Here is a 72,089-nt window from a genome sequence, read left to right on the forward strand (position 1 = left end):
TCTCTTTTTCACTCTTTCATTTCTTATCTAATACTAGTAGGAAAAGCTCAGTCCAACAGTGGCGGTCAAAAACATAAAATCTTTAAAAGGAGTGGACATTTTAATCGAACTCAAAACTATGCATAAACACAATATCTAACAATTATATGTAATGTAAGGCCAGATTTCAACAATGCATAGGCCTTGAACATCATTTTAGAGCTTCAGCAAATAACAGTGTATTAACCTAACATTTAAAAATGCTATAACCTAAAGCATAGCAATGCTTTATACGGTGTCAACAGTACTTAAATCAACAACATATAGTATGGGTGTTACATAATTTTAGTTACATAATCCTATGGTATCTTAAAACTTATAATTGTGTCACATAAAAGTGTAATATATGTGTATAATTCACAGTCCTATTGCAATCTATAACTTATACATAACAATGCTAAATCAAGAAGTAAAAGTGTTGAAGATAATCATGCAAAACAGTGATACATGAAAATTGTAGACAGGTACAAAATGCTTTGGTAGTTAATATGATGTAACTGTGTTACCAAATATTGTTATAATGCAATAAAATACTACAGCTTTGTACAATATAAACCATATTAATTTCCTATAATTATTTATCACTATGTCATTTAACACTTTATGAGCATTGCGCATATTAATGTAATACTTGCAGAGGTGTGGCAGGGTTCCTTATGTAGTACTCTATGGAACCCCAAGATCGTTAGGATGATTTTGGTGCATGAGAAATTCTATTCCTGGTATTGTAGCAGGAATTGTCTGCTTGTCGATGTCTGTTAGTAGCACTTACCTGTCCGAAGAAGGATCTTTCCATGAAGGTTGCCACCACCGCTGAAACTTTGGCCCCTGAGAAGACACTGTTTCTCATTTTTTGAAAGCCTTAATCCCTAAAGATTCATATTCAGTTGGTCAGGAAATGTCATTTTAAATTGGCACCATTTTTGAGCCAATCAGGACTTCTTCCAATAAACAATGACAGTTTGTCACAGTGAGCAAATCATGGATTGCGTGTTATTGAGTCTCTTTTTCACTCTTTCATTTCTTATCTAATACTAGTAGGAAAAGCTCAGTCCAACAGTGGCGGTCAAAAACATAAAATCTTTAAAAGGAGTGGACATTTTAATCGAACTCAAAACTATGCATAAACACAATATCTAACAATTATATGTAATGTAAGGCCACATTTCAAAAATGCATAGGCCTTGAACATCATTTTAGAGCTTCAGCAAATAACAGTGTATTAACCTAACATTTAAAAATGCAATAAACTAAAGCATAGCAATGCTTTATACGGTGTCAACAATACTTAAATCAACAACATATAGTATGGGTGTTACATAATTTTAGTAACATAATCCTATGGTATTTGAAAACTTATAAATTGTGAAGCAAAAAAGTGTAATATATGTGTATAATTCACAGTCCTATTGCAATCTTTAACTTATACATAACAATGCTAAATCAAGAAGTAAAAGTGTTGAAGATAATCATGCATAACAGTGATACATGAAAACTGAAGACAGGTACAAAATGCTTTGGTAGTTAATATGATGTAACTGTGTTACCAAATATTTTTATAATGCAATAAAATACTGCAGCTGTGTACAATGTAAACCGTATTTGTTTTCTTTATTTATCACTATGTCATATAACACTTTATGAGCATTGCGCATATTAATGTAATACTTGCAGAGGTGTGGCAGGGTTCCTTATGTAGGACATTATGGAACCCCAGGATCGTTAGGATGATTTTGGTGCATGAGAAATTCTATTCCTGGTATTGTAGCAGGAATTGTCTGCTTGTCGACGTCTGTTAGTAGCACTTACCTGTCCGAAGAAGGATCTTTCCATGAAGGTTGCCACCACCGCTGAAACTTTGGCCCCTGAGAAGACACTGTTTCTCATTTTTTGAAAGCCTTAATCCCTACAGATTCATATTTAGTTGGTCAGGAAATGTCATTTTAAATTGGCACGATTTTTGAGCCAATCAGGACTTCTTCCAATAAACAATGACAGTTTGTCACAGTGAGCAAATCATGGATTGCGTGTTATTGAGTCTCTTTTTCACTCTTTCATTTCTTATCTAATACTAGTAGGAAAAGCTCAGTCCAACAGTGGTGGTCAAAAACATAAAATCTTTAAAAGGAGTGGACATTTTAATTGAACTCAAAACTATGCATAAACACAATATCTAACAATTATATGTAATGTAAGGCCACATTTCAACAATGCATAGACCTTGAACATCATTTTAGAGCTTCAGCAAATAACAGTGTATTAACCTAACACTTAAAAATGCTATAACCTAAAGCATAGCAATGCTTTATACGGTGTCAACAGTACTTAAATCAACAACATATAGTATGGGTGTTACATAATTTTAGTTACATAATCCTATGGTATCTTAAAACTTATAATTGTGTCACATAAAAGTGTAATATATGTGTATAATTCACAGTCCTATTGCAATCTATAACTTATACATAACAATGCTAAATCAAGAAGTAAAAGTGTTGAAGATAATCATGCAAAACAGTGATACATGAAAATTGTAGACAGGTACAAAATGCTTTGGTAGTTAATATGATGTAACTGTGTAACCAAATATTGTTATAATGCAATAAAATACTACAGCTTTGTACAATATAAACCATATAAATTTCCTATAATTATTTATCACTATGTCATTTAACACTTTATGAGCATTGCGCATATTAATGTAATAGTTGCAGAGGTGTGGCAGGGTTCCTTATGTAGTACTCTATGGAACCACAAGATCGTTAGGATGATTTTGGTGCATGAGAAATTCTATTCCTGGTATTGTAGCAGGAATTGTCTGCTTGTCTATGTCTGTTAGTAGCACTTACCTGTCCGAAGAAGGATCTTTTCATGAAGGTTTCCACCACCGCTGAAACTTTGGCCCCTGAGAAGACACTGTTTCTCATTTTTTGAAAGCCTTAATCCCTAAAGATTCATATTCAGTTGGTCAGGAAATGTCATTTTAAATTGGCACCATTTTTGAGCCAATCAGGACTTCTTCCAATAAACAATGACAGTTTGTCACAGTGAGCAAATCATGGATTGCGTGTTATTGAGTCTCTTTTTCGTTAGCAATTTTAATCGAACTCAAAACTATGCATAAACACAATATCTAACAATTATATGTAATGTAAGGCCAGATTTCAACAATGCATAGGCCTTGAACATCATTTTAGAGCTTCAGCAAATAACAGTGTATTAACCTAACATTTAAAAATGCTATAACCTAAAGCATAGCAATGCTTTATACGGTGTCAACAATACTTAAATCAACAACATATAATATGGGTGTTACATAATTTTAGTTACATAATTCTATGGTATCTTAAAATTTATAATTGTGACACATAAAAGTGTAATATATGTGTATAATTCACAGTCCTATTGCAATCTATAACTTATACATAACAATGCTAAATCAAGAAGTAAAAGTGTTGAAGATAATCATGCAAAACAGTGATACATGAAAATTGTAGACAGGTACAAAATGCTTTGGTAGTTAATATGATGTAACTGTGTTACCAAATATTGTTATAATGCAATAAAATACTACAGCTTTGTACAATATAAACCATATTAATTTCCTATAATTATTTATCACTATGTCATTTAACACTTTATGAGCATTGCGCATATTAATGTAATACTTGCAGAGGTGTGGCAGGGTTCCTTATGTAGTACTCTATGGAACCCCAAGATCGTTAGGATGATTTTGGTGCATGAGAAATTCTATTCCTGGTATTGTAGCAGGAATTGTCTGCTTGTCGATGTCTGTTAGTAGCACTTACCTGTCCGAAGAAGGATCTTTCCATGAAGGTTGCCACCACCGCTGAAACTTTGGCCCCTGAGAAGACACTGTTTCTCATTTTTTGAAAGCCTTAATCCCTAAAGATTCATATTCAGTTGGTCAGGAAATGTCATTTTAAATTGGCACCATTTTTGAGCCAATCAGGACTTCTTCCAATAAACAATGACAGTTTGTCACAGTGAGCAAATCATGGATTGCGTGTTATTGAGTCTCTTTTTCACTCTTTCATTTCTTATCTAATACTAGTAGGAAAAGCTCAGTCCAACAGTGGCGGTCAAAAACATAAAATCTTTAAAAGGAGTGGACATTTTAATCGAACTCAAAACTATGCATAAACACAATATCTAACAATTATATGTAATGTAAGGCCACATTTCAAAAATGCATAGGCCTTGAACATCATTTTAGAGCTTCAGCAAATAACAGTGTATTAACCTAACATTTAAAAATGCAATAAACTAAAGCATAGCAATGCTTTATACGGTGTCAACAATACTTAAATCAACAACATATAGTATGGGTGTTACATAATTTTAGTAACATAATCCTATGGTATTTGAAAACTTATAAATTGTGAAGCAAAAAAGTGTAATATATGTGTATAATTCACAGTCCTATTGCAATCTTTAACTTATACATAACAATGCTAAATCAAGAAGTAAAAGTGTTGAAGATAATCATGCATAACAGTGATACATGAAAACTGAAGACAGGTACAAAATGCTTTGGTAGTTAATATGATGTAACTGTGTTACCAAATATTTTTATAATGCAATAAAATACTGCAGCTGTGTACAATGTAAACCGTATTTGTTTTCTTTATTTATCACTATGTCATATAACACTTTATGAGCATTGCGCATATTAATGTAATACTTGCAGAGGTGTGGCAGGGTTCCTTATGTAGGACATTATGGAACCCCAGGATCGTTAGGATGATTTTGGTGCATGAGAAATTCTATTCCTGGTATTGTAGCAGAATTGTCTGATTGTCGACGTCTGTTAGTAGCACTTACCTGTCCGAAGAAGTATCTTTCCATGAAGGTTGCCACCACCGCTGAAACTTTTGCCCCAGAGAATACACTGTTTCTCATTTTTTGAAAGCCTTAATCCCTAAAGATTCATACTCAGTTGGTCAGGAAATTTCATTTTAAATTGGCACTATTTTTGAGCCAATCAGGACTTCTTCCAATAAACAATGACAGTTTGTCACAGTGAGTAAATCATGGATTGCGTGTTATTGAGTCTCTTTTTCACTCTTTCATTTCTTATCTAATACTAGTAGGAAAAGCTCAGTCCAACAGTGGCGGTCAAAAACATAAAATCTTTAAAAGGAGTGGACATTTTAATCGAACTCAAAACTATGCATAAACACAATATCTAACAATTATATGTAATGTAAGGCCAGATTTTAACATTGCATAGGCCTTGAACATCATTTTAGAGCTTCAGCAAATAACAGTGTATTAACCTAACATTTAAAAATGCTATAACCTAAAGCATAGCAATGCTTTATACGGTGTCAACAATACTTAAATCAACAACATATAATATGGGTGTTACATAATTTTAGTTACATAATCCTATGGTATCTTAAAACTTATAATTGTGACACATAAAAGTGTAAAATATGTGTATAATTCACAGTCCTATTGCAATCTATAACTTATACATAACAATGCTAAATCAAGAAGTAAAAGTGTTGAAGATAATCATGCAAAACAGTGATACATGAAAATTGTAGAAAGGTACAAAATGCTTTGGTAGTTAATATGATGTAACTGTGTTACCAAATATTGTTATAATGCAATAAAATACTACAGCTTTGTACAATATAAACCATATAAATTTCCTATAATTATTTATCACTATGTCATTTAACACTTTATGAGCATTGCGCATATTAATGTCATACTTGCAGAGGTGTGGCAGGGTTCCTTATGTAGTACTCTATGGAACCACAAGATCGTTAGGATGATTTTGGTGCATGAGAAATTCTATTCCTGGTATTGTAGCAGGAATTGTCTGCTTGTCGATGTCTGTTAGTAGCACTTACCTGTCCGAAGAAGGATCTTTTTATGAAGGTTGCCACCACCGCTGAAACTTTGGCCCCTGAGAAGACACTGTTTCTCATTTTTTGAAAGCCTTAATCCCTAAAGATTCATATTCAGTTGGTCAGGAAATGTCATTTTAAATTGGCACCATTTTTGAGCCAATCAGGACATCTTCCAATAAACAATGACAGTTTGTCACAGTGAGCAAATCATGGATTGCGTGTTATTGAGTCTCTTTTTCACTCTTTCATTTCTTATCTAATACTAGTAGGAAAAGCTCAGTCCAACAGTGGCGGTCAAAAACATAAAATCTTTAAAAGGAGTGGACATTTTAATCGAACTCAAAACTATGCATAAACACAATATCTAACAATTATATGTAATGTAAGGCCAGATTTCAACATTGCATAGGCCTTGAACATCATTTTAGAGCTTCAGCAAATAACAGTGTATTAACCTAACATTTAAAAATGCTATAACCTAAAGCATAGCAATGCTTTATACGGTGTCAACAATACTTAAATCAACAACATATAATATGGGTGTTACATAATTTTAGTTACATAATCCTATGGTATCTTAAAACTTATAATTGTGACACATAAAAGTGTAATATATGTGTATAATTCACAGTCCTATTGCAATCTATAACTTATACATAACAATGCTAAATCAAGAAGTAAAAGTGTTGAAGATAATCATGCAAAACAGTGATACATGAAAATTGTAGACAGGTACAAAATGCTTTGGTAGTTAATATGATGTAACTGTGTTACCAAATATTGTTATAATGCAATAAAATACTACAGCTTTGTACAATATAAACCATATAAATTTCCTATAATTATTTATCACTATGTAATTTAACACTTTATGAGCTTTGCGCATATTAATGTAATACTTGCAGAGGTGTGGCAGGGTTCCTTATGTAGTACTCTATGGAACCACAAGATCATTAGGATGATTTTGGTGCATGAGAAATTCTATTCCTGGTATTGTAGCAGGAATTGTCTGCTTGTCGATGTCTGTTAGTAGCACTTACCTGTCCGAAGAAGGATCGTTTCATGAAGGTTGCCACCACCGCTGAAACTTTGGCCCCTGAGAAGACACTGTTTCTCATTTTTTGAAAGCCTTAATCCCTAAAGATTCATATTCAGTTGGTCAGGAAATGTCATTTTAAATTGGCACCATTTTTGAGCCAATCAGGACTTCTTCCAATAAACAATGACAGTTTGTCACAGTGAGAAAATCATGGATGGCGTGTTATTGAGTCTCTTTTTCACTCTTTCATTTCTTATCTAATACTAGTAGGAAAAGCTCAGTCCAACAGTGGCGGTCAAAAACATAAAATCTTTAAAAGGAGTGGACATTTTAATCGAACTCAAAACTATGCATAAACACAATATCTAACAATTATATGTAATGTAAGGCCAGATTTCAACAATGCATAGGCCTTGAACATCATTTTAGAGCTTCAGCAAATAACAGTGTATTAACCTAACATTTAAAAATGCTATAACCTAAAGCATAGCAATGCTTTATACGGTGTCAACAATACTTAAATCAACAACATATAATATGGGTGTTACATAATTTTAGTTACATAATCCTATGGTATCTTAAAACTTATAATTGTGACACATAAAAGTGTAATATATGTGTATAATTCACAGTCCTATTGCAATCTATAACTTATACATAACAATGCTAAATCAAGAAGTAAAAGTGTTGAAGATAATCATGCAAAACAGTGATACATGAAAATTGTAGACAGGTACAAAATGCTTTGGTAGTTAATATGATGTAACTGTGTTACCAAATATTGTTATAATGCAATAAAATACTGCAGCTGTGTACAATGTAAACCGTATTCATTTTCTTTATTTATCACTATGTCATATAACACTTTATGAGCATTGCGCATATTAATGTAATACTTGCAGAGGTGTGGCATGGCTCCTTATGTAGGACTCTATGGAACACCAGGATCGTTAGGATGATTTTGGTGCATGAGAAATTCTATTCCTGGTATTGTAGCATGAAGTGTCTGCTTGTCAACGTCTGTTAGTAGCACTTACCTGTCCAAAGAAGGATCTTTCCATGAAGGTTGCCACCACCGCTGAAACTTTGGCCCCTGAGAAGACACTGTTTCTCATTTTTTGAAAGCCTTAATCCCTAAAGATTCATACTCAGTTGGTCAGGAAATGTCATTTTAAATTGGCACCATTTTTGAGCCAATCAGGACTTCTTCCAATAAACAATGACAGTTTGTCACAGTGAGCAAATCATGGATTGCGTGATATTGAGTCTCTTTTTCACTCTATCATTTCTTATCTAATACTAGTAGGAAAAGCTCAGTCCAACAGTGGCGGTCAAAAACATAAAACCTTTAAAAGGAGTGGACATTTTAATCAAACTCAAAACTATGCATAAACGCAATATCTAACAATTATATGTAATGTAAGGCCACATTTCAACAATGCATAGACCTTGAACATCATTTTAGAGCTTCAGCAAATAACAGTGTATTAATCTAACATTTAAAAATGCTATAACCTAAAGCATAGCAATGCTTTATACGGTGTCAACAATACTTAAATCAACAACATATAGTATGGGTGTTACATAATTTTAGTTACATAATCCTATGGTATCTTAAAGCTTATAATTGTGACACATAAAAGTGTAATATATGTGTATAATTCACAGTCCTATTGCAATCTATAACTTATATATAACATCGCTAAATCAAGAAGTAAAAGTGTTGAAGATAATCATGCATAACAGTGATACATGAAAATTGTAGACAGGTACAAAATGCTTTGGTAGTTAATATGATGTAACTGTGTTACCAAATATTGTTATAATGCAATAAAATACTGCAGCTGTGTACAATATAAACTATTCATTTCCTTTATTTATCACTGTCATATAACACTTTATGAGCATTGCGCATATTAATGTAATACTTGCAGAAGTGTGGCAGGGTTCCTTATGTAGGACTCTATGGAACCCCAGGATCGTTAGGATGATTTTGGTGCATTAGAAATTCTATTCCTGGTATTGTAGCAGGAATTGTCTGCTTGTCGACGTCTGTTAGTAGCACTTACCTGTCCGAAGAAGGATCTTTCCATGAAGGTTGCCACCACCGCTGAAACTTTGGCCCCTGAGAAGACACTGTTTCTCATTTTTTTAAAGCCTTAATCCCTACAGATTCATATTTAGTTGGTCAGGAAATGTCATTTTAAATTGGCACCATTTTTGAGCCAATCAGGACTTCTTCCAATAAACAATGACAGTTTGTCACAGTGAGCAAATCATGGATTGCGTGTTATTGAGTCTCTTTTTCACTCTTTCATTTCTTATCTAATACTAGTAGGAAAAGCTCAGTCCAACAGTGGTGGTCAAAAACATAAAATCTTTTTAAGGAGTGGACATTTTAATTGAACTCAAAACTATGCATAAACACAATATCTAACAATTATATGTAATGTAAGGCCACATTTCAACAATGCATAGACCTTGAACATCATTTTAGAGCTTCAGCAAATAACAGTGTATTAACCTAACACTTAAAAATGCTATAACCTAAAGCATAGCAATGCTTTATACGGTGTCAACAGTACTTAAATCAACAACATATAGTATGGGTGTTACATAATTTTAGTTACATAATCCTATGGTATCTTAAAACTTATAATTGTGTCACATAAAAGTGTAATATATGTGTATAATTCACAGTCCTATTGCAATCTATAACTTATACATAACAATGCTAAATCAAGAAGTAAAAGTGTTGAAGATAATCATGCAAAACAGTGATACATGAAAATTGTAGACAGGTACAAAATGCTTTGGTAGTTAATATGATGTAACTGTGTTACCAAATATTGTTATAATGCAATAAAATACTGCAGCTATGTACAATATGCCGTATTCATTTCCTTTATTTATCACTATGTCATATAACACTTTATGAGCATTGCGCATATTAATGTAATACTTGCAGAGGTGTGGCAGGGTTCCTTTATATAGGACTCTATGGAACCCCAGGATCGTTAGGATGATTTTGGTGCATGTGAAATTCTATTCCTGGTATTGTAGCAGGAATTGTCTGCTTGTCGATGTCTGTTAGTAGCACTTACCTGTCCGAAGAAGGATCTTTCCATAAAGGTTGCCACCACCGCTGAAACTTTGGCCCCTGAGAAGACACTGTTTCTCATTTTTTGAAAGCCTTAATCCCTAAAGATTCATATTCACTTGGTCAGGAAATGTCATTTTAAATTGGCACCATTTTTGAGCCAATCAGTACTTCTTCCAATAAACAATGACAGTTTGTCACAGTGAGCAAATCATGGATTGCGTGTTATTGAGTCTCTTTTTCACTCTTTCATTTCTTATCTAATACTAGTAGGAAAAGCTCAGTCCAACAGTGGCGGTCAAAAACATAAAATCTTTAAAAGGAGTGGACATTTTAATCAAACTCAAAACTATGCATAAACACAATATCTAACAATTATATGTAATGAAAGGCCACATTTCAACAATGCATAGGCCTTGAACATCATTTTAGAGCTTCAGCAAATAACAGTGTATTCACCTAACACTTAAAAATGCTGTAACCTAAAGCATAGCAATGCTTTATACGGTGTCAACAATACTTAAATCAACAACATATAGTATGGGTGTTACATAATTTTAGTTACATAATCCTATGGTATCTTAAAACTTATAATTGTGACACATAAAAGTGTAATATATGTGTATAAATCACAGTCTTATTGCAATCTATAACTTATACATAACAATGCTAAATCAAGAAGTAAAAGTGTTGAAGATAATCATGCATAACAGTGATACATGAAAATTGTAGATAGGTACAAAATACTTTGGCAGTTAATATAATGTAACTGTGTTACCAAATATTGTTATAATGCAATTAAATACTGCAGCTTTGTACAATATAAACCATATAAATTTCCTATAATTATTTATCACTATGTCATATAACACTTTATGAGCATTGCGCATATTAATGTAATACTTGCAGAGGTATGGCAGGGTTCCTTATGTAGTACTCTATGGAACCCCAAGGTCGTTAGGATGATTTTGGTGCATGAGAAATTCTATTCCTGGTATTGTAGCAGGAATTGTCTGCTTGTCGATGTCTGTTAGTAGCACTTACCTGTCCGAAGAAGGATCTTTCCATGAAGGTTGCCACCACCGCTGAATCTTTGGCCCCTGAGAAGACACTGTTTCTCATTTTTTGAAAGCCTTATCCCTAAAGATTCATATTCAGTTGGTCAGGAAATGTCATTTTAAATTGGCACCATTTTTGAACCAATCAGGACTTCTTCCAATAAACAATGACAGTTTGTCACAGTGAGCAAATCATGGATTGCGTGTTATTGAGTCTCTTTTTCACTCTTTCATTTCTTATCTAATACTAGTAGGAAAAGCTCAGTCCAACAGTGGTGGTCAAAAACATAAAATCTTTTTAAGGAGTGGACATTTTAATTGAACTCAAAACTATGCATAAACACAATATCTAACAATTATATGTAATGTAAGGCCACATTTCAACAATGCATAGACCTTGAACATCATTTTAGAGCTTCAGCAAATAACAGTGTATTAACCTAACACTTAAAAATGCTATAACCTAAAGCATAGCAATGCTTTATACGGTGTCAACAGTACTTAAATCAACAACATATAGTATGGGTGTTACATAATTTTAGTTACATAATCCTATGGTATCTTAAAACTTATAATTGTGTCACATAAAAGTGTTATATATGTGTATAATTCACAGTCCTATTGCAATCTATAACTTATACATAACAATGCTAAATCAAGAAGTAAAAGTGTTGAAGATAATCATGCAAAACAGTGATACATGAAAATTGTAGACAGGTACAAAATGCTTTGGTAGTTAATATGATGTAACTGTGTTACCAAATATTGTTATAATGCAATAAAATACTGCAGCTATGTACAATATGCCGTATTCATTTCCTTTATTTATCACTATGTCATATAACACTTTATGAGCATTGCGCATATTAATGTAATACTTGCAGAGGTGTGGCAGGGTTCCTTTATATAGGACTCTATGGAACCCCAGGATCGTTAGGATGATTTTGGTGCATGTGAAATTCTATTCCTGGTATTGTAGCAGGAATTGTCTGCTTGTCGATGTCTGTTAGTAGCACTTACCTGTCCGAAGAAGGATCTTTCCATAAAGGTTGCCACCACCGCTGAAACTTTGGCCCCTGAGAAGACACTGTTTCTCATTTTTTGAAAGCCTTAATCCCTAAAGATTCATATTCACTTGGTCAGGAAATGTCATTTTAAATTGGCACCATTTTTGAGCCAATAAGTACTTCTTCCAATAAACAATGACAGTTTGTCACAGTGAGCAAATCATGGATTGCGTGTTATTGAGTCTCTTTTTCACTCTTTCATTTCTTATCTAATACTAGTAGGAAAAGCTCAGTCCAACAGTGGCGGTCAAAAACATAAAATCTTTAAAAGGAGTGGACATTTTAATCAAACTCAAAACTATGCATAAACACAATATCTAACAATTATATGTAATGTAAGGCCACATTTCAACAATGCATAGGCCTTGAACATCATTTTAGAGCTTCAGCAAATAACAGTGTATTCACCTAACACTTAAAAATGCTGTAACCTAAAGCATAGCAATGCTTTATACGGTGTCAACAATACTTAAATCAACAACATATAGTATGGGTGTTACATAATTTTAGTTACATAATCCTATGGTATCTTAAAACTTATAATTGTGACACATAAAAGTGTAATATATGTGTATAAATCACAGTCTTATTGCAATCTATAACTTATACATAACAATGCTAAATCAAGAAGTAAAAGTGTTGAAGATAATCATGCATAACAGTGATACATGAAAATTGTAGATAGGTACAAAATACTTTGGCAGTTAATATAATGTAACTGTGTTACCAAATATTGTTATAATGCAATTAAATACTGCAGCTTTGTACAATATAAACCATATAAATTTCCTATAATTATTTATCACTATGTCATATAACACTTTATGAGCATTGCGCATATTAATGTAATACTTGCAGAGGTATGGCAGGGTTCCTTATGTAGTACTCTATGGAACCCCAAGGTCGTTAGGATGATTTTGGTGCATGAGAAATTCTATTCCTGGTATTGTAGCAGGAATTGTCTGCTTGTCGATGTCTGTTAGTAGCACTTACCTGTCCGAAGAAGGATCTTTCCATGAAGGTTGCCACCACCGCTGAATCTTTGGCCCCTGAGAAGACACTGTTTCTCATTTTTTGAAAGCCTTATCCCTAAAGATTCATATTCAGTTGGTCAGGAAATGTCATTTTAAATTGGCACCATTTTTGAACCAATCAGGACTTCTTCCAATAAACAATGACAGTTTGTCACAGTGAGCAAATCATGGATTGCGTGTTATTGAGTCTCTTTTTCACTCTTTCATTTCTTATCTAATACTAGTAGGAAAAGCTCAGTCCAACAGTGGCGGTCAAAAACATAAAATCTTTAAAAGGAGTGGACATTTTAATCGAACTCAAAACTATGCATAAACACAGTATCTAACAATTATATATAATGTAAGGCCAGATTTCAACAATGCATAGGCCTTGAACATCATTTTAGAGCTTCAGCAAATAACAGTGTATTAACCTAACATTTAAAAATGCTATAACCTAAAGCATAACAATGCTTTATACGGTGTCAACAATACTTAAATCAACAACATATAATATGGGTGTTACATAATTTTAGTTACATAATCCTATGGTATCTTAAAACTTATAATTGTGACACATAAAAGTGTAATATATGTGTATAATTCACAGTCCTATTGCAATCTATAACTTATACATAACAATGCTAAATCAAGAAGTAAAAGTGTTGAAGATAATCATGCAAAACAGTGATACATGAAAATTGTAGACAGGTACAAAATGCTTTGGTAGTTAATATGATGTAACTGTGTTACCAAATATTGTTATAATGCAATAAAATACTGCATCTGTGTACAATGTAAACCGTATTCATTTCCTTTATTTATCACTGTCATATAACACTTTATGAGCATTGCGCATATTAATGTAATACTTGCAGAGGTGTGGCAGGGTTCCTTATGTAGTACTCTATGGAACCACAAGATCATTAGGATGATTTTGGTGCATGAGAAATTCTATTCCTGGTATTGTAGCAGGAATTGTCTGCTTGTCGATGTCTGTTAGTAGCACTTACCTGTCCGAAGAAGGATCGTTTCATGAAGGTTGCCACCACCGCTGAAACTTTGGCCCCTGAGAAGACACTGTTTCTCATTTTTTGAAAGCCTTAATCCCTAAAGATTCATATTCAGTTGGTCAGGAAATGTCATTTTAAATTGGCACCATTTTTGAGCCAATCAGGACTTCTTCCAATAAACAATGACAGTTTGTCACAGTGAGCAAATCATGGATGGCGTGTTATTGAGTCTCTTTTTCACTCTTTCATTTCTTATCTAATACTAGTAGGAAAAGCTCAGTCCAACAGTGGCGGTCAAAAACATAAAATCTTTAAAAGGAGTGGACATTTTAATCGAACTCAAAACTATGCATAAACACAATATCTAACAATTATATGTAATGTAAGGCCAGATTTCAACAATGCATAGGCCTTGAACATCATTTTAGAGCTTCAGCAAATAACAGTGTATTAACCTAACATTTAAAAATGCTATAACCTAAAGCATAGCAATGCTTTATACGGTGTCAACAATACTTAAATCAACAACATATAATATGGGTGTTACATAATTTTAGTTACATAATCCTATGGTATCTTAAAACTTATAATTGTGACACATAAAAGTGTAATATATGTGTATAATTCACAGTCCTATTGCAATCTATAACTTACCGTATATACTCGAGTATAAGTCGACCCGAATATAAGCCGAGGCACCTAATTTTACCACAAAAAACTGGGAAAACTTATTGACTCGAGTATAAGCCTAGGGTGGGAAATGCAGCTCTAGCCGTACACATCCATTCGCACAGCGAGCATGTTGATGCGCAAGAAAAGATTTATATATACACACGTACACACACAAACATATAATATGCACACACACACATGTAACTGCATGTATACAGTATTTGGCGGCTCCAGCATCTGATACAACACTACATACACATGTATAATTGCAGCCCTGTATGAGGAGTAACTTGCCGCCCACTCCCCAGGCATGGAGGGGTCTAACATACATGCCAGCAGCCCCAGGCCAGGGCACATCAGCTCTTTGCTGCTTGTACATTATTCAGGACACTACCAAATTGCATAGATAAACTGGTGGTACCTGAAACACAGCACAGGATCCCAAACGACACTCAGCATGGTCCTAACATCCGGGAGTCGGGAGGACGTTCTTTTTACTTCTAGTGGTTGTTCAGCCTCAGCGGTGCCAGCCGCTGATTGGATGGTTCCGCCATCAGCCATCAAAAAGTGAGAGGGGCTGTATTTGGGGCGGCTGTTTGGCTGCAGCTGCTGTCATTCAGGCCAGCTGGGAGGGAGGAACGACTATTGGTGCTGCTGTCCTGCAGAGCTATCAGCCGTCACTAGGAAGTTAAGCAGCTGGGCCATGAGATACTGCACTGTTGATGCTCTCCGCAGCCGCACTTTACATGCACAGATCGGGAAAGGCTGAGCTGTGTAACTTTGAAGCTGTGTGTGTTAGCGGCAACGGTGGTGAGGTCCGGCCGGGTGACTGTTCAGCAAGAGCAGCAGCGGCGGCAGTGCAGCGCGTATCTCACTTGCTGAACAGTCACCCGGCCGGACCTCACCGCCGTTACCGCTAACACACACAGCTTCAAAGTTACACAGCTCAGCCTTTCCCGATCTGTGCATGTAAAGTGCGGCTGCGGTGATGTCACTGAGAACGGGCCGTGGCTACTAATAAGAAAGGGGTCCTGTCCAGCAAGACTCCAGCCCAATACACCGCTGGCGGGTGGCATGCGACCCGGGCCCTCCACTCGCTGTCAGAGAGGCCGGGCCCGGGACAGTTGTGGCCCCAGCACCCCCTTGATGCCGGCACTGGCCGCTCAACCGGAAGCAGGAACTTTTGATTGTGGTCCTGGAGCATCACTCGAGTATAAGCCGAGGGGGGGCTTTTTCAGCACAAAAAATGTGCTGAAAAACTCGGCTTATACTCGAGTATATACGGTATACATAACAATGCTAAATCAAGAAGTAAAAGTGTTGAAGATAATCATGCAAAACAGTGATACATGAAAATTGTAGACAGGTACAAAATGCTTTGGTAGTTAATATGATGTAACTGTGTTACCAAATATTGTTATAATGCAATAAAATACTGCAGCTGTGTACAATGTAAACCGTATTCATTTTCTTTATTTATCACTATGTCATATAACACTTTATGAGCATTGCGCATATTAATGTAATACTTGCAGAGGTGTGGCATGGCTCCTTATGTAGGACTCTATGGAACACCAGGATCGTTAGGATGATTTTGGTGCATGAGAAATTCTATTCCTGGTATTGTAGCATGAAGTGTCTGCTTGTCAACGTCTGTTAGTAGCACTTACCTGTCCAAAGAAGGATCTTTCCATGAAGGTTGCCACCACCGCTGAAACTTTGGCCCCTGAGAAGACACTGTTTCTCATTTTTTGAAAGCCTTAATCCCTAAAGATTCATACTCAGTTGGTCAGGAAATGTCATTTTAAATTGGCACCATTTTTGAGCCAATCAGGACTTCTTCCAATAAACAATGACAGTTTGTCACAGTGAGCAAATCATGGATTGCGTGATATTGAGTCTCTTTTTCACTCTATCATTTCTTATCTAATACTAGTAGGAAAAGCTCAGTCCAACAGTGGCGGTCAAAAACATAAAACCTTTAAAAGGAGTGGACATTTTAATCAAACTCAAAACTATGCATAAACGCAATATCTAACAATTATATGTAATGTAAGGCCACATTTCAACAATGCATAGACCTTGAACATAATTTTAGATCTTCAGCAAATAACAGTGTATTAACCTAATACTTAAAAATGCTATAACCTAAAGCATAGCAATGCTTTATACGGTGTCAACAATACTTAAATCAACAACATATAGTATGGGTGTTACATAATTTTAGTTACATAATCCTATGGTATCTTAAAGCTTATAATTGTGACACATAAAAGTGTAATATATGTGTATAATTCACAGTCCTATTGCAATCTATAACTTATATATAACATCGCTAAATCAAGAAGTAAAAGTGTTGAAGATAATCATGCATAACAGTGATACATGAAAATTGTAGACAGGTACAAAATGCTTTGGTAGTTAATATGATGTAACTGTGTTACCAAATATTGTTATAATGCAATAAAATACTGCAGCTGTGTACAATATAAACTATTCATTTCCTTTATTTATCACTGTCATATAACACTTTATGAGCATTGCGCATATTAATGTAATACTTGCAGAAGTGTGGCAGGGTTCCTCATGTAGGACTCTATGGAACCCCAGGATCGTTAGGATGATTTTGGTGCATTAGAAATTCTATTCCTGGTATTGTAGCAGGAATTGTCTGCTTGTCGACGTCTGTTAGTAGCACTTACCTGTCCGAAGAAGGATCTTTCCATGAAGGTTGCCACCACCGCTGAAACTTTGGCCCCTGAGAAGACACTGTTTCTCATTTTTTTAAAGCATTAATCCCTACAGATTCATATTTAGTTGGTCAGGAAATGTCATTTTAAATTGGCACGATTTTTGAGCCAATCAGGACTTCTTCCAATAAACAATGACAGTTTGTCACAGTGAGCAAATCATGGATTGCGTGTTATTGAGTCTCTTTTTCACTCTTTCATTTCTTATCTAATACTAGTAGGAAAAGCTCAGTCCAACAGTGGTGGTCAAAAACATAAAATCTTTAAAAGGAGTGGCCATTTTAATTGAACTCAAAACTATGCATAAACACAATATCTAACAATTATATGTAATGTAAGGCCACATTTCAACAATGCATAGACCTTGAACATCATTTTAGAGCTTCAGCAAATAACAGTGTATTAACCTAACACTTAAAAATGCTATAACCTAAAGCATAGCAATGCTTTATACGGTGTCAACAGTACTTAAATCAACAACATATAGTATGGGTGTTACATAATTTTAGTTACATAATCCTATGGTATCTTAAAACTTATAATTGTGTCACATAAAAGTGTAATATATGTGTATAATTCACAGTCCTATTGCAATCTATAACTTATACATAACAATGCTAAATCAAGAAGTAAAAGTGTTGAAGATAATCATGCAAAACAGTGATACATGAAAATTGTAGACAGGTACAAAATGCTTTGGTAGTTAATATGATGTAACTGTGTTACCAAATATTGTTATAATGCAATAAAATACTGCAGCTATGTACAATATGCCGTATTCATTTCCTTTATTTATCACTATGTCATATAACACTTTATGAGCATTGCGCATATTAATGTAATACTTGCAGAGGTGTGGCAGGGTTCCTTTATATAGGACTCTATGGAACCCCAGGATCGTTAGGATGATTTTGGTGCATGTGAAATTCTATTCCTGGTATTGTAGCAGGAATTGTCTGCTTGTCGATGTCTGTTAGTAGCACTTACCTGTCCGAAGAAGGATCTTTCCATAAAGGTTGCCACCACCGCTGAAACTTTGGCCCCTGAGAAGACACTGTTTCTCATTTTTTGAAAGCCTTAATCCCTAAAGATTCATATTCACTTGGTCAGGAAATGTCATTTTAAATTGGCACCATTTTTGAGCCAATCAGTACTTCTTCCAATAAACAATGACAGTTTGTCACAGTGAGCAAATCATGGATTGCGTGTTATTGAGTCTCTTTTTCACTCTTTCATTTCTTATCTAATACTAGTAGGAAAAGCTCAGTCCAACAGTGGCGGTCAAAAACATAAAATCTTTAAAAGGAGTGGACATTTTAATCAAACTCAAAACTATGCATAAACACAATATCTAACAATTATATGTAATGTAAGGCCACATTTCAACAATGCATAGGCCTTGAACATCATTTTAGAGCTTCAGCAAATAACAGTGTATTAACCTAACACTTAAAAATGCTGTAACCTAAAGCATAGCAATGCTTTATACGGTGTCAACAATACTTAAATCAACAACATATAGTATGGGTGTTACATAATTTTAGTTACATAATCCTATGGTATCTTAAAACTTATAATTGTGACACATAAAAGTGTAATATATGTGTATAAATCACAGTCTTATTGCAATCTATAACTTATACATAACAATGCTAAATCAAGAAGTAAAAGTGTTGAAGATAATCATGCATAACAGTGATACATGAAAATTGTAGATAGGTACAAAATACTTTGGTAGTTAATATAATGTAACTGTGTTACCAAATATTGTTATAATGCAATTAAATACTGCAGCTTTGTACAATATAAACCATATAAATTTCCTATAATTATTTATCACTATGTCATATAACACTTTATGAGCATTGCGCATATTAATGTAATACTTGCAGAGGTATGGCAGGGTTCCTTATGTAGTACTCTATGGAACCCCAAGGTCGTTAGGATGATTTTGGTGCATGAGAAATTCTATTCCTGGTATTGTAGCAGGAATTGTCTGCTTGTCGATGTCTGTTAGTAGCACTTACCTGTCCGAAGAAGGATCTTTCCATGAAGGTTGCCACCACCGCTGAATCTTTGGCCCCTGAGAAGACACTGTTTCTCATTTTTTGAAAGCCTTATCCCTAAAGATTCATATTCAGTTGGTCAGGAAATGTCATTTTAAATTGGCACCATTTTTGAGCCAATCAGGACTTCTTCCAATAAACCATGACAGTTTGTCACAGTGAGCAAATCATGGATTGCGTGTTATTGAGTCTCTTTTTCACTCTTTCATTTCTTATCTAATACTAGTAGGAAAAGCTCAGTCCAACAGTGGCGGTCAAAAACATAAAATCTTTAAAAGGAGTGGACATTTTAATCGAACTCAAAACTATGCATAAACACAGTATCTAACAATTATATATAATGTAAGGCCAGATTTCAACAATGCATAGGCCTTGAACATCATTTTAGAGCTTCAGCAAATAACAGTGTATTAACCTAACATTTAAAAATGCTATAACCTAAAGCATAACAATGCTTTATACGGTGTCAACAATACTTAAATCAACAACATATAATATGGGTGTTACATAATTTTAGTTACATAATCCTATGGTATCTTAAAACTTATAATTGTGACACATAAAAGTGTAATATATGTGTATAATTCACAGTCCTATTGCAATCTATAACTTATACATAACAATGCTAAATCAAGAAGTAAAAGTGTTGAAGATAATCATGCAAAACAGTAATACATGAAAATTGTAGACAGGTACAAAATGCTTTGGTAGTTAATATGATGTAACTGTGTTACCAAATATTGTTATAATGCAATAAAATACTGCAGCTGTGTACAATGTAAGCCGTATTCATTTTCTTTATTTATCACTATGTCATATAACACTTTATGAGCATTGCGCATATTAATGTAATACTTGCAGAGGTGTGGCATGGCTCCTTATGTAGGACTCTATGGAACACCAGGATCGTTAGGATGATTTTGGTGCATGAGAAATTCTATTCCTGGTATTGTAGCATGAAGTGTCTGCTTGTCAACGTCTGTTAGTAGCACTTACCTGTCCAAAGAAGGATCTTTCCATGAAGGTTGCCACCACCGCTGAAACTTTGGCCCCTGAGAAGACACTGTTTCTCATTTTTTGAAAGCCTTAATCCCTAAAGATTCATACTCAGTTGGTCAGGAAATGTCATTTTAAATTGGCACCATTTTTGAGCCAATCAGGACTTCTTCCAATAAACAATGACAGTTTGTCACAGTGAGCAAGTCATGGATTGCGTGATATTGAGTCTCTTTTTCTCTCTATCATATCTTATCTAATACTAGTAGGAAAAGCTCAGTCCAACAGTGGCGGTCAAAAACATAAAACCTTTAAAAGGAGTGGACATTTTAATCGAACTCAAAACTATGCATAAACGCAATATCTAACAATTATATGTAATGTAAGGCCACATTTCAACAATGCATAGACCTTGAACATAATTTTAGATCTTCAGCAAATAACAGTGTATTAACCTAATACTTAAAAATGCTATAACCTAAAGCATAGCAATGCTTTATACGGTGTCAACAATACTTAAATCAACAACATATAGTATGGGTGTTACATAATTTTAGTTACATAATCCTATGGTATCTTAAAGCTTATAATTGTGACACATAAAAGTGTAATATATGTGTATAATTCACAGTCCTATTGCAATCTATAACTTATATATAACATCGCTAAATCAAGAAGTAAAAGTGTTGAAGATAATCATGCATAACAGTGATACATGAAAATTGTAGACAGGTACAAAATGCTTTGGTAGTTAATATGATGTAACTGTGTTACCAAATATTGTTATAATGCAATAAAATACTGCAGCTGTGTACAATATAAACTATTCATTTCCTTTATTTATCACTGTCATATAACACTTTATGAGCATTGCGCATATTAATGTAATACTTGCAGAAGTGTGGCAGGGTTCCTCATGTAGGACTCTATGGAACCCCAGGATCGTTAGGATGATTTTGGTGCATTAGAAATTCTATTCCTGGTATTGTAGCAGGAATTGTCTGCTTGTCGACGTCTGTTAGTAGCACTTACCTGTCCGAAGAAGGATCTTTCCATGAAGGTTGCCACCACCGCTGAAACTTTGGCCCCTGAGAAGACACTGTTTCTTATTTTTTTAAAGCATTAATCCCTACAGATTCATATTTAGTTGGTCAGGAAATGTCATTTTAAATTGGCACGATTTTTGAGCCAATCAGGACTTCTTCCAATAAACAATGACAGTTTGTCACAGTGAGCAAATCATGGATTGCGTGTTATTGAGTCTCTTTTTCACTCTTTCATTTCTTATCTAATACTAGTAGGAAAAGCTCAGTCCAACAGTGGTGGTCAAAAACATAAAATCTTTAAAAGGAGTGGACATTTTAATTGAACTCAAAACTATGCATAAACACAATATCTAACAATTATATGTAATGTAAGGCCACATTTCAACAATGCATAGACCTTGAACATCATTTTAGAGCTTCAGCAAATAACAGTGTATTAACCTAACACTTAAAAATGCTATAACCTAAAGCATAGCAATGCTTTATACGGTGTCAACAGTACTTAAATCAACAACATATAGTATGGGTGTTACATAATTTTAGTTACATAATCCTATGGTATCTTAAAACTTATAATTGTGTCACATAAAAGTGTAATATATGTGTATAATTCACAGTCCTATTGCAATCTATAACTTATACATAACAATGCTAAATCAAGAAGTAAAAGTGTTGAAGATAATCATGCAAAACAGTGATACATGAAAATTGTAGACAGGTACAAAATGCTTTGGTAGTTAATATGATGTAACTGTGTTACCAAATATTGTTATAATGCAATAAAATACTGCAGCTATGTACAATATGCCGTATTCATTTCCTTTATTTATCACTATGTCATATAACACTTTATGAGCATTGCGCATATTAATGTAATACTTGCAGAGGTGTGGCAGGGTTCCTTTATATAGGACTCTATGGAACCCCAGGATCGTTAGGATGATTTTGGTGCATGTGAAATTCTATTCCTGGTATTGTAGCAGGAATTGTCTGCTTGTCGATGTCTGTTAGTAGCACTTACCTGTCCGAAGAAGGATCTTTCCATAAAGGTTGCCACCACCGCTGAAACTTTGGCCCCTGAGAAGACACTGTTTCTCATTTTTTGAAAGCCTTAATCCCTAAAGATTCATATTCACTTGGTCAGGAAATGTCATTTTAAATTGGCACCATTTTTGAGCCAATCAGTACTTCTTCCAATAAACAATGACAGTTTGTCACAGTGAGCAAATCATGGATTGCGTGTTATTGAGTCTCTTTTTCACTCTTTCATTTCTTATCTAATACTAGTAGGAAAAGCTCAGTCCAACAGTGGCGGTCAAAAACATAAAATCTTTAAAAGGAGTGGACATTTTAATCAAACTCAAAACTATGCATAAACACAATATCTAACAATTATATGTAATGTAAGGCCACATTTCAACAATGCATAGGCCTTGAACATCATTTTAGAGCTTCAGCAAATAACAGTGTATTAACCTAACACTTAAAAATGCTGTAACCTAAAGCATAGCAATGCTTTATACGGTGTCAACAATACTTAAATCAACAACATATAGTATGGGTGTTACATAATTTTAGTTACATAATCCTATGGTATCTTAAAACTTATAATTGTGACACATAAAAGTGTAATATATGTGTATAAATCACAGTCTTATTGCAATCTATAACTTATACATAACAATGCTAAATCAAGAAGTAAAAGTGTTGAAGATAATCATGCATAACAGTGATACATGAAAATTGTAGATAGGTACAAAATACTTTGGTAGTTAATATAATGTAACTGTGTTACCAAATATTGTTATAATGCAATTAAATACTGCAGCTTTGTACAATATAAACCATATAAATTTCCTATAATTATTTATCACTATGTCATATAACACTTTATGAGCATTGCGCATATTAATGTAATACTTGCAGAGGTATGGCAGGGTTCCTTATGTAGTACTCTATGGAACCCCAAGGTCGTTAGGATGATTTTGGTGCATGAGAAATTCTATTCCTGGTATTGTAGCAGGAATTGTCTGCTTGTCGATGTCTGTTAGTAGCACTTACCTGTCCGAAGAAGGATCTTTCCATGAAGGTTGCCACCACCGCTGAATCTTTGGCCCCTGAGAAGACACTGTTTCTCATTTTTTGAAAGCCTTATCCCTAAAGATTCATATTCAGTTGGTCAGGAAATGTCATTTTAAATTGGCACCATTTTTGAGCCAATCAGGACTTCTTCCAATAAACCATGACAGTTTGTCACAGTGAGCAAATCATGGATTGCGTGTTATTGAGTCTCTTTTTCACTCTTTCATTTCTTATCTAATACTAGTAGGAAAAGCTCAGTCCAACAGTGGCGGTCAAAAACATAAAATCTTTAAAAGGAGTGGACATTTTAATCGAACTCAAAACTATGCATAAACACAGTATCTAACAATTATATATAATGTAAGGCCAGATTTCAACAATGCATAGGCCTTGAACATCATTTTAGAGCTTCAGCAAATAACAGTGTATTAACCTAACATTTAAAAATGCTATAACCTAAAGCATAACAATGCTTTATACGGTGTCAACAATACTTAAATCAACAACATATAATATGGGTGTTACATAATTTTAGTTACATAATCCTATGGTATCTTAAAACTTATAATTGTGACACATAAAAGTGTAATATATGTGTATAATTCACAGTCCTATTGCAATCTATAACTTATACATAACAATGCTAAATCAAGAAGTAAAAGTGTTGAAGATAATCATGCAAAACAGTAATACATGAAAATTGTAGACAGGTACAAAATGCTTTGGTAGTTAATATGATGTAACTGTGTTACCAAATATTGTTATAATGCAATAAAATACTGCATCTGTGTACAATGTAAACCGTATTCATTTCCTTTATTTATCACTGTCATATAACACTTTATGAGCATTGCGCATATTAATGTAATACTTGCAGAGGTGTGGCAGTGTTCCTTATGTAGGACTCTATGGAACCCCAGGATCGTTAGGATGATTTTGGTGCATGAGAAATTCTATTCCTGGTATTGTAGCAGGAATTGTCTGCTTGTCGACGTCTGTTAGTAGCACTTACCTGTCCGAAGAAGGATCTTTCCATGAAGGTTGCCACCACCGCTGAAACTTTGGCCCCTGAGAAGACACTGTTTCTCATTTTTTGAAAGCCTTAATCCCTAAAGATTCATATTTAGTTGGTCAGGAAATGTCATTTTAAATTGGCACCATTTTTGAGCCAATCAGGACTTCTTCCAATAAACAATGACAGTTTGTCACAGTGAGCAAATCATGGATTGCGTGTTATTGAGTCTCTTTTTCACTCTTTCATTTCTTATCTAATACTAGTAGGAAAAGCTCAGTCCAACAGTGGCGGTCAAAAATATAAAATCTTTAAAAGGAGTGGACATTTTAATCGAACTCAAAACTATGCATAAACACAATATCTAACAATTATATGTAATGTAAGGCCACATTTCAACAATGCATAGGCCTTGAACATCATTTTAGAGCTTCAGCAAATAACAGTGTATTAACCTAACACTTAAAAATGCTATAACCTAAAGCATAGCAATGCTTTATACGGTGTCAACAATACTTAAATCAACAACATATAGTATGGGTGTTACATAATTTTAGTTACATAATCCTATGGTATCTTAAAATTTATAATTGTGACACATAAAAGTGTAATATATGTGTATAATTCACAGTCCTATTGCAATCTATAACTTATACATAACAATGCTAAATCAAGAAGTAAAAGTGTTGAAGATAATCATGCAAAACAGTGATACATGAAAATTGCAGACAGGTACAAAATGCTTTGGTAGTTAATATGATGTAACTGTGTTACCAAATATTGTTATAATGCAATAAAATACTGCAGCTGTGTACAATGTAAGCCGTATTCATTTTCTTTATTTATCACTATGTCATATAACACTTTATGAGCATTGCGCATATTAATGTAATACTTGCAGAGGTGTGGCATGGCTCCTTATGTAGGACTCTATGGAACACCAGGATCGTTAGGATGATTTTGGTGCATGAGAAATTCTATTCCTGGTATTGTAGCATGAAGTGTCTGCTTGTCAACGTCTGTTAGTAGCACTTACCTGTCCAAAGAAGGATCTTTCCATGAAGGTTGCCACCACCGCTGAAACTTTGGCCCCTGAGAAGACACTGTTTCTCATTTTTTGAAAGCCTTAATCCCTAAAGATTCATACTCAGTTGGTCAGGAAATGTCATTTTAAATTGGCACCATTTTTGAGCCAATCAGGACTTCTTCCAATAAACAATGACAGTTTGTCACAGTGAGCAAGTCATGGATTGCGTGATATTGAGTCTCTTTTTCTCTCTATCATATCTTATCTAATACTAGTAGGAAAAGCTCAGTCCAACAGTGGCGGTCAAAAACATAAAACCTTTAAAAGGAGTGGACATTTTAATCGAACTCAAAACTATGCATAAACGCAATATCTAACAATTATATGTAATGTAAGGCCACATTTCAACAATGCATAGACCTTGAACATAATTTTAGATCTTCAGCAAATAACAGTGTATTAACCTAATACTTAAAAATGCTATAACCTAAAGCATAGCAATGCTTTATACGGTGTCAACAATACTTAAATCAACAACATATAGTATGGGTGTTACATAATTTTAGTTACATAATCCTATGGTATCTTAAAGCTTATAATTGTGACACATAAAAGTGTAATATATGTGTATAATTCACAGTCCTATTGCAATCTATAACTTATATATAACATCGCTAAATCAAGAAGTAAAAGTGTTGAAGATAATCATGCATAACAGTGATACATGAAAATTGTAGACAGGTACAAAATGCTTTGGTAGTTAATATGATGTAACTGTGTTACCAAATATTGTTATAATGCAATAAAATACTGCAGCTATGTACAATATAAACTATTCATTTCCTTTATTTATCACTGTCATATAACACTTTATGAGCATTGCGCATATTAATGTAATACTTGCAGAAGTGTGGCAGGGTTCCTTATGTAGGACTCTATGGAACCCCAGGATCGTTAGGATGATTTTGGTGCATGAGAAATTCTATTCCTGGTATTGTAGCAGGAATTGTCTGCTTGTCGACGTCTGTTAGTAGCACTTACCTGTCCGAAGAAGGATCTTTCCATGAAGGTTGCCACCACCGCTGAAACTTTGGCCCCTGAGAAGACACTGTTTCTCATTTTTTGAAAGCCTTAATCCCTACAGATTCATATTTAGTTGGTCAGGAAATGTCATTTTAAATTGGCACCATTTTTGAGCCAATCAGGACTTCTTCCAATAAACAATGACAGTTTGTCACAGTGAGCAAATCATGGATTGCGTGTTATTGAGTCTCTTTTTCACTCTTTCATTTCTTATCTAATACTAGTAGGAAAAGCTCAGTCCAACAGTGGTGGTTAAAAACATAAAATCTTTAAAAGGAGTGGACATTTTAATTGAACTCAAAACTATGCATAAACACAATATCTAACAATTATATGTAATGTAAGGCCACATTTCAACAATGCATAGACCTTGAACATCATTTTAGAGCTTCAGCAAATAACAGTGTATTAACCTAACACTTAAAAATGCTATAACCTAAAGCATAGAAATGCTTTATACGGTGTCAACAGTACTTAAATCAACAACATATAGTATGGGTGTTACATAATTTTAGTTACATAATCCTATGGTATCTTAAAACTTATAATTGTGTCACATAAAAGTGTAATATATGTGTATAATTCACAGTCCTATTGCAATCTATAACTTATACATAACAATGCTAAATCAAGAAGTAAAAGTGTTGAAGATAATCATGCATAACAGTGATACATGAAAATTGTAGATAGGTACAAAATACTTTGGTAGTTAATATAATGTAACTGTGTTACCAAATATTGTTATAATGCAATTAAATACTGCAGCTTTGTACAATATAAACCATATAAATTTCCTATAATTATTTATCACTATGTCATATAACACTTTATGAGCATTGCGCATATTAATGTAATACTTGCAGAGGTATGGCAGGGTTCCTTATGTAGTACTCTATGGAACCCCAAGATCGTTAGGATGATTTTGGTGCATGAGAAATTCTATTCCTGGTATTGTAGCAGGAATTGTCTGCTTGTCGATGTCTGTTAGTAGCACTTACCTGTCCGAAGAAGGATCTTTCCATGAAGGTTGCCACCACCGCTGAATCTTTGGCCCCTGAGAAGACACTGTTTCTCATTTTTTGAAAGCCCTATCCCTAAAGATTCATATTCAGTTGGTCAGGAAATGTCATTTTAAATTGGCACCATTTTTGAGCCAATCAGGACTTCTTCCAATAAACAATGACAGTTTGTCACAGTGAGCAAATCATGGATTGCGTGTTATTGAGTCTCTTTTTCACTCTTTCATTTCTTATCTAATACTAGTAGGAAAAGCTCAGTCCAACAGTGGCGGTCAAAAACATAAAATCTTTAAAAGGAGTGGACATTTTAATCGAACTCAAAACTATGCATAAACACAGTATCTAACAATTATATATAATGTAAGGCCAGATTTCAACAATGCATAGGCCTTGAACATCATTTTAGAGCTTCAGCAAATAACAGTGTATTAACCTAACATTTAAAAATGCTATAACCTAAAGCATAACAATGCTTTATACGGTGTCAACAATACTTAAATCAACAACATATAATATGGGTGTTACATAATTTTAGTTACATAATCCTATGGTATCTTAAAACTTATAATTGTGACACATAAAAGTGTAATATATGTGTATAATTCACAGTCCTATTGCAATCTATAACTTATACATAACAATGCTAAATCAAGAAGTAAAAGTGTTGAAGATAATCATGCAAAACAGTGATACATGAAAATTGTAGACAGGTACAAAATGCTTTGGTAGTTAATATGATGTAACTGTGTTACCAAATATTGTTATAATGCAATAAAATACTGCAGCTGTGTACAATGTAAGCCGTATTCATTTTCTTTATTTATCACTATGTCATATAACACTTTATGAGCATTGCGCATATTAATGTAATACTTGCAGAGGTGTGGCATGGCTCCTTATGTAGGACTCTATGGAACACCAGGATCGTTAGGATGATTTTGGTGCATGAGAAATTCTATTCCTGGTATTGTAGCATGAAGTGTCTGCTTGTCAACGTCTGTTAGTAGCACTTACCTGTCCAAAGAAGGATCTTTCCATGAAGGTTGCCACCACCGCTGAAACTTTGGCCCCTGAGAAGACACTGTTTCTCATTTTTTGAAAGCCTTAATCCCTAAAGATTCATACTCAGTTGGTCAGGAAATGTCATTTTAAATTGGCACCATTTTTGAGCCAATCAGGACTTCTTCCAATAAACAATGACAGTTTGTCACAGTGAGCAAGTCATGGATTGCGTGATATTGAGTCTCTTTTTCTCTCTATCATATCTTATCTAATACTAGTAGGAAAAGCTCAGTCCAACAGTGGCGGTCAAAAACATAAAACCTTTAAAAGGAGTGGACATTTTAATCGAACTCAAAACTATGCATAAACGCAATATCTAACAATTATATGTAATGTAAGGCCACATTTCAACAATGCATAGACCTTGAACATAATTTTAGATCTTCAGCAAATAACAGTGTATTAACCTAATACTTAAAAATGCTATAACCTAAAGCATAGCAATGCTTTATACGGTGTCAACAATACTTAAATCAACAACATATAGTATGGGTGTTACATAATTTTAGTTACATAATCCTATGGTATCTTAAAGCTTATAATTGTGACACATAAAAGTGTAATATATGTGTATAATTCACAGTCCTATTGCAATCTATAACTTATATATAACATCGCTAAATCAAGAAGTAAAAGTGTTGAAGATAATCATGCATAACAGTGATACATGAAAATTGTAGACAGGTACAAAATGCTTTGGTAGTTAATATGATGTAACTGTGTTACCAAATATTGTTATAATGCAATAAAATACTGCAGCTATGTACAATATAAACTATTCATTTCCTTTATTTATCACTGTCATATAACACTTTATGAGCATTGCGCATATTAATGTAATACTTGCAGAAGTGTGGCAGGGTTCCTTATGTAGGACTCTATGGAACCCCAGGATCGTTAGGATGATTTTGGTGCATGAGAAATTCTATTCCTGGTATTGTAGCAGGAATTGTCTGCTTGTCGACGTCTGTTAGTAGCACTTACCTGTCCGAAGAAGGATCTTTCCATGAAGGTTGCCACCACCGCTGAAACTTTGGCCCCTGAGAAGACACTGTTTCTCATTTTTTGAAAGCCTTAATCCCTACAGATTCATATTTAGTTGGTCAGGAAATGTCATTTTAAATTGGCACCATTTTTGAGCCAATCAGGACTTCTTCCAATAAACAATGACAGTTTGTCACAGTGAGCAAATCATGGATTGCGTGTTATTGAGTCTCTTTTTCACTCTTTCATTTCTTATCTAATACTAGTAGGAAAAGCTCAGTCCAACAGTGGTGGTTAAAAACATAAAATCTTTAAAAGGAGTGGACATTTTAATTGAACTCAAAACTATGCATAAACACAATATCTAACAATTATATGTAATGTAAGGCCACATTTCAACAATGCATAGACCTTGAACATCATTTTAGAGCTTCAGCAAATAACAGTGTATTAACCTAACACTTAAAAATGCTATAACCTAAAGCATAGAAATGCTTTATACGGTGTCAACAGTACTTAAATCAACAACATATAGTATGGGTGTTACATAATTTTAGTTACATAATCCTATGGTATCTTAAAACTTATAATTGTGTCACATAAAAGTGTAATATATGTGTATAATTCACAGTCCTATTGCAATCTATAACTTATACATAACAATGCTAAATCAAGAAGTAAAAGTGTTGAAGATAATCATGCATAACAGTGATACATGAAAATTGTAGATAGGTACAAAATACTTTGGTAGTTAATATAATGTAACTGTGTTACCAAATATTGTTATAATGCAATTAAATACTGCAGCTTTGTACAATATAAACCATATAAATTTCCTATAATTATTTATCACTATGTCATATAACACTTTATGAGCATTGCGCATATTAATGTAATACTTGCAGAGGTATGGCAGGGTTCCTTATGTAGTACTCTATGGAACCCCAAGATCGTTAGGATGATTTTGGTGCATGAGAAATTCTATTCCTGGTATTGTAGCAGGAATTGTCTGCTTGTCGATGTCTGTTAGTAGCACTTACCTGTCCGAAGAAGGATCTTTCCATGAAGGTTGCCACCACCGCTGAATCTTTGGCCCCTGAGAAGACACTGTTTCTCATTTTTTGAAAGCCCTATCCCTAAAGATTCATATTCAGTTGGTCAGGAAATGTCATTTTAAATTGGCACCATTTTTGAGCCAATCAGGACTTCTTCCAATAAACAATGACAGTTTGTCACAGTGAGCAAATCATGGATTGCGTGTTATTGAGTCTCTTTTTCACTCTTTCATTTCTTATCTAATACTAGTAGGAAAAGCTCAGTCCAACAGTGGCGGTCAAAAACATAAAATCTTTAAAAGGAGTGGACATTTTAATCGAACTCAAAACTATGCATAAACACAGTATCTAACAATTATATATAATGTAAGGCCAGATTTCAACAATGCATAGGCCTTGAACATCATTTTAGAGCTTCAGCAAATAACAGTGTATTAACCTAACATTTAAAAATGCTATAACCTAAAACATAACAATGCTTTATACGGTGTCAACAATACTTAAATCAACAACATATAATATGGGTGTTACATAATTTTAGTTACATAATCCTATGGTATCTTAAAACTTATAATTGTGACACATAAAAGTGTAATATATGTGTATAATTCACAGTCCTATTGCAATCTATAACTTATACATAACAATGCTAAATCAAGAAGTAAAAGTGTTGAAGATAATCATGCAAAACAGTGATACATGAAAATTGTAGACAGGTACAAAATGCTTTGGTAGTTAATATGATGTAACTGTGTTACCAAATATTGTTATAATGCAATAAAATACTGCATCTGTGTACAATGTAAACCGTATTCATTTCCTTTATTTATCACTGTCATATAACACTTTATGAGCATTGCGCATATTAATGTAATACTTGCAGAGGTGTGGCAGGGTTCCTTATGTAGGACTCTATGGAACCCCAGGATCGTTAGGATGATTTTGGTGCATGAGAAATTCTATTCCTGGTATTGTAGCAGGAATTGTCTGCTTGTCGACGTCTGTTAGTAGCACTTACCTGTCCGAAGAAGGATCTTTCCATGAAGGTTGCCACCACCGCTGAAACTTTGGCCCTTGAGAAGACACTGTTTCTCATTTTTTGAAAGCCTTAATCCCTAAAGATTCATATTTAGTTGGTCAGGAAATGTCATTTTAAATTGGCACCATTTTTGAGCCAATCAGGACTTCTTCCAATAAACAATGACAGTTTGTCACAGTGAGCAAATCATGGATTGCGTGTTATTGAGTCTCTTTTTCACTCTTTCATTTCTTATCTAATACTAGTAGGAAAAGCTCAGTCCAACAGTGGCGGTCAAAAACATAAAATCTTTAAAAGGAGTGGACATTTTAATCGAACTCAAAACTATGCATAAACACAATATCTAACAATTATATGTAATGTAAGGCCACATTTCAACAATGCATAGGCCTTGAACATCATTTTAGAGCTTCAGCAAATAACAGTGTATTAACCTAACACTTAAAAATGCTATAACCTAAAGCATAGCAATGCTTTATACGGTGTCAACAATACTTAAATCAACAACATATAGTATGGGTGTTACATAATTTTAGTTACATAATCCTATGGTATCTTAAAACTTATAATTGTGACACATAAAAGTGTAATATATGTGTATAATTCACAGTCTTATTGCAATCTATAACTTATACATAACAATGCTAAATCAAGAAGTAAAAGTGTTGAAGATAATCATGCATAACAGTTATACATGAAAATTGTAGATAGGTACAAAATACTTTGTTAGTTAATATGATGTAACTGTGTTACCAAATATTGTTATAATGCAATAAAATACTACAGCTTTGTACAATATAAACCATATTAATTTCCTATAATTATTTATCACTATGTCATTTAACACTTTATGAGCATTGCGCATATTAATGTAATACTTGCAGAGGTGTGGCAGGGTTCCTTATGTAGTACTTTATGGAACCACAAGATCGTTAGGATGATTTTGGTGCATGAGAAATTCTATTCCTGGTATTGTAGCAGGAATTGTCTGCTTGTCGATGTCTGTTAGTAGCACTTACCTGTCCGAAGAAGGATCTTTTCATGAAGGTTGCCACCACCGCTGAAACTTTGGCCCCTGAGAAGACACTGTTTCTCATTTTTTGAAAGCCTTAATCCCTAAAGATTCATATTCAGTTGGTCAGGAAATGTCATTTTAAATTGGCACCATTTTTGAGCCAATCAGGACTTCTTCCAATAAACAATGACAGTTTGTCACAGTGAGCAAATCATGGATTGCGTGTTATTGAGTCTCTTTTTCACTCTTTCATTTCTTATCTAATCCTAGTAGGAAAAGCTCAGTCCAACAGTGGCGGTCAAAAACATAAAATCTTTAAAAGGAGTGGACATTTTAATCGAACTCAAAACTATGCATAAACACAATATCTAACAATTATATGTAATGTAAGGCCAGATTTCAACAATGCATAGGCCTTGAACATCATTTTAGAGCTTCAGCAAATAACAGTGTATTAACCTAACATTTAAAAATGCTATAACCTAAAGCATAACAATGCTTTATACGGTGTCAACAATACTTAAATCAACAACATATAATATGGGTGTTACATAATTTTAGTTACATAATCCTATGGTATCTTAAAACTTATAATTGTGACACATAAAAGTGTAATATATGTGTATAATTCACAGTCCTATTGCAATCTATAACTTTTACATAACAATGCTAAATCAAGAAGTAAAAGTGTTGAAGATAATCATGCAAAACAGTGATACATGAAAATTGTAGACAGGTACAAAATGCTTTGGTAGTTAATATGATGTAACTGTGTTACCAAATATTGTTATAATGCAATTAAATACTGCAGCTGTGTACAATGTAAACCGTATTCATTTTCTTTATTTATCACTATGTCATATAACACTTTATGAGCATTGCGCATATTAATGTAATACTTACAGAGGTGTGGCATGGTTCCTTATGTAGGACATTATGGAACCCCAGGATCGTTAGGATGATTTTGGTGCATGAGAAATTCTATTCCTGGTATTGTAGCAGGAATTGTCTGATTGTCTATGTCTGTTAGTAGCACTTACCTGTCCGAAGAAGGATCTTTCCATGAAGGTTGCCACCACCAATGAAACTTTGGCCCCAGAGAAGACACTGTTTCTCATTTTTTGAAAGCCTTAATCCCTAAAGATTCATACTCAGTTGGTCAGGAAATTTCATTTTAAATTGGCACCATTTTTGAGCCAATCAGGACTTCTTCCAATAAACAATGACAGTTTGTCACAGTGAGTAAATCATGGATTGCGTGTTATTGAGTCTCTTTTTCACTCTTTCATTTCTTATCTAATACTAGTAGGAAAAGCTCAGTCCAACAGTGGCGGTCAAAAACATAAAATCTTTAAAAGGAGTGGACATTTTAATCGAACGCAAAACTTTGCATAAACACAATATCTAACAATTATATGTAATGTAAGGCCACATTTCAACAATGCATAGACCTTGAACATCATTTTAGAGCTTCAGCAAATAACAGTGTATTAACCTAACACTTAAAGATGCTATAACCTAAGGCATAGCACTGCTTTATATGGTGTCTACAATACTTAAATCAACAACATATAGTATGGGTGTTACATAATTTTAGTTACATAATCCTGTGGTATCTTAAAACTTATAATTGTGACACATAAAAGTGTAATATATGTGTATAATTCACAGTCCTATTGCAATCTATAACTTATACATAACAATGCTAAATCAAGAGGTAAAAGTGTTGAAGATAATCATGCAAAACAGTGATACATGAAAATTGTAGACAGGTACAAAATGCTTTGGTAGTTAATGTGATGTAACTGTGTTACCAAATATTGTTATAATGCAATAAAATACTGCAGCTATGTACAATATGCCGTATTCATTTCCTTTATTTATCACTATGTCATATAACACTTTATGAGCATTGCGCATATTAATGTAATACTTGCAGAGGTGTGGCAGGGTTCCTTTATATAGGACTCTATGGAACCCCAGGATCGTTAGGATGATTGTGGTGCATGTGAAATTCTATTACTGGTATTGTAGCAGGAATTGTCTGCTTGTCGATGTCTGTTAGTAGCACTTACCTGTCCGAAGAAGGATCTTTCCATAAAGGTTGCCACCACCGCTGAAACTTTGGCCCCTGAGAAGACACTGTTTCTCATTTTTTGAAAGCCTTAATCCCTAAAGATTCATATTCAGTTGGTCAGGAAATGTCATTTTAAATTGGCACCATTTTTGAGCCAATCAGTACTTCTTCCAATAAACAATGACAGTTTGTCACAGTGAGCAAATCATGGATTGCGTGTTATTGAGTCTCTTTTTCACTCTTTCATTTCTTATCTAATACTAGTAGGAAAAGCTCAGTCCAACAGTGGCGGTCAAAAACATAAAATCTTTAAAAGGAGTGGACATTTTAATCAAACTCAAAACTATGCATAAACACAATATCTAACAATTATATGTAATGTAAGGGCACATTTCAACAATGCATAGGCCTTGAACATCATTTTAGAGCTTCAGCAAATAACAGTGTATTAACCTAACACTTAAAAATGCTGTAACCTAAAGCATAGCAATGCTTTATACGGTGTCAACAATACTTAAATCAACAACATATAGTATGGGTGTTACATAATTTTAGTTACATAATCCTATGGTATCTTAAAACTTATAATTGTGACACATAAAAGTGTAATATATGTGTATAAATCACAGTCTTATTGCAATCTATAACTTATACATAACAATGCTAAATCAAGAAGTAAAAGTGTTGAAGATAATCATGCATAACAGTGATACATGAAAATTGTAGATAGGTACAAAATACTTTGGTAGTTAATATAATGTAACTGTGTTACCAAATATTGTTATAATGCAATTAAATACTGCAGCTTTGTACAATATAAACCATATTAATTTCCTATAATTATTTATCACTATGTCATATAACACTTTATGAGCATTGCGCATATTAATGTAATACTTGCAGAGGTGTGGCAGGGTTCCTTATGTAGTACTCTATGGAACCCCAAGATCGTTAGGATGATTTTGGTGCATGAGAAATTCTATTCCTGGTATTGTAGCAGGAATTGTCTGCTTGTCGATGTCTGTTAGTAGCACTTACCTGTCCGAAGAAGGATCTTTCCATGAAGGTTGCCACCACCGCTGAAACTTTGGCCCCTGAGAAGACACTGTTTCTCATTTTTTGAAAGCCTTATCCCTAAAGATTCATATTCAGTTGGTCAGGAAATGTCATTTTAAATTGGCACCATTTTTGAGCCAATCAGGACTTCTTCCAATAAACAATGACAGTTTGTCACAGTGAGCAAATCATGGATTGCGTGTTATTGAGTCTCTTTTTCACTCTTTCATTTCTTATCTAATACTAGTAGGAAAAGCTCAGTCCAACAGTGGCGGTCAAAAACATAAAATCTTTAAAAGGAGTGGGCATTTTAATCGAACTCAAAACTATGCATAAACACAATATCTAACAATTATATGTAATGTAAGGCCAGATTTCAACATTGCATAGGCCTTGAACATCATTTTAGAGCTTCAGCAAATAACAGTGTATTAACCTAACATTTAAAAATGCTATAACCTAAAGCATAGCAATGCTTTATACGGTGTCAACAATACTTAAATCAACAACATATAATATGGGTGTTACATAATTTTAGTTACATAATCCTATGGTATCTTAAAACTTATAATTGTGACACATAAAAGTGTAATATATGTGTATAATTCACAGTCCTATTGCAATCTATAACTTATACATAACAATGCTAAATCAAGAAGTAAAAGTGTTGAAGATAATCATGCAAAACAGTGATACATGAAAATTGTAGACAGGTACAAAATGCTTTGGTAGTTAATATGATGTAACTGTGTTACCAAATATTGTTATAATGCAATAAAATACTACAGCTTTGTACAATATAAACCATATAAATTTCCTATAATTATTTATCACTATGTCATTTAACACTTTATGAGCATTGCGCATATTAATGTAATACTTGCAGAGGTGTGGCAGGGTTCCTTATGTAGTACTCTATTGAACCACAAGATCGTTAGGATGATTTTGGTGCATGAGAAATTCTATTCCTGGTATTGTAGCAGGAATTGTCTGCTTGTCGATGTCTGTTAGTAGCACTTACCTGTCCGAAGAAGGATCTTTTCATGAAGGTTGCCACCACCGCTGAAACTTTGGCCCCTGAGAAGACACTGTTTCTCATTTTTTGAAAGCCTTAATCCCTAAAGATTCATATTCAGTTGGTCAGGAAATGTCATTTTAAATTGGCACCATTTTTGAGCCAATCAGGACTTCTTCCAATAAACAATGACAGTTTGTCACAGTGAGCAAATCATGGATTGCGTGTTATTGAGTCTCTTTTTCACTCTTTCATTTCTTATCTAATCCTAGTAGGAAAAGCTCAGTCCAACAGTGGTGGTCAAAAACATAAAATCTTTAAAAGGAGTGGACATTTTAATCGAACTCAAAACTATGCATAAACACAATATCTAACAATTATATGTAATGTAAGGCCAGATTTCAACAATGCATAGGCCTTGAACATCATTTTAGAGCTTCAGCAAATAACAGTATATTAACCTAACATTTAAAAATGCTATAACCTAAAGCATAACAATGCTTTATACGGTGTCAACAATACTTAAATCAACAACATATAATATGGGTGTTACATAATTTTAGTTACATAATCCTATGGTATCTTAAAACTTATAATTGTGACACATAAAAGTGTAATATATGTGTATAATTCACAGTCCTATTGCAATCTATAACTTATACATAACAATGCTAAATCAAGAAGTAAAAGTGTTGAAGATAATCATGCAAAACAGTGATACATGAAAATTGTAGACAGGTACAAAATGCTTTGGTAGTTAATATGATGTAACTGTGTTACCAAATATTGTTATAATGCAATTAAATACTGCAGCTGTGTACAATGTAAACCGTATTCATTTTCTTTATTTATCACTATGTCATATAACACTTTATGAGCATTGCGCATATTAATGTAATACTTACAGAGGTGTGGCATGGTTCCTTATGTAGGACATTATGGAACCCCAGGATCGTTAGGATGATTTTGGTGCATGAGAAATTCTATTCCTGGTATTGTAGCAGGAATTGTCTGATTGTCTATGTCTGTTAGTAGCACTTACCTGTCCGAAGAAGGATCTTTCCATGAAGGTTGCCACCACCAATGAAACTTTGGCCCCAGAGAAGACACTGTTTCTCATTTTTTGAAAGCCTTAATCCCTAAAGATTCATACTCAGTTGGTCAGGAAATTTCATTTTAAATTGGCACCATTTTTGAGCCAATCAGGACTTCTTCCAATAAACAATGACAGTTTGTCACAGTGAGTAAATCATGGATTGCGTGTTATTGAGTCTCTTTTTCACTCTTTCATTTCTTATCTAATACTAGTAGGAAAAGCTCAGTCCAACAGTGGCGGTCAAAAACATAAAATCTTTAAAAGGAGTGGACATTTTAATCGAACGCAAAACTTTGCATAAACACAATATCTAACAATTATATGTAATGTAAGGCCACATTTCAACAATGCATAGACCTTGAACATCATTTTAGAGCTTCAGCAAATAACAGTGTATTAACCTAACACTTAAAGATGCTATAACCTAAGGCATAGCACTGCTTTATATGGTGTCTACAATACTTAAATCAACAACATATAGTATGGGTGTTACATAATTTTAGTTACATAATCCTGTGGTATCTTAAAACTTATAATTGTGACACATAAAAGTGTAATATATGTGTATAATTCACAGTCCTATTGCAATCTATAACTTATACATAACAATGCTAAATCAAGAGGTAAAAGTGTTGAAGATAATCATGCAAAACAGTGATACATGAAAATTGTAGACAGGTACAAAATGCTTTGGTAGTTAATGTGATGTAACTGTGTTACCAAATATTGTTATAATGCAATAAAATACTGCAGCTATGTACAATATGCCGTATTCATTTCCTTTATTTATCACTATGTCATATAACACTTTATGAGCATTGCGCATATTAATGTAATACTTGCAGAGGTGTGGCAGGGTTCCTTTATATAGGACTCTATGGAACCCCAGGATCGTTAGGATGATTGTGGTGCATGTGAAATTCTATTACTGGTATTGTAGCAGGAATTGTCTGCTTGTCGATGTCTGTTAGTAGCACTTACCTGTCCGAAGAAGGATCTTTCCATAAAGGTTGCCACCACCGCTGAAACTTTGGCCCCTGAGAAGACACTGTTTCTCATTTTTTGAAAGCCTTAATCCCTAAAGATTCATATTCAGTTGGTCAGGAAATGTCATTTTAAATTGGCACCATTTTTGAGCCAATCAGTACTTCTTCCAATAAACAATGACAGTTTGTCACAGTGAGCAAATCATGGATTGCGTGTTATTGAGTCTCTTTTTCACTCTTTCATTTCTTATCTAATACTAGTAGGAAAAGCTCAGTCCAACAGTGGCGGTCAAAAACATAAAATCTTTAAAAGGAGTGGACATTTTAATCAAACTCAAAACTATGCATAAACACAATATCTAACAATTATATGTAATGTAAGGGCACATTTCAACAATGCATAGGCCTTGAACATCATTTTAGAGCTTCAGCAAATAACAGTGTATTAACCTAACACTTAAAAATGCTGTAACCTAAAGCATAGCAATGCTTTATACGGTGTCAACAATACTTAAATCAACAACATATAGTATGGGTGTTACATAATTTTAGTTACATAATCCTATGGTATCTTAAAACTTATAATTGTGACACATAAAAGTGTAATATATGTGTATAAATCACAGTCTTATTGCAATCTATAACTTATACATAACAATGCTAAATCAAGAAGTAAAAGTGTTGAAGATAATCATGCATAACAGTGATACATGAAAATTGTAGATAGGTACAAAATACTTTGGTAGTTAATATAATGTAACTGTGTTACCAAATATTGTTATAATGCAATTAAATACTGCAGCTTTGTACAATATAAACCATATTAATTTCCTATAATTATTTATCACTATGTCATATAACACTTTATGAGCATTGCGCATATTAATGTAATACTTGCAGAGGTGTGGCAGGGTTCCTTATGTAGTACTCTATGGAACCCCAAGATCGTTAGGATGATTTTGGTGCATGAGAAATTCTATTCCTGGTATTGTAGCAGGAATTGTCTGCTTGTCGATGTCTGTTAGTAGCACTTACCTGTCCGAAGAAGGATCTTTCCATGAAGGTTGCCACCACCGCTGAAACTTTGGCCCCTGAGAAGACACTGTTTCTCATTTTTTGAAAGCCTTATCCCTAAAGATTCATATTCAGTTGGTCAGGAAATGTCATTTTAAATTGGCACCATTTTTGAGCCAATCAGGACTTCTTCCAATAAACAATGACAGTTTGTCACAGTGAGCAAATCATGGATTGCGTGTTATTGAGTCTCTTTTTCACTCTTTCATTTCTTATCTAATACTAGTAGGAAAAGCTCAGTCCAACAGTGGCGGTCAAAAACATAAAATCTTTAAAAGGAGTGGGCATTTTAATCGAACTCAAAACTATGCATAAACACAATATCTAACAATTATATGTAATGTAAGGCCAGATTTCAACATTGCATAGGCCTTGAACATCATTTTAGAGCTTCAGCAAATAACAGTGTATTAACCTAACATTTAAAAATGCTATAACCTAAAGCATAGCAATGCTTTATACGGTGTCAACAATACTTAAATCAACAACATATAATATGGGTGTTACATAATTTTAGTTACATAATCCTATGGTATCTTAAAACTTATAATTGTGACACATAAAAGTGTAATATATGTGTATAATTCACAGTCCTATTGCAATCTATAACTTATACATAACAATGCTAAATCAAGAAGTAAAAGTGTTGAAGATAATCATGCAAAACAGTGATACATGAAAATTGTAGACAGGTACAAAATGCTTTGGTAGTTAATATGATGTAACTGTGTTACCAAATATTGTTATAATGCAATAAAATACTACAGCTTTGTACAATATAAACCATATAAATTTCCTATAATTATTTATCACTATGTCATTTAACACTTTATGAGCATTGCGCATATTAATGTAATACTTGCAGAGGTGTGGCAGGGTTCCTTATGTAGTACTCTATTGAACCACAAGATCGTTAGGATGATTTTGGTGCATGAGAAATTCTATTCCTGGTATTGTAGCAGGAATTGTCTGCTTGTCGATGTCTGTTAGTAGCACTTACCTGTCCGAAGAAGGATCTTTTCATGAAGGTTGCCACCACCGCTGAAACTTTGGCCCCTGAGAAGACACTGTTTCTCATTTTTTGAAAGCCTTAATCCCTAAAGATTCATATTCAGTTGGTCAGGAAATGTCATTTTAAATTGGCACCATTTTTGAGCCAATCAGGACTTCTTCCAATAAACAATGACAGTTTGTCACAGTGAGCAAATCATGGATTGCGTGTTATTGAGTCTCTTTTTCACTCTTTCATTTCTTATCTAATCCTAGTAGGAAAAGCTCAGTCCAACAGTGGTGGTCAAAAACATAAAATCTTTAAAAGGAGTGGACATTTTAATCGAACTCAAAACTATGCATAAACACAATATCTAACAATTATATGTAATGTAAGGCCAGATTTCAACAATGCATAGGCCTTGAACATCATTTTAGAGCTTCAGCAAATAACAGTATATTAACCTAACATTTAAAAATGCTATAACCTAAAGCATAACAATGCTTTATACGGTGTCAACAATACTTAAATCAACAACATATAATATGGGTGTTACATAATTTTAGTTACATAATCCTATGGTATCTTAAAACTTATAATTGTGACACATAAAAGTGTAATATATGTGTATAATTCACAGTCCTATTGCAATCTATAACTTATACATAACAATGCTAAATCAAGAAGTAAAAGTGTTGAAGATAATCATGCAAAACAGTGATACATGAAAATTGTAGACAGGTACAAAATGCTTTGGTAGTTAATATGATGTAACTGTGTTACCAAATATTGTTATAATGCAATTAAATACTGCAGCTGTGTACAATGTAAACCGTATTCATTTTCTTTATTTATCACTATGTCATATAACACTTTATGAGCATTGCGCATATTAATGTAATACTTACAGAGGTGTGGCATGGTTCCTTATGTAGGACATTATGGAACCCCAGGATCGTTAGGATGATTTTGGTGCATGAGAAATTCTATTCCTGGTATTGTAGCAGGAATTGTCTGATTGTCGACGTCTGTTAGTAGCACTTACCTGTCCGAAGAAGGATCTTTCCATGAAGGTTGCCACCACCAATGAAACTTTGGCCCCAGAGAAGACACTGTTTCTCATTTTTTGAAAGCCTTAATCCCTAAAGATTCATACTCAGTTGGTCAGGAAATTTCATTTTAAATTGGCACCATTTTTGAGCCAATCAGGACTTCTTCCAATAAACAATGACAGTTTGTCACAGTGAGTAAATCATGGATTGCGTGTTATTGAGTCTCTTTTTCACTCTTTCATTTCTTATCTAATACTAGTAGGAAAAGCTCAGTCCAACAGTGGCGGTCAAAAACATAAAATCTTTAAAAGGAGTGGACATTTTAATCGAACGCAAAACTTTGCATAAACACAATATCTAACAATTATATGTAATGTAAGGCCACATTTCAACAATGCATAGACCTTGAACATCATTTTAGAGCTTCAGCAAATAACAGTGTATTAACCTAACACTTAAAGATGCTATAACCTAAGGCATAGCACTGCTTTATATGGTGTCTACAATACTTAAATCAACAACATATAGTATGGGTGTTACATAATTTTAGTTACATAATCCTGTGGTATCTTAAAACTTATAATTGTGACACATAAAAGTGTAATATATGTGTATAATTCACAACCCTATTGCAATCTATAACTTATACATAACAATGCTAAATCAAGAGGTAAAAGTGTTGAAGATAATCATGCAAAACAGTGATACATGAAAATTGTAGACAGGTACAAAATGCTTTGGTAGTTAATATGATGTAACTGTGTTACCAAATATTGTTATAATGCAATAAAATACTGCAGCTATGTACAATATGCCGTATTCATTTCCTTTATTTATCACTATGTCATATAACACTTTATGAGCATTGCGCATATTAATGTAATACTTGCAGAGGTGTGGCAGGGTTCCTTTATATAGGACTCTATGGAACCCCAGGATCGTTAGGATGATTTTGGTGCATGTGAAATTCTATTACTGGTATTGTAGCAGGAATTGTCTGCTTGTCGATGTCTGTTAGTAGCACTTACCTGTCCGAAGAAGGATCTTTCCATAAAGGTTGCCACCACCGCTGAAACTTTGGCCCCTGAGAAGACACTGTTTCTCATTTTTTGAAAGCCTTAATCCCTAAAGATTCATATTCACTTGGTCAGGAAATGTCATTTTAAATTGGCACCATTTTTGAGCCAATCAGTACTTCTTCCAATAAACAATGACAGTTTGTCACAGTGAGCAAATCATGGATTGCGTGTTATTGAGTCTCTTTTTCACTCTTTCATTTCTTATCTAATACTAGTAGGAAAAGCTCAGTCCAACAGTGGCGGTCAAAAACATAAAATCTTTAAAAGGAGTGGACATTTTAATCAAACTCAAAACTATGCATAAACACAATATCTAACAATTATATGTAATGTAAGGGCACATTTCAACAATGCATAGGCCTTGAACATCATTTTAGAGCTTCAGCAAATAACAGTGTATTAACCTAACACTTAAAAATGCTGTAACCTAAAGCATAGCAATGCTTTATACGGTGTCAACAATACTTAAATCAACAACATATAGTATGGGTGTTACATAATTTTAGTTACATAATCCTATGGTATCTTAAAACTTATAATTGTGACACATAAAAGTGTAATATATGTGTATAAATCACAGTCTTATTGCAATCTATAACTTATACATAACAATGCTAAATCAAGAAGTAAAAGTGTTGAAGATAATCATGCATAACAGTGATACATGAAAATTGTAGACAGGTACAAAATACTTTGGTATTTAATATGATGTAACTGTGTTACCAAATATTGTTATAATGCAATAAAATACTGCAGCTGTGTACAATATACCGTATTAATTTCCTTTATTTATCACTATGTCATATAACACTTTATGAGCATTGCACATATTAATGTAATACTTACAGAGTTGTGGCATGGTTCCTTATGTAGGACATTATGGAACCCCAGGATCGTTAGGATGATTTTGGTGCATGAGAAATTCTATTCCTGGTATTGTAGTAGGAATTGTCTGATTGTCGACGTCTGTTAGTAGCACTTACCTGTCCGAAGAAGGATCTTTCCATGAAGGTTGCCACCACCGCTGAAACTTAGGCCCCAGAGAAGACACTGTTTCTCATTTTTTGAAAGCCTTAATCCCTAAAGATTCATACTCAGTTGGTCAGGAAATTTCATTTTAAATTGGCACCATTTTTGAGCCAATCAGGACTTCTTCCAATAAACAATGACAGTTTGTCACAGTGAGTAAATCATGGATTGCGTGTTATTGAGTCTCTTTTTCGCTCTTTCATTTCTTATCTAATACTAGTAGGAAAAGCTCAGTCCAGCAGTGGTGGTCAAAAACATAAAATCTTTAAAATGAGTGGACATTTTAATCAAAATCAAAACTATTCATAAACACAATATCTAACAATTATATGTAATGTAAGGCCACATTTCAACAATGCATAGGCCTTGAACAACATTTTAGAGCTTCAGCAAATAACAGTGTATTAACCTAACACTTAAAAATGCTATAACCTAAGGCATAGCAATGCTTTATATGGTGTCAACAATACTTAAATCAACAACATATAGTATGGGTGTTACATAATTTTAGTTACATAATCCTATGGTATCTTAAATCTTATAATTGTGACACATAAAAGTGTAATATATGTGTATAATTCACAGTCCTATTGCAATCTATAACTTATACATAACAATGCTAAATCAAGAGGTAAAAGTGTTGAAGATAATCATGCAAAACAGTGATACATGAAAATTGTAGACAGGTACAAAATGCTTTGGTAGTTAATATGATGTAACTGTGTTACCAAATATTGTTATAATGCAATAAAATACTGCAGCTGTGTACAATATAAACCGTATTCATTTCCTTTATTTATCACTATGTCATATAACACTTTATGAGCATTGCGCATATTAATGTAATAATTGCAGAGGTGTGGCAGGGTTCCTTTATATAGGACTCCATGGAACCCCAGGATCGTTAGGATGATTTTGGTGCATGTGAAATTCTGTTCCTGGTATTGTAGCAGGAATTGTCTGCTTGTTGATGTCTGTTAGTAGCACTTACCTGTCCGAAGAAGGATCTTTCCATGAAGGTTGCCACCACCGCTGAAACGTTGGCCCCTGAGAAGACACTGTTTCTCATTTTTTGAAAGCCTTAATCCCTAAAGATTCATATTCAGTTGGTCAGGAAATGTCATTTTAAATTGGCACCATTTTTGAGCCAATCAGGGCTTCTTCCAATAAACAATGACAGTTTGTCACAGTTATAAAATCATGGATTGCGTGTTATTGAGTCTCTTTTTCACTCTTTCATTTCTTATCTAATACTAGTAGGAAAAGCTCAGTCCAACAGTGGCGGTCAAAAACACAAAATCTTTAAAAGGAGTGGACATTTTAATCGAACTCAAAACTATGCATAAACACAATATCTAACATTTATATGTAATGTTAGGCCACATTTCAACAATGCATAGGCCTTGAACATCATTTTAGAGCTTCGGCAAATAACAGTGTATTAACCTAACACTTAAAAATGCTATAACCTAAAGCATAGCAATGCTTTATACGGTGTCAACAATACTTAAATCAACAACATATAGTATGGGTGTTACATAATTTTAGTAACATAATCCTATGGTATCTTAAAACTTATAATTGTGACACATAAAAGTATAATATATGTGTATAAATCACAGTCTTATTGCAATCTATAACTTATACATAACAATGCTAAATCAAGAAGTAAAAGTGTTGAAGATAATCATGTAAAACAGTGATACATGAAAATTGTAGACAGGTACAAAATACTTTGGAATTTAATATGATGTAACTGTGTTACCAAATATTGTTATAATGCAATAAAATACTGCAGCTGTGTACAATATACCGTGTTCATTTCCTTTATTTATCACTATGTCATATAACACTTTATGAGCATTGCACATATTAATGTAATACTTACAGAGGTGTGGCATGGTTCCTTATGTAGGACATTATGGAACCCCAGGATCGTTAGGATGATTTTGGTGCATGAGAAATTCTATTCCTGGTATTGTAGCAGGAATTGTCTGCTTGTCGATGTCTGTTAGTAGCACTTACCTGTCCGAAGAAGGATCTTTCCATGAAGGTTGCCACCACCGCTGAAACTTTGGCCCCTGAGAAGACACTGTTTCTCATTTTTTGAAAGCCTTAATCCCTAAAGATTCATATTCAGTTGGTCAGGAAATGTCATTTTAAATCGGCACCATTTTTGAGCCAATCAGGACTTCTTCCAATAAACAATGACAGTTTGTCACAGTGAGCAAATCATGGATTGCGTGTTATTGAGTCTCTTTTTCACTCTTTCATTTCTTATCTAATACTAGTAGGAAAAGCTCAGTCCAACAGTGGCGGTCAAAAACATAAAATCTTTAAAAGGAGTGGACATTTTAATCGAACTCAAAACTATGCATAAACACAATATCTACCAATTATATGTAATGTAAGGCCACATTTCAAAAATGCATAGGCCTTGAACATCATTTTAGAGCTTCAGCAAATAACAGTGTATTAACCTAACATTTAAAAATGCAATAACCTAAAGCATAGCAATGCTTTATACGGTGTCAACAATACTTAAATCAACAACATATATTATGGGTGTTACATAATTTTAGTAACATAATCCTATGGTATTTGAAAACTTATAAATTGTGACACAAAAAAGTGTAATATATGTGTATAATTCACAGTCCTATTGCAATCTTTAACTTATACATAACAATGCTAAATCAAGAAGTAAAAGTGTTGAAGATAATCATGCATAACAGTGATACATGAAAACTGAAGACAGGTACAAAATGCTTTGGTAGTTAATATGATGTAACTGTGTTACCAAATATTGTTATAATGCAATAAAATACTGCAGCTATGTACAATATGCCGTGTTCATTTCCTTTATTTATCACTATGTCATATAACACTTTATGAGCATTGCGCATATTATTGTAATACTTGCAGAGGTGTGGCAGGGTTCCTTATGTAGGACATTATGGAACCCCAGGATCGTTAGGATGATTTTGGTGCATGAGAAATTCTATTCCTGGTATTGTAGCAGAATTGTCTGATTGTCGACGTCTGTTAGTAGCACTTACCTGTCCGAAGAAGTATCTTTCCATGAAGGTTGCCACCACCGCTGAAACTTTTGCCCCAGAGAATACACTGTTTCTCATTTTTTGAAAGCCTTAATCCCTAAAGATTCATACTCAGTTGGTCAGGAAATTTCATTTTAAATTGGCACTATTTTTGAGCCAATCAGGACTTCTTCCAATAAACAATGACAGTTTGTCACAGTGAGTAAATCATGGATTGCGTGTTATTGAGTCTCTTTTTCACTCTTTCATTTCTTATCTAATACTAGTAGGAAAAGCTCAGTCCAACAGTGGCGGTCAAAAACATAAAATCTTTAAAAGGAGTGGACATTTTAATCGAACTCAAAACTATGCATAAACACAATATCTAACAATTATATGTAATGTAAGGCCAGATTTCAACAATGCATAGGCCTTGAACATCATTTTAGAGCTTCAGCAAATAACAGTGTATTAACCTAACATTTAAAAATGCTATAACCTAAAGCATAGCAATGCTTTATACGGTGTCAACAATAATTAAATCAACAACATATAATATGGGTGTTACATAATTTTAGTTACATAATCCTATGGTATCTTAAAACTTATAATTGTGACACATAAAAGTGTAATATATGTGTATAATTCACAGTCCTATTGCAATCTATAACTTATACATAACAATGCTAAATCAAGAAGTAAAAGTGTTTAAGATAATCATGCAAAACAGTGATACATGAAAATTGTAGACAGGTACAAAATGCTTTGGTAGTTAATATGATGTAACTGTGTTACCAAATATTGTTATAATGCAATAAAATACTACAGCTTTGTACAATATAAACCATATTAATTTCCTATAATTATTTATCACTATGTCATTTAACACTTTATGAGCATTGCGCATATTAATGTAATACTTGCAGAGGTGTGGCAGGGTTCCTTATGTAGTACTCTATGGAACCACAAGATCGTTAGGATGATTTTGGTGCATGAGAAATTCTATTCCTGGTATTGTAGCAGGAATTGTCTGCTTGTCTATGTCTGTTAGTAGCACTTACCTGTCCGAAGAAGGATCTTTTCATGAAGGTTGCCACCACCGCTGAAACTTTGGCCCCTGAGAAGACACTGTTTCTCATTTTTTGAAAGCCTTAATCCCTAAAGATTCATATTCAGTTGGTCAGGAAATGTAATTTTAAATTGGCACCATTTTTGAGCCAATCAGGACTTCTTCCAATAAACAATGACAGTTTGTCACAGTGAGCAAATCATGGATTGCGTGTTATTGAGTCTCTTTTTCACTCTTTCATTTCTTATCTAATACTAGTAGGAAAAGCTCAGTCCAACAGTGGCGGTCAAAAACATAAAATCTTTAAAAGGAGTGGACATTTTAATCGAACTCAAAACTATGCATAAACACAATGTCTAACAATTATATGTAATGTAAGGCCAGATTTCAACAATGCATAGGCCTTGAACATCATTTTAGAGCTTCAGCAAATAACAGTGTATTAACCTAACATTTAAAAATGCTATAACCTAAAGCATAGCAATGCTTTATACGGTGTCAACAATACTTAAATCAACAACATATAATATGGGTGTTACATAATTTTAGTTACATAATCCTATGGTATCTTAAAACTTATAATTGTGACACATAAAAGTGTAATATATGTGTATAATTCACAGTCCTATTGCAATCTATAACTTATACATAACAATGCTAAATCAAGAAGTAAAAGTGTTGAAGATAATCATGCAAAACAGTGATACATGAAAATTGTAGACAGGTACAAAATGCTTTGGTAGTTAATATGATGTAACTGTGTTACCAAATATTGTTATAATGCAATAAAATACTACAGCTTTGTACAATATAAACAATATTAATTTCCTATAATTATTTATCACTATGTCATTTAACACTTTATGAGCATTGCGCATATTAATGTAATACTTGCAGAGGTATGGCAGGGTTCCTTGTGTAGTACTCTATGGAACCACAAGATCGTTAGGATGATTTTGGTGCATGAGAAATTCTATTCCTGGTATTGTAGCAGGAATTGTCTGCTTGTCGATGTTTGTTAGTAGCACTTACCTGTCCGAAGAAGGATCTTTCCATGAAGGTTGCCACCACCGCTGAAACTTTGGCCCCTGAGAAGACACTGTTTCTCATTTTTTGAAAGCCTTAATCCCTAAAGATTCATATTCAGTTGGTCAGGAAATGTCATTTTAAATTGGCACCATTTTTGAGCCAATCAGGACTTCTTCCAATAAACAATGACAGTTTGTCACAGTGAGTAAATCATGGATTGCGTGTTATTGAGTCTCTTTTTCGCTCTTTCATTTCTTATCTAATACTAGTAGGAAAAGCTCAGTCCAGCAGTGGTGGTCAAAAACATAAAATCTTTAAAATGAGTGGACATTTTAATCAAAACCAAAACTATTCATAAACACAATATCTAACAATTATATGTAATGTAAGGCCACATTTCAACAATGCATAGGCCTTGAACAACATTTTAGAGCTTCAGCAAATAACAGTGTATTAACCTAACACTTAAAAATGCTATAACCTAAGGCATAGCAATGCTTTATATGGTGTCAACAATACTTAAATCAACAACATATAGTATGGGTGTTACATAATTTTAGTTACATAATCCTATGGTATCTTAAATCTTATAATTGTGACACATAAAAGTGTAATATATGTGTATAATTCACAGTCCTATTGCAATCTATAACTTATACATAACAATGCTAAATCAAGAGGTAAAAGTGTTGAAGATAATCATGCAAAACAGTGATACATGAAAATTGTAGACAGGTACAAAATGCTTTGGTAGTTAATATGATGTAACTGTGTTACCAAATATTGTTATAATGCAATAAAATACTGCAGCTGTGTACAATATAAACCGTATTCATTTCCTTTATTTATCACTATGTCATATAACACTTTATGAGCATTGCGCATATTAATGTAATAATTGCAGAGGTGTGGCAGGGTTCCTTTATATAGGACTCCATGGAACCCCAGGATCGTTAGGATGATTTTGGTGCATGTGAAATTCTGTTCCTGGTATTGTAGCAGGAATTGTCTGCTTGTTGATGTCTGTTAGTAGCACTTACCTGTCCGAAGAAGGATCTTTCCATGAAGGTTGCCACCACCGCTGAAACGTTGGCCCCTGAGAAGACACTGTTTCTCATTTTTTGAAAGCCTTAATCCCTAAAGATTCATATTCAGTTGGTCAGGAAATGTCATTTTAAATTGGCACCATTTTTGAGCCAATCAGGGCTTCTTCCAATAACCAATGACAGTTTGTCACAGTTAGAAAATCATGGATTGCGTGTTATTGAGTCTCTTTTTCACTCTTTCATTTCTTATCTAATACTAGTAGGAAAAGCTCAGTCCAACAGTGGCGGTCAAAAACATAAAATCTTTAAAAGGAGTGGACATTTTAATCGAACTCAAAACTATGCATAAACACAATATCTAACATTTATATGTAATGTTAGGCCACATTTCAACAATGCATAGGCCTTGAACATCATTTTAGAGCTTCAGCAAATAACAGTGTATTAACCTAACACTTAAAAATGCTATAACCTAAAGCATAGCAATGCTTTATACGGTGTCAACAATACTTAAATCAACAACATATAGTATGGGTGTTACATAATTTTAGTAACATAATCCTATGGTATCTTAAAACTTATAATTGTGACACATAAAAGTATAATATATGTGTATAAATCACAGTCTTATTGCAATCTATAACTTATACATAACAATGCTAAATCAAGAAGTAAAAGTGTTGAAGATAATCATGTAAAACAGTGATACATGAAAATTGTAGACAGGTACAAAATACTTTGGAATTTAATATGATGTAACTGTGTTACCAAATATTGTTATAATGCAATAAAATACTGCAGCTGTGTACAATATACCGTGTTCATTTCCTTTATTTATCACTATGTCATATAACACTTTATGAGCATTGCACATATTAATGTAATACTTACAGAGGTGTGGCATGGTTCCTTATGTAGGACATTATGGAACCCCAGGATCGTTAGGATGATTTTGGTGCATGAGAAATTCTATTCCTGGTATTGTAGCAGGAATTGTCTGCTTGTCGATGTTTGTTAGTAGCACTTACCTGTCCGAAGAAGGATCTTTCCATGAAGGTTGCCACCACCGCTGAAACTTTGGCCCCTGAGAAGACACTGTTTCTCATTTTTTGAAAGCCTTAATCCCTAAAGATTCATATTCAGTTGGTCAGGAAATGTCATTTTAAATCGGCACCATTTTTGAGCCAATCAGGACTTCTTCCAATAAACAATGACAGTTTGTCACAGTGAGCAAATCATGGATTGCGTGTTATTGAGTCTCTTTTTCACTCTTTCATTTCTTATCTAATACTAGTAGGAAAAGCTCAGTCCAACAGTGGCGGTCAAAAACATAAAATCTTTAAAAGGAGTGGACATTTTAATCGAACTCAAAACTATGCATAAACACAATATCTACCAATTATATGTAATGTAAGGCCACATTTCAAAAATGCATAGGCCTTGAACATCATTTTAGAGCTTCAGCAAATAACAGTGTATTAACCTAACATTTAAAAATGCAATAACCTAAAGCATAGCAATGCTTTATACGGTGTCAACAATACTTAAATCAACAACATATATTATGGGTGTTACATAATTTTAGTAACATAATCCTATGGTATTTGAAAACTTATAAATTGTGACACAAAAAAGTGTAATATATGTGTATAATTCACAGTCCTATTGCAATCTTTAACTTATACATAACAATGCTAAATCAAGAAGTAAAAGTGTTGAAGATAATCATGCATAACAGTGATACATGAAAACTGAAGACAGGTACAAAATGCTTTGGTAGTTAATATGATGTAACTGTGTTACCAAATATTGTTATAATGCAATAAAATACTGCAGCTATGTACAATATGCCGTGTTCATTTCCTTTATTTATCACTATGTCATATAACACTTTATGAGCATTGCGCATATTATTGTAATACTTGCAGAGGTGTGGCAGGGTTCCTTATGTAGGACATTATGGAACCCCAGGATCGTTAGGATGATTTTGGTGCATGAGAAATTCTATTCCTGGTATTGTAGCAGAATTGTCTGATTGTCGACGTCTGTTAGTAGCACTTACCTGTCCGAAGAAGTATCTTTCCATGAAGGTTGCCACCACCGCTGAAACTTTTGCCCCAGAGAATACACTGTTTCTCATTTTTTGAAAGCCTTAATCCCTAAAGATTCATACTCAGTTGGTCAGGAAATTTCATTTTAAATTGGCACTATTTTTGAGCCAATCAGGACTTCTTCCAATAAACAATGACAGTTTGTCACAGTGAGTAAATCATGGATTGCGTGTTATTGAGTCTCTTTTTCACTCTTTCATTTCTTATCTAATACTAGTAGGAAAAGCTCAGTCCAACAGTGGCGGTCAAAAACATAAAATCTTTAAAAGGAGTGGACATTTTAATCGAACTCAAAACTATGCATAAACACAATATCTAACAATTATATGTAATGTAAGGCCAGATTTCAACAATGCATAGGCCTTGAACATCATTTTAGAGCTTCAGCAAATAACAGTGTATTAACCTAACATTTAAAAATGCTATAACCTAAAGCATAGCAATGCTTTATACGGTGTCAACAATAATTAAATCAACAACATATAATATGGGTGTTACATAATTTTAGTTACATAATCCTATGGTATCTTAAAACTTATAATTGTGACACATAAAAGTGTAATATATGTGTATAATTCACAGTCCTATTGCAATCTATAACTTATACATAACAATGCTAAATCAAGAAGTAAAAGTGTTTAAGATAATCATGCAAAACAGTGATACATGAAAATTGTAGACAGGTACAAAATGCTTTGGTAGTTAATATGATGTAACTGTGTTACCAAATATTGTTATAATGCAATAAAATACTACAGCTTTGTACAATATAAACCATATTAATTTCCTATAATTATTTATCACTATGTCATTTAACACTTTATGAGCATTGCGCATATTAATGTAATACTTGCAGAGGTGTGGCAGGGTTCCTTATGTAGTACTCTATGGAACCACAAGATCGTTAGGATGATTTTGGTGCATGAGAAATTCTATTCCTGGTATTGTAGCAGGAATTGTCTGCTTGTCTATGTCTGTTAGTAGCACTTACCTGTCCGAAGAAGGATCTTTTCATGAAGGTTGCCACCACCGCTGAAACTTTGGCCCCTGAGAAGACACTGTTTCTCATTTTTTGAAAGCCTTAATCCCTAAAGATTCATATTCAGTTGGTCAGGAAATGTAATTTTAAATTGGCACCATTTTTGAGCCAATCAGGACTTCTTCCAATAAACAATGACAGTTTGTCACAGTGAGCAAATCATGGATTGCGTGTTATTGAGTCTCTTTTTCACTCTTTCATTTCTTATCTAATACTAGTAGGAAAAGCTCAGTCCAACAGTGGCGGTCAAAAACATAAAATCTTTAAAAGGAGTGGACATTTTAATCGAACTCAAAACTATGCATAAACACAATATCTAACAATTATATGTAATGTAAGGCCAGATTTCAACAATGCATAGGCCTTGAACATCATTTTAGAGCTTCAGCAAATAACAGTGTATTAACCTAACATTTAAAAATGCTATAACCTAAAGCATAGCAATGCTTTATACGGTGTCAACAATACTTAAATCAACAACATATAATATGGGTGTTACATAATTTTAGTTACATAATCCTATGGTATCTTAAAACTTATAATTGTGACACATAAAAGTGTAATATATGTGTATAATTCACAGTCCTATTGCAATCTATAACTTATACATAACAATGCTAAATCAAGAAGTAAAAGTGTTGAAGATAATCATGCAAAACAGTGATACATGAAAATTGTAGACAGGTACAAAATGCTTTGGTAGTTAATATGATGTAACTGTGTTACCAAATATTGTTATAATGCAATAAAATACTACAGCTTTGTACAATATAAACAATATTAATTTCCTATAATTATTTATCACTATGTCATTTAACACTTTATGAGCATTGCGCATATTAATGTAATACTTGCAGAGGTATGGCAGGGTTCCTTATGTAGTACTCTATGGAACCACAAGATCGTTAGGATGATTTTGGTGCATGAGAAATTCTATTCCTGGTATTGTAGCAGGAATTGTCTGCTTGTCGATGTTTGTTAGTAGCACTTACCTGTCCGAAGAAGGATCTTTCCATGAAGGTTGCCACCACCGCTGAAACTTTGGCCCCTGAGAAGACACTGTTTCTCATTTTTTGAAAGCCTTAATCCCTAAAGATTCATATTCAGTTGGTCAGGAAATGTCATTTTAAATTGGCACCATTTTTGAGCCAATCAGGACTTCTTCCAATAAACAATGACAGTTTGTCACAGTGAGCAAATCATGAATTGCGTGTTATTGAGTCTCTTTTTCACTCTTTCATTTCTTATCTAATACTAGTAGGAAAATCTCAGTCCAACAGTGGCGGTCAAAAACATAAAATCTTTAAAAGGAGTGGACATTTTAATCGAACTCAAAACTATGCATAAACACAATATCTAACAATTATATGTAATGTAAGGCCACATTTCAAAAATGCATAGGCCTTGAACATCATTTTAGAGCTTCAGCAAATAACAGTGTATTAACCTAACATTTAAAAATGCAATAACCTAAAGCATAGCAATGCTTTATACGGTGTCAACAATACTTAAATCAACAACATATAGTATGGGTGTTACATAATTTTAGTAACATAATCCTATGGTATTTGAAAACTTATAAATTGTGACACAAAAAGTGTAATATATGTGTATAATTCACAGTCCTATTGCAATCTAACTTATACATAACAATGCTAAATCAAGAAGTAAAAGTGTTGAAGATAATCATGCATAACAGTGATACATGAAAACTGAAGACAGGTACAAAATGCTTTGGTAGTTAATATGATGTAACTGTGTTACCAAATATTTTTATAATGCAATAAAATACTGCAGCTATGTACAATATAAACTATTAATTTCCTTTATTTATCACTATGTCATATAACACTTTATGAGCATTGCGCATATTAATGTAATACTTGCAGAGGTGTGGCAGGGTTCCTTATGTAGGACATTATGGAACCCCAGGATCGTTAGGATGATTTTGGTGCATGAGAAATTCTATTCCTGGTATTGTAGCAGAATTGTCTGATTGTCGACGTCTGTTAGTAGCACTTACCTGTCCGAAGAAGTATCTTTCCATGAAGGTTGCCACCACCGCTGAAACTTTTGCCCCAGAGAATACACTGTTTCTCATTTTTTGAAAGCCTTAATCCCTAAAGATTCATACTCAGTTGGTCAGGAAATTTCATTTTAAATTGGCACTATTTTTGAGCCAATCAGGACTTCTTCCAATAAACAATGACAGTTTGTCACAGTGAGCAAATCATGGATTGCGTGTTATTGAGTCTCTTTTTCACTCTTTCATTTCTTATCTAATACTAGTAGGAAAAGCTCAGTCCAACAGTGGCGGTCAAAAACATAAAATCTTTGAAAGGAGTGGACATTTTAATCGAACTCAAAACTATGCATAAACACAATATCTAACAATTATATGTAATGTAAGGCCAGATTTCAACATTGCATAGGCCTTGAACATCATTTTAGAGCTTCAGCAAATAACAGTGTATTAACCTAACATTTAAAAATGCTATAACCTAAAGCATAGCAATGCTTTATACGGTGTCAACAATACTTAAATCAACAACATATAATATGGGTGTTACATAATTTTAGTTACATAATCCTATGGTATCTTAAAACTTATAATTGTGACACATAAAAGTGTAATATATGTGTATAATTCACAGTCCTATTGCAATCTATAACTTATACATAACAATGCTAAATCAAGAAGTAAAAGTGTTGAAGATAATCATGCAAAACAGTGATACATGAAAATTGTAGACAGGTACAAAATGCTTTGGTAGTTAATATGATGTAACTGTGTTACCAAATATTGTTATAATGCAATAAAATACTACAGCTAGGTACAATAAAAACCATATAAATTTCCTATAATTATTTATCACTATGTCATTTAACACTTTATGAGCATTGCGCATATTAATGTAATACTTGCAGAGGTGTGGCAGGGTTCCTTATGTAGTACTTTATGGAACCACAAGATCGTTAGGATGATTTTGGTGCATGAGAAATTCTATTCCTGGTATTGTAGCAGGAATTGTCTGCTTGTCGATGTCTGTTAGTAGCACTTACCTGTCCGAAGAAGGATCTTTTCATGAAGGTTGCCACCACCGCTGAAACTTTGGCCCCTGAGAAGACACTGTTTCTCATTTTTTGAAAGCCTTAATCCCAAAAGATTCATATTCAGTTGGTCAGGAAATGTCATTTTAAATTGGCACCATTTTTGAGCCAATCAGGACTTCTTCCAATAAACAATGACAGTTTGTCACAGTGAGCAAATCATGGATTGCGTGTTATTGAGTCTCTTTTTCACTCTTTCATTTCTTATCTAATCCTAGTAGGAAAAGCTCAGTCCAACAGTGGCGGTCAAAAACATAAAATCTTTAAAAGGAGTGGACATTTTAATCGAACTCAAAACTATGCATAAACACAATATCTAACAATTATATGTAATGTAAGGCCAGATTTCAACAATGCATAGGCCTTGAACATCATTTTAGAGCTTCAGCAAATAACAGTGTATTAACCTAACATTTAAAAATGCTATAACCTAAAGCATAACAATGCTTTATACGGTGTCAACAATACTTAAATCAACAACATATAATATGGGTGTTACATAATTTTAGTTACATAATCCTATGGTATCTTAAAACTTATAATTGTGACACATAAAAGTGTAATATATGTGTATAATTCACAGTCCTATTGCAATCTATAACTTTTACATAACAATGCTAAATCAAGAAGTAAAAGTGTTGAAGATAATCATGCAAAACAGTGATACATGAAAATTGTAGACAGGTACAAAATGCTTTGGTAGTTAATATGATGTAACTGTGTTACCAAATATTGTTATAATGCAATTAAATACTGCAGCTGTGTACAATGTAAACCGTATTCATTTTCTTTATTTATCACTATGTCATATAACACTTTATGAGCATTGCGCATATTAATGTAATACTTACAGAGGTGTGGCATGGTTCCTTATGTAGGACATTATGGAACCTCAGGATCGTTAGGATGATTTTGGTGCATGAGAAATTCTATTCCTGGTATTGTAGCAGGAATTGTCTGATTGTCTATGTCTGTTAGTAGCACTTACCTGTCCGAAGAAGGATCTTTCCATGAAGGTTGCCACCACCAATGAAACTTTGGCCCCAGAGAAGACACTGTTTCTCATTTTTTGAAAGCCTTAATCCCTAAAGATTCATACTCAGTTGGTCAGGAAATTTCATTTTAAATTGGCACCATTTTTGAGCCAATCAGGACTTCTTCCAATAAACAATGACAGTTTGTCACAGTGAGTAAATCATGGATTGCGTGTTATTGAGTCTCTTTTTCACTCTTTCATTTCTTATCTAATACTAGTAGGAAAAGCTCAGTCCAACAGTGGCGGTCAAAAACATAAAATCTTTAAAAGGAGTGGACATTTTAATCGAACGCAAAACTTTGCATAAACACAATATCTAACAATTATATGTAATGTAAGGCCACATTTCAACAATGCATAGACCTTGAACATCATTTTAGAGCTTCAGCAAATAACAGTGTATTAACCTAACACTTAAAGATGCTATAACCTAAGGCATAGCACTGCTTTATATGGTGTCTACAATACTTAAATCAACAACATATAGTATGGGTGTTACATAATTTTAGTTACATAATCCTGTGGTATCTTAAAACTTATAATTGTGACACATAAAAGTGTAATATATGTGTATAATTCACAGTCCTATTGCAATCTATAACTTATACATAACAATGCTAAATCAAGAGGTAAAAGTGTTGAAGATAATCATGCAAAACAGTGATACATGAAAATTGTAGACAGGTACAAAATGCTTTGGTAGTTAATGTGATGTAACTGTGTTACCAAATATTGTTATAATGCAATAAAGTACTGCAGCTATGTACAATATGCCGTATTCATTTCCTTTATTTATCACTATGTCATATAACACTTTATGAGCATTGCGCATATTAATGTAATACTTGCAGAGGTGTGGCAGGGTTCCTTTATATAGGACTCTATGGAACCCCAGGATCGTTAGGATGATTTTGGTGCATGTGAAATTCTATTACTGGTATTGTAGCAGGAATTGTCTGCTTGTCGATGTCTGTTAGTAGCACTTACCTGTCCGAAGAAGGATCTTTCCATAAAGGTTGCCACCACCGCTGAAACTTTGGCCCCTGAGAAGACACTGTTTCTCATTTTTTGAAAGCCTTAATCCCTAAAGATTCATATTCAGTTGGTCAGGAAATGTCATTTTAAATTGGCACCATTTTTGAGCCAATCAGTACTTCTTCCAATAAACAATGACAGTTTGTCACAGTGAGCAAATCATGGATTGCGTGTTATTGAGTCTCTTTTTCACTCTTTCATTTCTTATCTAATACTAGTAGGAAAAGCTCAGTCCAACAGTGGCGGTCAAAAACATAAAATCTTTAAAAGGAGTGGACATTTTAATCAAACTCAAAACTATGCATAAACACAATATCTAACAATTATATGTAATGTAAGGGCACATTTCAACAATGCATAGGCCTTGAACATCATTTTAGAGCTTCAGCAAATAACAGTGTATTAACCTAACACTTAAAAATGCTGTAACCTAAAGCATAGCAATGCTTTATACGGTGTCAACAATACTTAAATCAACAACATATAGTATGGGTGTTACATAATTTTAGTTACATAATCCTATGGTATCTTAAAACTTATAATTGTGACACATAAAAGTGTAATATATGTGTATAAATCACAGTCTTATTGCAATCTATAACTTATACATAACAATGCTAAATCAAGAAGTAAAAGTGTTGAAGATAATCATGCATAACAGTGATACATGAAAATTGTAGATAGGTACAAAATACTTTGGTAGTTAATATAATGTAACTGTGTTACCAAATATTGTTATAATGCAATTAAATACTGCAGCTTTGTACAATATAAACCATATTAATTTCCTATAATTATTTATCACTATGTCATATAACACTTTATGAGCATTGCGCATATTAATGTAATACTTGCAGAGGTGTGGCAGGGTTCCTTATGTAGTACTCTATGGAACCCCAAGATCGTTAGGATGATTTTGGTGCATGAGAAATTCTATTCCTGGTATTGTAGCAGGAATTGTCTGCTTGTCGATGTCTGTTAGTAGCACTTACCTGTCCGAAGAAGGATCTTTCCATGAAGGTTGCCACCACCGCTGAAACTTTGGCCCCTGAGAAGACACTGTTTCTCATTTTTTGAAAGCCTTATCCCTAAAGATTCATATTCAGTTGGTCAGGAAATGTCATTTTAAATTGGCACCATTTTTGAGCCAATCAGGACTTCTTCCAATAAACAATGACAGTTTGTCACAGTGAGCAAATCATGGATTGCGTGTTATTGAGTCTCTTTTTCACTCTTTCATTTCTTATCTAATACTAGTAGGAAAAGCTCAGTCCAACAGTGGCGGTCAAAAACATAAAATCTTTAAAAGGAGTGGGCATTTTAATCGAACTCAAAACTATGCATAAACACAATATCTAACAATTATATGTAATGTAAGGCCAGATTTCAACATTGCATAGGCCTTGAACATCATTTTAGAGCTTCAGCAAATAACAGTGTATTAACCTAACATTTAAAAATGCTATAACCTAAAGCATAGCAATGCTTTATACGGTGTCAACAATACTTAAATCAACAACATATAATATGGGTGTTACATAATTTTAGTTACATAATCCTATGGTATCTTAAAACTTATAATTGTGACACATAAAAGTGTAATATATGTGTATAATTCACAGTCCTATTGCAATCTATAACTTATACATAACAATGCTAAATCAAGAAGTAAAAGTGTTGAAGATAATCATGCAAAACAGTGATACATGAAAATTGTAGACAGGTACAAAATGCTTTGGTAGTTAATATGATGTAACTGTGTTACCAAATATTGTTATAATGCAATAAAATACTGCAGCTATGTACAATATGCCGTATTCATTTCCTTTATTTATCACTATGTCATATAACACTTTATGAGCATTGCGCATATTAATGTAATACTTGCAGAGGTGTGGCAGGGTTCCTTTATATAGGACTCTATGGAACCCCAGGATCGTTAGGATGATTTTGGTGCATGTGAAATTCTATTACTGGTATTGTAGCAGGAATTGTCTGCTTGTCGATGTCTGTTAGTAGCACTTACCTGTCCGAAGAAGGATCTTTCCATAAAGGTTGCCACCACCGCTGAAACTTTGGCCCCTGAGAAGACACTGTTTCTCATTTTTTGAAAGCCTTAATCCCTAAAGATTCATATTCACTTGGTCAGGAAATGTCATTTTAAATTGGCACCATTTTTGAGCCAATCAGTACTTCTTCCAATAAACAATGACAGTTTGTCACAGTGAGCAAATCATGGATTGCGTGTTATTGAGTCTCTTTTTCACTCTTTCATTTCTTATCTAATACTAGTAGGAAAAGCTCAGTCCAACAGTGGCGGTCAAAAACATAAAATCTTTAAAAGGAGTGGACATTTTAATCAAACTCAAAACTATGCATAAACACAATATCTAACAATTATATGTAATGTAAGGGCACATTTCAACAATGCATAGGCCTTGAACATCATTTTAGAGCTTCAGCAAATAACAGTGTATTAACCTAACACTTAAAAATGCTGTAACCTAAAGCATAGCAATGCTTTATACGGTGTCAACAATACTTAAATCAACAACATATAGTATGGGTGTTACATAATTTTAGTTACATAATCCTATGGTATCTTAAAACTTATAATTGTGACACATAAAAGTGTAATATATGTGTATAAATCACAGTCTTATTGCAATCTATAACTTATACATAACAATGCTAAATCAAGAAGTAAAAGTGTTGAAGATAATCATGCATAACAGTGATACATGAAAATTGTAGACAGGTACAAAATACTTTGGTATTTAATATGATGTAACTGTGTTACCAAATATTGTTATAATGCAATAAAATACTGCAGCTGTGTACAATATACCGTATTAATTTCCTTTATTTATCACTATGTCATATAACACTTTATGAGCATTGCACATATTAATGTAATACTTACAGAGTTGTGGCATGGTTCCTTATGTAGGACATTATGGAACCCCAGGATCGTTAGGATGATTTTGGTGCATGAGAAATTCTATTCCTGGTATTGTAGTAGGAATTGTCTGATTGTCGACGTCTGTTAGTAGCACTTACCTGTCCGAAGAAGGATCTTTCCATGAAGGTTGCCACCACCGCTGAAACTTAGGCCCCAGAGAAGACACTGTTTCTCATTTTTTGAAAGCCTTAATCCCTAAAGATTCATACTCAGTTGGTCAGGAAATTTCATTTTAAATTGGCACCATTTTTGAGCCAATCAGGACTTCTTCCAATAAACAATGACAGTTTGTCACAGTGAGTAAATCATGGATTGCGTGTTATTGAGTCTCTTTTTCGCTCTTTCATTTCTTATCTAATACTAGTAGGAAAAGCTCAGTCCAGCAGTGGTGGTCAAAAACATAAAATCTTTAAAATGAGTGGACATTTTAATCAAAACCAAAACTATTCATAAACACAATATCTAACAATTATATGTAATGTAAGGCCACATTTCAACAATGCATAGACCTTGAACATCATTTTAGAGCTTCAGCAAATAACAGTGTATTAACCTAACACTTAAAAATGCTATAACCTAAGGCATAGCAATGCTTTATATGGTGTCAACAATACTTAAATCAACAACATATAGTATGGGTGTTACATAATTTTAGTTACATAATCCTATGGTATCTTAAATCTTATAATTGTGACACATAAAAGAGTAATATATGTGTATAATTCACAGTCCTATTGCAATCTATAACTTATACATAACAATGCTAAATCAAGAGGTAAAAGTGTTGAAGATAATCATGCAAAACAGTGATACATGAAAATTGTAGACAGGTACAAAATGCTTTGGTAGTTAATATGATGTAACTGTGTTACCAAATATTGTTATAATGCAATAAAATACTGCAGCTGTGTACAATATAAACCGTATTCATTTCCTTTATTTATCACTATGTCATATAACACTTTATGAGCATTGCGCATATTAATGTAATAATTGCAGAGGTGTGGCAGGGTTCCTTTATATAGGACTCCATGGAACCCCAGGATCGTTAGGATGATTTTGGTGCATGTGAAATTCTGTTCCTGGTATTGTAGCAGGAATTGTCTGCTTGTTGATGTCTGTTAGTAGCACTTACCTGTCCGAAGAAGGATCTTTCCATGAAGGTTGCCACCACCGCTGAAACGTTGGCCCCTGAGAAGACACTGTTTCTCATTTTTTGAAAGCCTTAATCCCTAAAGATTCATATTCAGTTGGTCAGGAAATGTCATTTTAAATTGGCACCATTTTTGAGCCAATCAGGGCTTCTTCCAATAAACAATGACAGTTTGTCACAGTTAGAAAATCATGGATTGCGTGTTATTGAGTCTCTTTTTCACTCTTTCATTTCTTATCTAATACTAGTAGGAAAAGCTCAGTCCAACAGTGGCGGTCAAAAACATAAAATCTTTAAAAGGAGTGGACATTTTAATCGAACTCAAAACTATGCATAAACACAATATCTAACATTTATATGTAATGTTAGGCCACATTTCAACAATGCATAGGCCTTGAACATCATTTTAGAGCTTCAGCAAATAACAGTGTATTAACCTAACACTTAAAAATGCTATAACCTAAAGCATAGCAATGCTTTATACGGTGTCAACAATACTTAAATCAACAACATATAGTATGGGTGTTACATAATTTTAGTAACATAATCCTATGGTATCTTAAAACTTATAATTGTGACACATAAAAGTATAATATATGTGTATAAATCACAGTCTTATTGCAATCTATAACTTATACATAACAATGCTAAATCAAGAAGTAAAAGTGTTGAAGATAATCATGTAAAACAGTGATACATGAAAATTGTAGACAGGTACAAAATACTTTGGAATTTAATATGATGTAACTGTGTTACCAAATATTGTTATAATGCAATAAAATACTGCAGCTGTGTACAATATACCGTGTTCATTTCCTTTATTTATCACTATGTCATATAACACTTTATGAGCATTGCACATATTAATGTAATACTTACAGAGGTGTGGCATGGTTCCTTATGTAGGACATTATGGAACCCCAGGATCGTTAGGATGATTTTGGTGCATGAGAAATTCTATTCCTGGTATTGTAGCAGGAAGTGTCTGCTTGTCAACGTCTGTTAGTAGCACTTACCTGTCCGAAGAAGGATCTTTCCATGAAGGTTTCCACCACCGCTGAAACTTTGGCCCCTGAGAAGACACTGTTTCTCATTTTTTGAAAGCCTAAATCCCTAAAGATTCATACTCAGTTGGTCAGGAAATGTCATTTTAAATTGGCACCATTTTTGAGCCAATCAGGACTTCTTCCAATAAACAATGACAGTTTGTCACAGTGAGTAAATCATGGATTGCGTGTTATTGAGTCTCTTTTTCACTCTTTCATTTCTTATCTAATACTAGTAGGAAAAGCTCAGTCCAACAGTGGTGGTCAAAAACATAAAATCTTTACAATGAGTGGACATTTTAATCGAACTCAAAACTATGCATAAACACAATATCTAACAATTATATGTAATGTAAGGCCACATTTCAACAATGCATAGACCTTGAACATCATTTTAGAGCTTCAGCAAATAACAGTGTATTAACCTAACACTTAAAAATGCTATAACCTAAGGCATAGCACTGCTTTATATGGTGTCAACAATACTTAAATCAACAACATATAGTATGGGTGTTACATAATTTTAGTTACATAATCCTATGGTATCTTAAAACTTATAATTGTGACACATAAAAGTGTAATATATGTGTATAATTCACAGTCCTATTGCAATCTATAACATACATAACAATGCTAAATCAAGAGGTAAAAGTGTTGAAGATAATCATGCAAAACAGTGATACATGAAAATCGTAGACAGGTACAAAATGCTTTGGTAGTTAATATGATGTAACTGTGTTACCAAATATTGTTATAATGCAATAAAATACTGCAGCTATGTACAATATGCCGTATTCATTTCCTTTATTTATCACTATGTCATATAACACTTTATGAGCATTGCGCATATTAATGTAATACTTGCAGAGGTGTGGCAGGGTTCCTTTATATAGGACTCTATGGAACCCCAGGATCGTTAGGATGATTTTGGTGCATGTGAAATTCTATTCCTGGTATTGTAGCAGTAATTGTCTGCTTGTCGATGTCTGTTAGTAGCACTTACCTGTCCGAAGAAGGATCTTTCCATAAAGGCTGCCACCACCGCTGAAACTTTGGCCCCTGAGAAGACACTGTTTCTCATTTTTTGAAAGCCTTAATCCCTAAAGATTCATACTCAGTTGGTCAGGAAATTTCATTTTAAATTGGCACCATTTTTGAGCCAATCAGGACTTCTTCCAATAAACAATGACAGTTTGTCACAGTGAGTAAATCATGGATTGCGTGTTATTGAGTCTCTTTTTCACTCTTTCATTTCTTATCTAATACTAGTAGGAAAAGCTCAGTCCAATAGTGGCGGTCAAAAACATAAAATCTTTAAAAGGAGTGGACATTTTAATCAAACTCAAAACTATGCATAAACACAATATCTAACAATTATATGTAATGTAAGGCCACATTTCAACAATGCATATGCCTTGAACATCATTTTAGAGCTTCAGCAAATAACAGTGTATTAACCTAACACTTAAAAATGCTATAACCTAAAGCATAGCAATGCTTTATACGGTGTCAACAATACTTAAATCAACAACATATAGTATGGGTGTTACATAATTTTAGTAACATAATCCTATGGTATCTTAAAACTTATAATTGTGACACATAAAAGTGTAATATATGTGTATAATTCACAGTCCTATTGCAATCTATAACTTATACATAACAATGCTAAATCAAGAAGTAAAAGTGTTGAAGATAATCATGCAAAACCGTGATACATGAAAATTGTAGACAGGTACAAAATGCTTTGGTAGTTAATATGATGTAACTGTGTTACCAAATATTGTTATAATGCAATAAAATACTGCAGCTGTGTACAATATAAACCGTATTCATTTCCTTTATTTATCACTATGTCATATAACACTTTATGAGCATTGCGCATATTAATGTATTACTTGCAGAGGTGTGGCATGGTTCCTTATGTAGAACTCTATGGAACACCAGGATCGTTAGGATGATTTTGGTGCATGAGAAATTCTATTCCTGGTATTGTAGCAGGAAGTGTCTGCTTGTCAACGTCTGTTAGTAGCACTTACCTGTCCGAAGAAGGATCTTTCCATGAAGGTTACCACCACCGCTGAAACTTTGGCCCCTGAGAAGACACTGTTTCTCATTTTTTGAAAACCTTAATCCCTAAAGATTCATACTCAGTTGGTCAGGAAATGTCATTTTAAATTGGCACCATTTTTGAGCCAATCAGGACTTCTTCCAATAAACAATGACAGTTTGTCACAGTGAGCAAATCATGGATTGCGTGTTATTGAGTCTCTTTTTCACTCTTTCATTTCTTATCTAATACTAGTAGGAAAAGCTCAGTCCAACAGTGGCGGTCAAAAACATAAAATCTTTAAAAGGAGTGGACATTTTAATCGAACTCAAAACTATGCATAAACACAATATCTAACAATTATATGTAATGTAAGGCCACATTTCAACAATGCATAGGCCTTGAACATCATTTTAGAGCTTCAGCAAATAACAGTGTATTAACCTAATTCTTAAAAATGCTATAACCTTAGGCATAGCAATTCTTTATACGGTGTCAACAATACTTAAATCAACAACATATAGTATGGGTGTTACATAATTTTAGTAACATAATCCTATGTTATTTTAAAATTTATAATTGTGACACACAAAAGTGTAATATATGTGTATAATTCACAGTCCTATTGCAATCTTTAACTTATACATAATAATGCTAAATCAAGAAGTAAAAGTGTTGAAGATAATCATGCATAACAGTGATACATGAAAATTGAAGACAGGTACAAAATGCTTTGGTAGTTAATATGATGTAACTGTGTTACCAAATATTGTTATAATGCAATAAAATACTGCAGCTATGTACAATATACCGTATTAATTTCCTTTATTTATCACTATGTCATATAACACTTTATGAGCATTGCGCAGATTAATGTAATACTTACAGAGTTGTGGCATGGTTCCTTATGTAGGACATTATGGAACCCCAGGATCGTTAGGATGATTTTGGTGCATGAGAAATTCTATTCCTGGTATTGTAGTAGGAATTGTCTGATTGTCGACGTCTGTTAGTAGCACTTACCTGTCCGAAGAAGGATCTTTCCATGAAGGTTGCCACCACCGCTGAAACTTAGGCCCCAGAGAAGACACTGTTTCTCATTTTTTGAAAGCCTTAATCCCTAAAGATTCATACTCAGTTGGTCAGGAAATTTCATTTTAAATTGGCACCATTTTTGAGCCAATCAGGACTTCTTCCAATAAACAATGACAGTTTGTCACAGTGAGTAAATCATGGATTGCGTGTTATTGAGTCTCTTTTTCGCTCTTTCATTTCTTATCTAATACTAGTAGGAAAAGCTCAGTCCAGCAGTGGTGGTCAAAAACATAAAATCTTTAAAATGAGTGGACATTTTAATCAAAACCAAAACTATTCATAAACACAATATCTAACAATTATATGTAATGTAAGGCCACATTTCAACAATGCATAGACCTTGAACATCATTTTAGAGCTTCAGCAAATAACAGTGTATTAACCTAACACTTAAAAATGCTATAACCTAAGGCATAGCAATGCTTTATATGGTGTCAACAATACTTAAATCAACAACATATAGTATGGGTGTTACATAATTTTAGTTACATAATCCTATGGTATCTTAAAACTTATAATTGTGACACATAAAAGTGTAATATATGTGTATAATTCACAGTCCTATTGCAATCTATAACTTATACATAACAATGCTAAATCAAGAGGTAAAAGTGTTGAAGATAATCATGCAAAACAGTGATACATGAAAATTGTAGACAGGTACAAAATGCTTTGGTAGTTAATATGATGTAACTGTGTTACCAAATATTGTTATAATGCAATAAAATACTGCAGCTGTGTACAATATAAACCGTATTCATTTCCTTTATTTATCACTATGTCATATAACACTTTATGAGCATTGCGCATATTAATGTAATAATTGCAGAGGTGTGGCAGGGTTCCTTTATATAGGACTCTATGGAACCCCAGGATCGTTAGGATGATTTTGGTGCATGTGAAATTCTATTCCTGGTATTGTAGCAGGAATTGTCTGCTTGTTGATGTCTGTTAGTAGCACTTACCTGTCCGAAGAAGGATCTTTCCATGAAGGTTGCCACCACCGCTGAAACGTTGGCCCCTGAGAAGACACTGTTTCTCATTTTTTGAAAGCCTTAATCCCTAAAGATTCATATTCAGTTGGTCAGGAAATGTCATTTTAAATTGGCACCATTTTTGAGCCAATCAGGGCTTCTTCCAATAAACAATGACAGTTTGTCACAGTTAGAAAATCATGGATTGCGTGTTATTGAGTCTCTTTTTCACTCTTTCATTTCTTATCTAATACTAGTAGGAAAAGCTCAGTCCAACAGTGGCGGTCAAAAACATAAAATCTTTAAAAGGAGTGGACATTTTAATCGAACTCAAAACTATGCATAAACACAATATCTAACAATTATATGTAATGTTAGGCCACATTTCAACAATGCATAGGCCTTGAACATCATTTTAGAGCTTCAGCAAATAACAGTGTATTAACCTAACACTTAAAAATGCTATAACCTAAAGTATAGCAATGCTTTATACGGTGTCAACAATACTTAAATCAACAACATATAGTATGGGTGTTACATAATTTTAGTAACATAATCCTATGGTATCTTAAAACTTATAATTGTGACACATAAAAGTATAATATATGTGTATAAATCACAGTCTTATTGCAATCTATAACTTATACATAACAATGCTAAATCAAGGAGTAAAAGTGTTGAAGATAATCATGCAAAACAGTGATACATGAAAATTGTAGATAGGTACAAAATACTTTGGTAGTTAATATAATGTAACTGCGTTACCAAATATTGTTATAATGCAATTAAATACTGCAGCTTTGTACAATATAAACCATATTAATTTCCTATAATTATTTATCACTATGTCATATAACACTTTATGAGCATTGCGCATATTAATGTAATACTTGCAGAGGTGTGGCAGGGTTCCTTATGTAGTACTCTGTGGAACCCCAAGATCGTTAGGATGATTTTGGTGCATGAGAAATTCTATTCCTGGTATTGTAGCAGGAATTGTCTGCTTGTCGATGTCTGTTAGTAGCACTTACCTTTCCGAAGAAGGATCTTTCCATGAAGGTTGCCACCACCGCTGAAACTTTGGCCCCTGAGAAGACACTGTTTCTCATTTTTTGAAAGCCTTAATCCCTAAAGATTCATATTCAGTTGGTCAGGAAATGTCATTTTAAATTGGCACCATTTTTGAGCCAATCAGGACTTCTTCCAATAAACAATGACAGTTTGTCACAGTGAGCAAATCATGGATTGCGTGTTATTGAGTCTCTTTTTCACTCTTTCATTTCTTATCTAATACTAGTAGGAAAAGCTCAGTCCAACAGTGGCGGTCAAAAACATAAAATCTTTAAAAGGAGTGGACATTTTAATCGAACTCAAAACTATGCATAAACACAATATCTAACAATTATATGTAATGTAAGGCCAGATTTCAACAAGGCATAGGCCTTAAACATCATTTTAGAGCTTCAGCAAATAACAGTGTATTAACCTAACATTTAAAAATGCTATAACCTAAAGCATAGCAATGCTTTATACGGTGTCAACAATACTTAAATCAACAACATATAATATGGGTGTTACATAATTTTAGTTACATAATCCTAAGGTATCTTAAAACTTATAATTGTGACACATAAAAGTGAAATATATGTGTAAAATTCACAGTCCTATTGCAATCTATAACTTATACATAACAATGCTAAATCAAGAGGTAAAATTGTTGAAGATAATCATGCAAAACAGTGATACATGAAAATTGTAGACAGGTACAAAATGCTTTGGTAGTTAATATGATGTAACTGTGTTACCAAATATTGTTATAATGCAATTAAATTCTGCAGCTGTGTACAATATAAACCGTATTCATTTCCTTTATTTATCACTATGTCATATAACACTTTATGAGCATTGCGCATATTAAAGTATTACTTCCAGAGGTGTGGCATGGTTCCTTATGTAGAACTCTATGGAACACCAGGATCGTTAGGATGATTTTGGTGCATGAGAAATTCTATTCCTGGTATTGTAGCAGGAAGTGTCTGCTTGTCAACGTCTGTTAGTAGCACTTACCTGTCCGAAGAAGGATCTTTCCATGAAGGTTGCCACCACCGCTGAAACTTTGGCCCCTGAGAAGACACTGTTTCTCATTTTTTGAAAACCTTAATCCCTAAAGATTCATACTCAGTTGGTCAGGAAATGTCATTTTAAATTGGCACCATTTTTGAGCCAATCAGGACTTCTTCCAATAAACAATGACAGTTTGTCACAGTGAGCAAATCATGGATTGCCTGTTATTGAGTCTCTTTTTCACTCTTTCATTTCTTATCTAATACTAGTAGGAAAAGCTCAGTCCAACAGTGGCGGTCAAAAACATAAAATCTTTAAAAGGAGTGGACATTTTAATCGAACTCAAAACTATGCATAAACACAATATCTAACAATTATATGTAATGTAAGGCCACATTTCAACAATGCATAGGCCTTGAACATCATTTTAGAGCTTCAGCAAATAACAGTGTATTAACCTAATTCTTAAAAATGCTATAACCTTAGGCATAGCAATGCTTTATACGGTCAACAATACTTAAATCAACAACATATAGTATGGGTGTTACATAATTTTAGTAACATAATCCTATGGTATTTTAAAATTTATAATTGTGACACACAAAAGTGTAATATATGTGTATAATTCACAGTCCTATTGCAATCTTTAACTTATACATAATAATACTAAATCAAGAAGTAAAAGTGTTGAAGATAATCATGCATAACAGTGATACATGAAAATTGAAGACAGGTACAAAATGCTTTGGTAGTTAATATGATGTAACTGTGTTACCAAATATTGTTATAATGCAATAAAATACTGCAGCTATGTACAATATACCGTATTCATTTCCTTTATTTATCACTATGTCATATAACACTTTATGAGCATTGCGCAGATTAATGTAATACTTACAGAGTTGTGGCATGGTTCCTTATGTAGGACATTATGGAACCCCAGGATCGTTAGGATGATTTTGGTGCATGAGAAATTCTATTCCTGGTATTGTAGCAGGAATTGTCTGATTGTCGACGTCTGTTAGTAGCACTTACCTGTCCGAAGAAGGATCTTTCCATAAAGGTTGCCACCACCGCTGAAACTTTGGCCCCTGAGAAGACACTGTTTCTCATTTTTTGAAAGCCTTAATCCCTAAAGATTCATACTCAGTTGGTCAGGAAATTTTATTTTAAATTGGCACTATTTTTGAGCCAATCAGGACTTCTTCCAATAAACAATGACAGTTTGTCACAGTGAGTAAATCATGGATTGCGTGTTATTGAGTCTCTTTTTCGCTCTTTCATTTCTTATCTAATACTAGTAGGAAAAGCTCAGTCCAGCAGTGGTGGTCAAAAACATAAAATCTTTAAAATGAGTGGACATTTTAATCAAACTCAAAACTATGCATAAACACAATATCTAACAATTATATGTAATGTAAGGCCACATTTCAACAATGCATAGACCTTGAACATCATTTTAGAGCTTCAGCAAATAACAGTGTATTAACCTAACACTTAAAAATGCTATAACCTAAGGCATAGCAATGCTTTATATGGTGTCAACAATACTTAAATCAACAACATATAGTATGGGTGTTACATAATTTTAGTTACATAATCCTATGGTATCTTAAAACTTATAATTGTGACACATAAAAGTGTAATATATGTG

The sequence above is a fragment of the Pseudophryne corroboree genome, chromosome 2, assembly GCF_028390025.1.
Source record: "Pseudophryne corroboree isolate aPseCor3 chromosome 2, aPseCor3.hap2, whole genome shotgun sequence".
Classification (NCBI taxonomy): domain Eukaryota; kingdom Metazoa; phylum Chordata; class Amphibia; order Anura; family Myobatrachidae; genus Pseudophryne; species Pseudophryne corroboree.